Source organism: Adelges cooleyi, unplaced genomic scaffold (genome assembly GCF_023614345.1).
Source record: "Adelges cooleyi isolate 19-005CV unplaced genomic scaffold, UGA_ACOO_1.1 ACOO_flye_CR_arks_rails_tigmint_CR_PRNA_23, whole genome shotgun sequence".
In the NCBI taxonomy this organism is placed as follows: Eukaryota; Metazoa; Arthropoda; class Insecta; order Hemiptera; family Adelgidae; genus Adelges; species Adelges cooleyi.
Window position 1 is genome coordinate 189199 of NW_026095893.1, and position 72089 is coordinate 261287.

The following is a 72089-nucleotide window of genomic DNA, read 5'->3' on the forward strand; positions in this document are numbered from 1 at the left end:
TGTTGGGGGTAAACTCAAAAAAAAAAATTGTGAACAATTGAGATCACGTTGTATAAAAACACTTTTATTAGCCATATTTATTAATATGGTTTTGTCTTTTGTTGGATATACACTTTTCGATGCAACTGACGAGAATGAGGTAATTTGTTCATTATTATTTAATGTAATATATTCGTAGATTTTCGTAGTGGCTTTGTGTACATTTGGATTTTTTTAAGGGTTTTTTATGGCTGTTTGTGGTGATTTTAGATTTTTGTTTTGTGTGTTTATGATTTATGTTGGACGTTTTTGTTGAGGGTGATTTAACATTCGAAAAAAGTCATCAGGGAGAGCCATATAACGGAGAACGATTGGGTGGTTGCACAATAGGAGTATTGTCCTACGCAGACGACATTGTAATACTAGCGAAAAGTAAGGGAAATCTCATTGGGCAAGCGGGAAAACTATTAGATACGGCTTAAAGAGTTTAACGTGGTAACATAAACAATTTGTGATACTAACACGGTTAGCTTAACAGTTATTTGTCTACATTTAACTTTGAGTTCTTAGGCTACCGCAATGAATACATAGAACTTGTTTAATGTTACCAATTACCAAACAAAATCCGCCTTGACATAGTTAAGAGGACTCTACACCTGTGTAGTTTCTGTCGAAAACAACTATTCAATTTAACCGTACTCTGTAACGCGCGAAACGACAATAATTTTGAAAAAAGTATACATATTTTGTCAATAGTTGTTTTTCAAGCTTTTCTGTATAATGTGGTTCCGTAATCTTTGCAGCAATATAAGAAAACCATGATTTTGTACCTGCATGTTTACAACAACAGAAGTTTACACTACAAACCGGAGCAATGTAAATATGTAAGCATAATGATAAAGAAATAATTCCGCTTGAAGTTAAAAAATTTAAACAGGCAACTCTGCAGTAAACGTTTAGATTTTATTGTGAGTGTACCTCCGTCGAATATATCATATTTTAATTTGCATTACTATTTGCAGAAAAAAAAAAAAGTTGTCTGTGTGTTATTGTTTTGCGCATTTTTAAATGTTTCGGCAAGTGTGAGTATGTAATTAGTTGTTACAAGTACCTACTCAAGGTACTTGGTTTAGGTTTAAAAAAACTAAACAAAATTCAGTAGTCGACATTTTAAAGATGATATATACGACAGAAAGAAGTTTGAAGCGACAAGTCAGTAAATTTTTTGAATACAAAACACTGTTTTAAGTTTTAAGACTTACAGTTCTTATGCATAATTTGTTACAGACATATTCATTCACAGCCATATTTAAAGTGGTAAGACATACTTAAAATTATTGATATAATACATTTAATGGTTTTGTTATACATGCCATTTGACTATAAGGTGATTTATTTTTAGAGCGCCATTTAAAGAGACAACTCCAACAAGAATTATTCAAAGGCTCAGGTAATTATAAAATTCAACATATTTTCACAAACACGTAACAAAACTGAAAGTTAAATTTTAATTGGGCTTAAAAATATTCGGTTTGAAATCATAGTCATAAACTAAATATTTTTCACTTAGTGTCAGTGAGCAAATTTTGGAATGACTCCAAGCCAAAATATATTATCCATGCTACTTGTAATTTTCAACAAAATTGTGACTAAGCATCTTTAAAAATAAACGATTAAATTAATTAATTGGCCCATGTAATCTTAATTAATAAAGTTACTGTTATACATAGATATAATAAAATAATTATTTTCCATAACCGTACAATTATTTATTTTATTTCCAACAAAACCAATTAAGTATGCTAGTAGAAGAAATGTTTTGGAAGTGATACAATAATTTCAAAAACAATTTATCAATGCAACTTTATGAGTGATATAAATATTAAATTTAAATCACTCAATATTTATTTGTAAATGTAACTTCATTATTATTACATGTATTGTCTACCTTGACTTCCTCTTTTAAATTTATAATTGAACATGAAGTTAAGTCTAATATCATTTAAAAATACATTTTTGTAATCATAATTTCATAATTATTATGGCAAAATTAATATGCATATGATTTTTCTCATAAATTGAAAACTAATGTAAAAGCCGTGTGTAATGTATGATTAATATGAATTACGGGTAAAAGGGTTGACATCAAAATCTTGTTCTGAAATTAAAAGGAAAACATTTTATACTTGTGAATAACCAGCAACTATATGGAAATATTTTCAATTATTACCAGGTAGTGCAAACATAAAAGTCAATTTCTCTGAAATTATGATTACAAAAATGTATTTTTAAATGATATTAGACTTAACTTCATGTTCAATTATAAATTTAAAAGAGGAAGTCAAGGTAGAAAATACATGTTTAATAATAATAATGAAGTTACATTTACAAATAAATATTGAGTAATTTAAATTTAATATTTATATCACTCATAAATTTGCATTGATAAATTGTTTTTGCAATTATTGTACTATTTCCAAAACATTTCATCTACTAGCATACTTAATCGGTTTTGTTGTAAAATAATAGTTACCCATTGAGAATTCATTTCTTTGAAAAACAAAATATTTTTTTTTTGTCCCAAATGGTTCCTGAAATAAACAAATAATTTTTAAAAAAACAAATCAAATGAAATTTTAGTGTGACATTATATGTACAAAAATGTTCTGAATAGAAGTACATTTTGAGTTAAACGTGACACTTTTAACTAGTGATAAAACATTATCGTTATTTGATTAGGAAGAGAAGATGGAGAATGGAGGAACACACATTAGGACATCCAGAAGAACTGTACAGCACAATACTAGAGGGCATGATCGAAAGAAAAAGACCACCTGGGCGACCTCGCGTTACATTTATTGGATAAATCAAAAAAAATGCAGGAGTTGGAAGCTATAGGGCATTAAAAGAAATAGCGAGTGACCGTGAAGAATGGAGAAGAAGAGTTGCAAACCAATCTACGGGTTGAAAAAAAAAATTCTAAGTATGTCAGTATGCATCCAATTTAGACCCTGCTGTAACTAGTCAACATGTCCAAACCCACTTTAATACATTTTCAACACAGTTTAAAAACTAGAAAATCAAGATCAACGCGACTGATTTTTCGCATCAAGCTTCTTTCTATCTTTAAAAAAGTTTATTATTTAATTTTGTTTAGTTTTTTTTAAACCTAAACCAAGTACCTTGAGTAGGTACTTGTATAAATTACATACCATCAGCTGCCAAAATATTTAAAAAGGCACAGAACAGTAACACACAGACAACTTTCATTTTTGTCTGCAAATAATAATGCAAATTAAAACATGTTATATCAGAGGTTAAATCTAAAGATTTATTGCAGATAGTCATTGTTATTCATTATTTTATTTTGTACTTAAATTTACTTATACGGTTACTTGGAATTTAATTATTCTTTTTAGGTAATTGTATTTATTTATATTATTTGAGTTATTGTAATATCATATTTAAGTTAGTATGTATTCTTTTCAGAATAATAAAATCCGTTAAAAACCTCTTTACAAATTAAATTACATTGAACAAATAAAAAAAAATGTATTCAAATAAAATGTTTTACAATGTGTCAAATGGTTTTATGGTTGATCTTAATCTAAATTATTACTATAACTTACATTTTTATATAAGGGTGAGTAATTAATTGTATGTAAATAATTTCTACCTAATTAAGGGGGGGGCTCCCTTTTCAATGACATAAATACACATTTCAAAAGCTTTGTTTGAATATTTCGCATATACCATATAGACCTTACCTATCGGGCTTATGTTATTTTCTACATAATCGTATAATGAAATATCATTGTCTTCTAAAACTAAATAACTGAAGTTAGAATCATACAATTTTTATTATTATTTTTCATATTTTATCTGTTGATGCAGCTTAAACTAATTTAGATACTTATTAATATTGACTGTGACACAAGTATAGTCGGTTAAAACATTAGCAGTTTTTGTGTATGATGTTGGACATTTTGTACTCATGCACAATCCTACGATTCGATATGTGTAGACAAAATCAATATTGTGGTCCTCTGGGTCTAAAAAAAAAGGTTTTAAAGGTTAGCAAAATTTAGCTTGCTGCACTGACAATAAAATACACAGTTGGACAAACTTATATCCTCACCCAATAGAAGAAGTGTATTGAGTCACAAAATGTAAATTTTACAGGAGAGAGAAAAATATATATTTAACAAGTTGCAATCAGAGTCCTGGTCTGAATTTTATATTTGCTGTTAAGAAAAACACAGCTCTTATTTTGTATTGTAAATTGATTTGTACTCCCTTAAGAAGTTTGCTATTCATTTATATTAACTAACGTAATGCTTTAAGTTCTAGTCATTTGATGCATATGTTTACACGTTTTAGTTTTTTACTCACAATAGTGTGTCATAATACATATTATACACTAACAATTTATTTTCATTTTTTAAACAATACATTTCCATGTCCCTAGTAGTACAGTTTTAACAAATATTGTAATATTTTAGTTACATAAGAAATGATAATATTTTTACATTTTTAATTTAATATGAATTATTATTACAAATTACTATCTAACCAGATTGTGTTTAAATACTTTTATAATACTCCTTTTAATATTTGTTCCAAAATTATAAAATCTCCTTTTCATAATTTATGTTCTTTTTTTTACTATTCAACTTTTTTTAGGAAAAACCGATTATCCACCTCTGTCTGACGAGTATCTACAAAGAAAATATATAAATTATAGCAAAAAGTAATTTAAATATTTTATAATAGTATACATTTCTTACACATATTTAGACACCTTCAAAAAGAGTGGGTCTTCCAATTGACATTTCTTGGGACACATTTTATCTAGTTTGTAATTTTTAGTGTTCATAAAAATACTGTCGTGATCCGATATCTCTACTGTCCACCCTTCCTACTGTCTTAGATATTAAACTTCAATAACTTTGAGAGATTGGGTTATATTTTTTTTAAATTTATTAAATTTGTCCCAACTAATAACAGCTATAAAAGTATAAGAAAAACATAACTAAAAAAAGTACATTATATTCTAAGTTATTGATTGGGTTAGGTCGGGATTACGTTAGGTTAGGTATACTAGCATAACTGTTGATATTTCTTGACATTTATACAGTTTTAACTGAAAACTAAACAGTCATTTAAAATTTGTGAATACTAAGTGTGATGATATTTTAATTCTACAAAAATATTTTGTCTTAGAATTTTATCATTTTTATTTAATAATACAGTGTGATTCATTAAGGATAAGACACGTGTTTTTCACTTAAAATAATTGCAATTTTTGTAGTTTTTCTTTTTGGACACACTCAAGTCAATGTTACTTTACAATATTAAACGACATTAAATTTTTTACCAAAGCTCTGTCGACTTAAATGGTAAAGTATATTATATTTAAGACGTTATCCTAATTATACGTGTAAGCATGCTCTACAATGGTTAAACTGTGCTTTGCAACTCAATTGGGCTAATATGTGACCAGTTGTAACTTTTGACAACACTCTTGTTCAAACATTCGACTAAATTAGAATAAAAAAAAAAACTAAGGGCGAATTATAAAAATGTATTAACTGCAAAACCGGTCTAGTAAGAGTGATCTATAATTTTTGATGCACGGTATACTATATTTTCCAATATTTTGAACATTTTTATCACCTATCCTTATAAGCCAAAAAGGGGTGTTTTCGTTTTTTTTATAATTCATAAACCGTTCTCCGTTATGCGGGTTCGACGATTCCACGTGAATTGGTTCACACAAGCGTTAGTAATAATAACGGTTCACAGACAAGTCGAATGGACGTGGTAGGAGTTGTTCAAGTTGTGTTAACCCGGTCGCTTTGGAAAGCTGATAGAGATCCGAACGAAAACGGCGGCCGGTGGGGTAGACCTCTATAGGGTGAAGCACAACACAGTATCAAAGGGTCACTATAGGGTGGGCGCAAACATGTGTAGCACGTGTCGAGTGGACCGGCGTCGAGGGATGAACTTTTTCAACAAGAGTTTTTTATGTGCATGCAACCCAGACAGCCAGACGACCAGGCGTCCCACCCACCGGTCACGGCGCATGATGTATCCGTGCAGAATCATAATATTATATTGTGCAGGTAAGCGTTTGTGCAATGACGGTCGAACTGCACCTCGGGACATTCGGGGTAGCCTTTTTTATTTTATTTTAATAAAAATTACCTTATTGATCCCGTTTCACGTATACAGGGTGATCCAATTAACGTGAGACACTCATTTTCTCTGAAAACACGAATATTGTGAGCATTTTTTTTTTTTTCCCTTAACTTTTAGGTACAAATTTTACTACATTGTTCAATATTTTTGTTATCACCAATCTTTATACCTAAGCCAAAAAGGGGGATTTTTGTTTTTTTTTTTTTAATGACAACATATGTTTTTAATTAGCACATACAATTCGTATTTGATGATGATGATTTATTTATTTATTATTTCCAAACAGAGTATACATAATTTACAATATATGAGTAATAAAGGACAAAGTTTGTCTCCAAAAGCCTGATGCTTGTGGACGAGACAAGAGTTCATATCTTGTGTCTTAAATTTATAAAATTTTCTGTTTTCAATATTTAGATAATTTACAAATGAGAAATAGCAGTATAATATACCAATATAATAAGAACAAATAAAAAACAAAAATAAGTAAATTGTAATAATTATAAGTAAGTTAGCGTGTTAAGCATACATTTTTCAAAATGTTGACACTCTTTAATTTATAAATGACATATTTTTTATATAACTTAAAACTATGAAAACTATTTATATCAATACACAAAGAATTACAGAGTTTCAAACCCATTTAATACGGATTGTTTTACCAAATTCACTATTACATTTAAAAATTCTAAAAACATTTTTAACAATTTTGACGTGCACTATATGCATGATTAAAATTAAAATCTTTATGGTTGGAATAATATTATAAATTACATACAATTTATTTTGCATGGAGTTGTTTTAGATTAAGTAAATTGTAGGTATTGAATATAATATTTGTATTTGTATAGTAGGGTTTTTTGAAAGCTATCCTGAGTAAGGAATTTATCGCTGTTATAAGCTTTTTTAAATGCGCATCATAAGTTCGTCCCCAAGCAGTAATTCCATAAGGGAAAACTGACTGAGCGATTGCACAATAAATCATTTTCATGGTGTTGGTCAATAAAATATTGTTTAGAGTTTTGAAAATATAGAACATACTTATAATTTTGTTATTAATAGTAGATTCAATGTGAATATCCCATTTTAAATATCGACCAACAGTCACACCAAGGTATTTTACAGAATCAACAGATTTGATATGAATACAGTTACAATTTAAAGTTTTTATTTTCATTCATTTAAGATCATGTACTTTTATATCATCATTTATTGGAAATTTTTTAATATTTGAAATCGAGAAATTATGTTATGTTCGCATTGTCCAATTGGCGATAACATTTTAACAACTAGGAAGCCACTATAAAAGATTTTGAAAGATTTTATCAAATTTTTTCAAAGCCATAACAAACGAACAAATAAATGAAAAATCAAAATTCGAACGGTAGCATAATTTTTTATTTTTTGTCTACAAATTTGTGTTTTTAACAATATAATATGTTGTCCTTAAAAAAAACCAAAATTACCTATTTGGCTTAAAAGGATAGGTGATAAACATTTTCAAAATATTAAAAAATATAGTAAAACCTAGAAAAAACTGTTGAGCAAACTTATGGTCAATATATATAGTAAACAACAGACTGTTGTTAGCGCTGAAGATGACAACATCGTTGTCGTAACACGTGTACGCAAGAAGTGTATACTTTTTATGGTTTAGGGTTCAAGTAGATTTTATATCTTTACAATATAGTAAAATATGTACTTAAAAGTAAAGAAAAACAAAATTCTCAAAATATTCATATTTTTAGAGAAATAAGTGTCTTGCGTTAGTTGGATCACCCTGTATAGTATATTTTATTTATCCAATAAAATTACTCAAGTTTTAAAAAATAATAGTTATTTGTTTTATAATGTGTATTACACTATGTAAAATAATTATTTTTAATTAATTTTGTGTTCATTATTACTAATTTATAACAAACAACATTCTTTACCTCAACGAGTAAAATATTACTTTTTATTTTTACTTTACTTTTAATTACAAATACTAAATTTGACATAGAACGGATCTATTATTGCTTTGCTCTTTTAGAGTGAAGCTATAATAAATTACATTAGCATATTGATTAATATTGCTAAATTTAAGGAATTTGTTAAAAAATTTCCTGAATAAAAAGCCAGTATTTGAAAACAGACCCTTGTTCTAATAGGCGTTTTAATTTGTTTTGTTGGTCAATAAAGTGCTGTATGGTATAAATGTTGTCTAGTATTTATATATTACACATGCGTTTTGAGGTTTAAGCGGTTTTAGACAGTTTCCATAAAACTGACTTTTTGTCAGTATGCAGACGTCAGTGTCGTTAATAGAAATTTTTAAAAGCTGTAAAATTAGGCCTTTGTTCTAATCAAATCTAATTGATAATATTTATATTTATTTAAAAAAAACACTTGTTCTATGTATGAAATGTAACGTTTTTATAATATTCTATTAACATGCTTTAAAAAAAAAATAGAAGTGCTGTATCGAAAACAACAATATTGACTTTGAGAAAATTACAGTATTAAAAAGTGGTTATCGAATTTACATTTTACATTGCAAATTACTTGTTTAAATCACAGCTGTAATTGTACTTAATATAACACTAATTTAGGCCCTTTTTTTAGTAAAATAAAATTATGTTTTCTTATGACAGTATGTTCCGTGCCGGGCAGATATTCTAAAAAAACATCAAATGAAAACAAACAATTTTGTTTAAGAAAAAACGCATTTCGCACAGATAAAGAGCCCTAAGTGTCTCAATATTTTGAACACAACAAAAGGTGTACTGACAAGAGTTATCGATTTGCATATTATACTATGGCTGCAGGCCAGACACCACAAAACGCACCCCTCTTGCATTGTGCAGCATATAAACTCACCCCTTTAGGTCTGAGGGGTGGATTATTGATTTATGTGTATTGTGTCAGCCAGACGGCCGGGAAGTTCCACCCACCGGTCCCGGCAAACTGTGCAGAATCCACCGCCGTGTTGTACATTGCATAGGTAATAATTTTAGTGCAGTTGAAGTTTGCAACCCTCCGGAATAGTTTCGTTATCGTCGCAGCGCTATCGTCTGGAAAAAAATCCCCAAACAAAAAAAAACACCGGTTGGCAGTTTCCAGGTAAGTTTTAGACATAATACAACCTACTAAGTAGTATTAATGAGTTTTGACAAATTGTAGATCATAAATTGATCAATTAGCTTCGATGCGTACCTAAAACGTATTATTAGTTTTGCAATGATGTTCTTGTTATTTTTTTTTTTTTTTTGTCTATCCACGATGTCTTCCAAGCCGCTTGATCGATTTTTTAGTATAGACACCAGAAATCGTACCTGAAATGGACATTATTGGCCCAAAAATTTCACAAAAAGTCTACCTCTTCCACTGAAAATCGAGAAAAAGCCCAAACCATTTACTTGTTTTTCAACTTGATACAGCGGTGCTCTAAGAATTTTTTTTTAAACAGACAAATAAATTACAAACCAAAAACCATTTCCCATAGATAGAATAGAACTTTTTTTTTAGTTCAGGTTTTCAAGTGAATTTTTAGAGCTTAAGGACTTAAAATTACACCGAAGGTAAATCCAAGATGGAGCTAAAACGTATAAAATTTTCTCAATAATAACTTTAGTCAGACTTCTTTTTTTTTTAGGGAAATCTTTATCAGACATCAGTCTTTCCCTACGTCTTAAATCTAAGATTCTTTTTGACTATGTGTTATTCATTACTTTATATTTGTTGTAACAAAAAACAAAACATCTTTTAGACATTTAAATATTCTGTACTCCGAACCTGATCGTTGACCATGCAACATCGTGCTCCGTTATTTCATCTAGTTATTATCAAATATCTCGTTACATTTTTCACCGTTTTTCTCGTATTAAAAAGTAATCTTTTTGAAAAAGTGCCTGCTTTCCAACGAGTTGAACATCTCATTTCTACATCACCTCTGAGCCTCATCATTGTCTTTTTGGTAATTTATTTAATTAATATATTATTAATTGCTAATACTGCCATCGCGGCCGCGCTCGGACGGTCCGCTTAAACCAGTTATTGCTATCGCGTGATAAATTTACCTGTCGCCATGAACGAAAATAACAAAACAGTACCTCCGTTAACAATAAAAGCGTCACGTATACAGAGCGTGCCAAATCGACTTTCGCTTTCTTCAGATCTATCCGATCATACTGATGGACTTATTACTCCTAATAGCACTAAGCGACTCGGCTCTCCGGGCCTATCACCCAATAATAATAAACATCAAAAAAATCAAAATAAATCAACAAAAAACGACTCTGAATTTCAAACGGTTAAATACAAATCTAAACCGATATCAACTGAATCATTAGCAGAGAAAAATAAAAAACACATAACTGTTTTTGCTTCCTCTAATAGATTTGCTCCACTTGACATCGATAATGCTGAAGACGAAAATATCGAAATAGATCAGACGGGCAACGACCCAAATGAGGAAATTGAACAAACAAAAATCAAACCTCCTCCACCTATTTTCATCCGTGGAGTATTAGATTTTCACACACTTCGAACATGTTTAATCGATATAATCGGCGCCAATAACTTTGTTGTTAAAGCAACTACCAAGAACTTAAAAGTCCAAACTACCAACTCCGACTCATATAGATCAGTCATCAAATATCTAAAAGAAAATAAGGCTGAGTTTCATACCTACCAAGCTCAAGAAGACAAACCCTTCCGAATAGTCATTCGTAATCTCCACCCTTCCACTCCAACATCCGAAATAGGCTCAGCGCTTGAAGAAATTGGGGGATATACAGTCCGAAATGTCTCCAATGTTTTAAACAAAACTACAAAAAATAAACTCCCAATATTTTTCATTGATTTGGAACCCGCTGAAATCAACAAGGACGTCTTTCATATTAACTCCTTACTAAATACCAAAATAAGGATCGAAGAACCATATAAAAGACGCACTGTTATACAATGTACAAATTGTCAAGAATATGGTCATTCTAAATCATACTGCGCACACCCTCCAAGATGTGTTCGTTGTGCCGCTTACACCCAACTTCTTCCTGTACGAAAACCAAAGATCAGCCACCAGTTTGTGTTCTCTGTGGAGGAAATCATACCGCAAATTACCGTGGATGCCAAATCCACAAGGATCTTCAAAAACTACACTATGGTAAAAAAATTCCAAATAGAAAATATAATTCAATAAAAGATGTAAATTACAGTAATATTGTTAAAGGGGGGGACGACTCCGGTTATAGAACTCGTCAGGATCCTCCTGATATTAAAAATACCTCATCTTTTCCAAACCTAACCCACCAACATCTCCATTCCAACGCTCCAAATAATACACCCCCAAACACAACTATTAATCCACCTGAGTTTAATATAGCTACTCAACTTTCCTCCTTCATTTCTGAATTTAAATTAATAATTAACCCTCTCATATCACTACTCACAACAGTTATAAATAAACTTATGAAAGATGGTCAGTAATCAACCAAATATAAACGTACTAAAGATATTGCTTTGGAATGCTAACGGTTTAAAACAACATGATTCTGAACTGCTAAATTTACTATCAGAAAAACAAATCGATCTGGCACTTATTTCTGAAACCCACTGTAAACCAAACTCTAAACTATTTTTCCCTGGTTTTAAGGTTTATAGAGCTGATCACCCCGACAATACTGCTCATGCAGGATCTGCTATTATTATTTCCTCTAAAATCCAGCATCAGTTACTCCCTATTAACCAAACCCCTACTATACAGGCAACTAATATCCAAATAACATTAAATCACACACCGATCAAAATATCTTCAGTTTACCTTCCCCCTCATCCTGCTATCACTTCGACACAACTAAAAGATTTTTTAAAATCCCTAGGGCCAAACTTCTTGGCTGGGGGCGATTTTAATGCCAAACACTCCCAATGGGGTTGCATATCCGACAACTCAAGAGGAAAAATACTCCAAAAAATCATTAACAATAACAATTACACATCCATATCGCCAAATGGTCCTACCTACTGGCCCCAACACGAAAATAGACACCCTGATATATTAGATTTCTTTCTTTCAACACTACCTAGAACTATGAAATTCTCTATTAATAACCTAAATGACCTTAGCTCAGACCACACTCCTGTCCTTCTAAAATTAAATGAAAGTCCAGAACTTAATCTTATACATCCTTCTTTATCACAAGGCCCAGTAAATTGGAAAGAATTCTCTGAAATTATGCAAAACACTACTAATCTAAATATCTCCCTTAAATCAAAAATTGATATAGAAAACGCTGCCCAAGACCTCGTAACTTCTGTACAATCTGCCGTCCACAATGCGTCATATCCAACCAGTAAACATCAATCAAATAATCATACTTTGCCTTTATATATTAAAACGTTGATTTCCGATAAAAGACGTGCACGCTCCAGATGGCAGAAATATCGATATCCTTCCGACAAACAAATATTTAATCACTTAACGAACACTATTAAAAAATTAATAATAAAACACAAAACTGAGTACTTCGAAAGAAAATACCAGTCCTTAAACTCAAAAGATGGCTCACTTTGGAAAACTACCAAAAGCTTACTTAACATAAAACAACAACTTCCACCTATAACTGGCCCAAATGGATCCTTGGCCATCTCTGACAAAGAAAAAGCCAACCTTTTCGGAGAGCATTTTTCCAACATTTTCAAACCACATACTGACGTATTTCCCAACCACGAACACTTAGAAAAGGTTAATATTTTTGTCAATAGTCCTCTTCCAATGTCATTACCTGCAAAACATACCTCACCAAGTGAAATCAAATTTTTAATAAATAAATTAAAAGAAGGGAAATCACCAGGACATGACCTCATAACTAACAAAATCCTCAAAAATTTGCCAAAAAAAACAATTGTTCTAATAACTTATATTTTTAATTCCATGCTGCGAATTTCTTATTTTCCATTAATATGGAAAATATCCACAATAATTGTTATCCCCAAACCCAACAAATCAAAAAATGAGATTACTTCCTATAGACCTATCAGCTTACTCCCAACTCTCGCCAAATTGTTTGAGAAAATTATACTCATAAGGATAAGACCAATATTACATGCCCACAACATAATTCCTAATTCCCAATTTGGCTTTAGATCCAATCACTCGACTGTTCACCAAATTCACAGACTAACAGATCAAATTTGTTCTTCTTTTGAAAAAAAACAATATTGTCCAGGGGTATTTTTGGATGTGGCCCAGGCCTTTGACCGTGTATGGCATGAAGGCCTACTCTTCAAACTCAAATTGTTTCTACCTGCCCCATATTACTTAATAATTCGTTCTTACTTAGAAAATAGAAGTTATAGAGTCAGATATGGTAATTCCTTTTCACCATACCACCAAATTAAAGCAGGAGTGCCCCAGGGCAGTGACCTCTCCCCTGATCTATTTAATGTTTTTACGGCTGACATTCCAAAAACACCAAACACTATTATGGCTACTTATGCAGACGACACTGCAATACTCTCCCCAGGAAATGATCCAGAAGTTACTTCCAATTTCCTTCAAACTCACTTAAATCTAATTGATTCCTGGTCATCTAATTGGAGAATTAAAATTAATCCAGATAAATCTGTGTACGTTCCCTTCACACTAAAAAAATCTGTTCCACCCCCTCCCCAATTCCAAGGAATACTTATTCCAATATCCTCGGAAGTCAAATATCTTGGTGTCACACTCGACAAACGATTAACTTGGGGCTCCCACATTAAATCTAAAAGAAAAATTCTCAACAGCAGACTCCATTTACTACGTCCAATCCTCAAATCAAAATTACCTTTCCACAATAAAATTATTATATACAAATCCCTATTAAGGCCTATTTGGGCATATGCAATCCAAATTTGGGGATGTGCAAAACCATCCCAACTTCGTACCTTACAAGCTTTCCAATCTATCACTCTACGTATTATCTCTTCTGCCCCATGGTATGTATCAAACTGCACACTTCAAAATGACTTTAAAATAGAACCAATAAACCACTTAGCCATAAAACACTACAAAAAATTTCATTCCAAATTACACACTCATTCTAACCCTTTAATATCTCAACTTGCTTCTAATTCACTCCCCGGAAATCCACCTCGCCGACTCCGAAGACATTGGTGTCGAGATCTGTTAATACAATAATTCAAATTAATCTAATTAAAAATAATTAGAACAAAAATCACGTTGGGTTCTATTACTGGATAGCCTCCCTCCTCATATCAAATCACCGTTTCTATTTGTTTATTTTTTTTCCCCTCTCTCTGTATATATAACAATGTAACTATTTGCTTATTATGCCTTGCAGCATAGATTGTAAATACTCTTTAATAAATAAAAAAAAAAAAAAAAAAATATTCTGTGTTAAAAATATTATTTTTTTTATAATATTTATTTTTTTTATTTACTCTGTGTTACTAAATTTTTCTGCATTTCTATGTTTTGTTCGTTTAACAAATTATACTAAACAGTGTGATATTTTTAAGTTTGGTTCATTTAATCCATATTATGTCTACATGGTTTTGTATCACATATTTGAAATTTATAATATAAACACTAACACTGACCCATGCACTTCATTGTCCGTAATCACACAATTATTTTAGTTTTTATTTTATATTATTAGATACAACTAAATAAAAAATAGTAATATTCTTACAATTTTGATTGCGAACTCTTTGGAATAAGATTCTGCAAGCTTAGACTTTCTCTTTTAAAATACCTCATGATACATTTATAATTTTGTCTATTTGAAAACTAGTAACGTTGAGCAAAAATTAATATTATAATTTTAAGTATTTTGGCAAAATGCAAAAAAGGAGAAAAATACACTTTGACCGTAATCAAATTCTAGGCTGTCATATTGTGTGAGTGAATCAACAGTCAACAGGTATTTGAAAATATTTGTTCAGTTATATTAGATCATATAGACATGTGACCTCCCCGTCCCAATATTCTCTGTCCCCACTGTACTGGTTTATTATTTTTAGTTTTAATTGGGTAAAAAGATAAATATGTTTCGTATATTGGTTATATCGTGATAATAAAATATTTTCTTAAACATCGTTAGAAAAAAAGGCAATTTATTATATACTATCGTAGAAGGCTGTAATTTAACCCAGCTACTCATTTTGGATCTCAATACAATGCTCCATTTTAATATTGGAACCCGGACATCCAAGTAGTAAATGCCGATGGGGGGAGGGTGTCAAATAGGGGGGTCATTTCACTAAAATTAAATGTTTTTTTCAAATCTTCCAAAATTAATTTAGTCAACTATTCGCCAATTATTAAATACCTTTAATAGGACTAAAAAGTAAAAAAATAAAATTAATTAATTAAGAAAATCTTTTTTACAAACATGCTTTTCTAAAAAACAGTAGAAAATTGTACTAAAAATTAAAATCTAATTTTTCTACAAGAACAATTAACCAGTCGATTGCAGCGCATTTTATTTTAAATGTCATGGCTTTGTTGAATAGGGCCCACGCTTTTCTCTTTTGTCAAAAATGTAAGATGTTTAACATTATTGAAAATTGTAGTTAATTTTCGGTTGTTTTCAAAGTAATTGACATTTTAGATTAAATGTGCTACAATTGATTGGTAAATTGTTCTTGTAGTAAAATTATTATTTAATTTTTAGTACTTCTTATCTGTATACATTTTAACTTTATTAATACTGCACCGATTCCTTCGAGTAGCTACTTTATAAGTCATAAATTCCATCTAGTTGGTACTTTGGGAGTGTAAAAATTGAAATAGTTTAATTCTTCACAGTTAAAATTTAAAAAAATCACACGAGTTTCATAGTTTGAACTTTTACTGGCTATAATTTCGAGAAAAAAATTCTGATCGAATTGCAATTTATAAGGAATATTTGGAATATTTGGATTTTATAAGGAATATATGGAATGCCCTTACACATCAATATTCTCAAATTTAAATTATACCCATTTTTCATGCCTATAGAGGGGGAGGGGTGCAAGTTTTTTTAGGTTTTTAGTCGTAGTTTTAGGACTTTTGAATTTGTCAGTAGTTCGAACTCATATGTATCCAAAACATATTAAACGGAAAAAAAATTCTGCACTACAGTTTTCTTTAATTGCCGGTAAACCGTGTTTTTCTCAGATTCTGTATATTTTAACACAAACACTCTAAATCCTTAAAAATGTATAAATTCGTTACAACGATTTTATAGAAACCTATTCTGAATGATACTATTGAGTTTTGATACTCAAACACCAGTTTTCGGTTTTAATTAAAATTTTTAACTTCATTAACGGTGTATCAGATGTGAGATACAAAAAAATCAGTGTTATTTGGTTTTGATTAAGACTTTAATTGACAATTACGTTATCAATTTGTATTAATCAATAAAAACCAACTCGTCAACATTACAAAAATAAATGAACATGGATTTTATTAAGTCATAGTTGATAAAAAGTCGATTTGAACAGGACTCCCTATTTTTTGGCGGATCGAGTGAATTTAATTTAACTAACTAAAAATTGTCAGCCATTTCGTGAAAAAATGATAACATGAGTTGATGATACTATAATAGTTCTAATTATCAATTAATGTAAATTAGGTATGTAGATAAAATTATGACATTCAAAAAGTGACAGCTGATAAAATTTTAATCCGGAAATATTTGAAATTTTCTTTTGCAAAAGTGAAAACTATAATAATATTGTTTATTGACTATCGGTTTTTTTTTATGTTCGACTAAGTGAACGTTCATTTTGAGTGCTATTATTCTAGAAGTGTTGGAAGTGTTTGCCGAGGCAAATTCATTCAGCTTGGTAAGTGACTTGCTATTTAGTGTTTCCTAGCTTTATTATTGCCGATTCATTGAAATTGTTATTATTATTTATTTATATTTATAATCTGTTTCATGCTGTTTAAAAATTTTTAGTTTATCAACTTCCAGCTCCGATGTTGTACAAAATATTTCATTATTTTATTACTGTGTCCAAATAAAAAAAAAATTTTAACAATAATTAAAAAACATGAATGATAATACTTTATATTATGACTAGATCAATTGTCAGGAAATTTAATTTTGTGATACTGCTCTTATTATATTATTAAAAAAGCCAGAACAGTGGGTCGGGCATAGTGGGGTCAGGGAGGCCCAAACCAACTACTATTTGGAACAAGATTCTGCAAGCTCAGACTTTCTCTTTTAAAATACCTCGTATACATTTATAATTTTTTCCATTTGAAAACTAGTAATATTTAGCAAAAACTAATATTATAATTTTAAGTCTTTTGGCGTAATGCAAAAAAGGAGAAAAATACACTTTGACCGTAGCCAATTTCTAGGCGGTCATATTGTTTGTGTGAATCAACAGTCAACAGGTATTTGAAAATATTTGTTCAGTTATATTAACTCATATAGACCTGCGACTTCCCCGGCCCAATATTCTCTGTCCCCACTGTACTGGTTTATTATTTTCAGTTTTAATTAAGTAAAAAGATAAGTATGTTTCGTAAATTGGTTATATCGTGATAATAAAATATTTTCTTATACATTGGTTGAAAAATATTTAATATATTATCATGATTAGCTGTAAGTTTTAATAAAAAATGTACTAATATTATAGAAGTATCTTGGTAGCCGGGACTTGTTAATGCCGAATATTAGAGGGGATACGCAATGCAGTTTTATATAGTGTGTAGCTGTAAATTTAGTTGTTCGATTTGTGTGTTAGGTGTGTTTCAGGGATAATAATAATTTATATTGATTATAAATAGATAATTATGAATTTATCTTTTATCTTATGTAGACAAATTTTTAATGGGTCATCTATATTACTATCTGAGATAAACAATTATTCATCTACATACATTTTTCTAAATAATTTTTCTTTGAATACATATTACATTTTTAATATTTTTCACATAATTTGTTAAAATTTTAATAAGAAATAAGTATGGTTGAAAAATTAATTTATATATGTGTTTTCATCTTTCACAAACATAGGTTTATATATTAAAGTATATAGCTACACAGGGTAAATAGAATATACACTTATTATGATTTTCGGATTGGTTGGCAGTCACCGTTCGCCGATAATAATAATTAGAATAACAACAAATATTGGCCTCACACAACTGCGACCTGAGATGACAACTATATTAATTCTCGGAATAGATTAAAGAAATCAAGAATTTGGAACAAAGGTTACAACACTATAATGAAGTGCGTCGACAAATGTGTTAATGGCAGCGTTTAGATCAAGACCAGAGAAAGTTGATTCCCAATCAAAAAGGCAAAGATAATTAATAATTTCATTATAACGGCCTTTATGAAAATTATGAGCATTATCAAACGGTATATTAGGCGCAACTTTGTTGAATGTGATATTCAGAGCTGGATGATAAGGATCTAATGGAACAAGGGGCTCAATAGCAGATTCATATACCAAATCGCTTAAGTTAGAAAAAAACATACCTAGAATCAAGTTATGAGTTATGACTATTGGTGACATTATTCCATTAAAAGAAGCCATTAGGTGCAAAGCCTTCAGGGATAGAAATTAGAAGGAACTCGGAGTGTAGAGTTAAAACTGTATAGAAGACCTAAGTCATTATTAAACCAAAATACTTCAGGCAAATTGTAGTCACCACAAAAAATAAAAGAAGAGTTTGGATATTAAGAAACAATGGAATTAACGGAGGACATATGCGACTCATAAATTGAGGAGGCCGAAGAAGCAGGCAAGTAAATACCACATTATATTTATGTGTTGGTTAAAAGATAGATCATTCGATATAAATATACCTAGGTCTTTTATCTGTGTTACTATTGTTAATTCTGAGCTATTAATTTTATAATGAAAATTTATCTTGGATTTACGTCTTGAAAATGTTATTTGCGAACATTTTTCTGCATTAACACTTAATCCGTTTGATGTGCACCAAGAATAAAAGTTATCTAAATCTATTTGTAATTTAATGCAATCAGCAATCGAGTAAATAGGCATATAGAGTTTTAAATCATCTGCGAACATTAAAAAGTGACTATTTTTAAAGATATTATTAATGTCATCCATAAAGAGTAAAAATAAGATAGGTGATAAGTGCCCCCCATGGGGTACACCTGATGTAACTTTTATATCTGATGAGATTTATAGCCTAGCTTTACCTGTTGTGTTCTACCATACAGGTATGATTTAATCCAAGTTAGCATTTGTCCACCAATACCATTACATTCTAGTTTTTTTACTAAGATAGACATGTCCACACTATCAAATGCTTTCTTAATGTCAGTGTAAACTGCATCAACTTGAATGCTTTTACTAGCCATTGATAATACTAACCATTTATGTTGGGTTACTCCATTTGCATTCCAGAGGAATATGGTGATCAATTCCGATAAGTAATAATTAGAGAAATTCATTTTTTAAAAGCACTTTGTTTATGACTGAGGTGAGATGTGTATTCAACGGGTTGAATAATGATATTAAGTCGTTAATAAACAAAGCTAGTTGATTTGTAAGATTTGTTGTGTCTTGGTTGTTTTTGTCGTTTAATACTTAAGTGTAGATTTTTTGTGAGTGGGGTTGAGTATACTCATATTGTGAGATATGACCTAGGAATTAATTTACAATGTTTGGGTTTGTCGGAATAATTAATTTTTGCTCAGGAATTTTTTGTATACGTAATTAGTTTTTGGTTTTTTGTAAGATCCTTGTAAACTATGCATCCTTTGTAGGAGGTTGATCGGGTGCTTTTGAGCAAATTTTGGTCAGATGTGTTTTGCCACATTTATCACAGAGTGGTTGCAAATATGAGTGGTTGCAAAAATGTTTTCTATGATCAAAGTCTGGGCATCTGAGCCATTGTATAAGTGACGGTGAGGATGTGGTCCTCTTAAAACAATTGTAATTTAACTAAATAATATTATTATTTTTTTAGCTTGGTTTTAAGTCCAGAAAGAATAAGGGTAGTGGTAATTTAGCTCGACTACTTTTAGAGCGTTAAAACTAATAAGTGAAAACTCTAGTCTTATAACTTAAATCGGAGTTACAATGTATGGGTTTGTAAGAGTAGTTATTTTTTATTCGGGTATTTTTTTGGACATAGTTGATTTTTGTAATTTGTAAGGTCCTTGAAAACTTTGCATCTTCCGTATTCATTCTAATAAATAAAAATATTGTAATTAGCAATTAATAAATATATTTCAATTATCTGTTGACTGTGGTTTTAATGACATATAGCAATATAACTTTAATAGACATATAACTTTTATTAATATAAGTCATTATTGCCAAAAACATTATACGCAGTCTCACACTACATTACTTATGATAAACAAAAAATACTGTTTAATACCATATATACAATATATATATATAAATATCAATATATAATACAAAACGAACATTATTAAATGTTTTTTTTCAAATATCTTATGAAAATGCTACATTTTGAGAGTTTTAATTATTTGTAAATTATATTTTTTTTAAATATGCGTCTACGTATAACATATTAACAAACCAGCGTTAATAAGGTTATGTACTAAACATATTTGAACAGACACGATTCAAACAAAATCAACAAGTCGATAAAAATTTAGCTACCGTATTAGAATATCTATATATTTTGTACATTTATTAAGTACTATTGTACTATACTTTTTAACAACACTATAATAATAATGTAAATTATAATGTAACGAGGTATAAACTTCATGGCAATAATGTGCATTAGATCGTCTGACTAAAATACTTTATGGACAATAGTTATCTGTATACATTCTAATGGTATTTTAAATTACCTGTTACCAGACGGGAGGTGTAATGCGGAAGATTAATAGTGTGCATGCATATAAAAAAAATAACTCAATAAAATAAATTAACTAAAACAAGCTATCGACCAGTCAACAACTTCAGAAAATTATTCTTAATTCGAATTATGTAAATAAATGATACGCCTTACTATTGAAGTTCTACAATTGGTCAAAACTCTAATATTATCTCATAATATTAATATTACTTAATCGATTTTAAAAATATATATACCTATATTTTAATAAATAAATAATGTAATATGTTTTTTTAAACTTTTACATTTGAACGGCACGATATTGTTTGTTCTAATGCAGGACCAAACCCAAATTAACTGTAAATCGATTATACAAATGGATCATACGGCGCAGACTATGACCAACCAATATTCAAACAAACTTCAGACGTTCATATGCGAATTTTGCAAGAAATGTTTTTATACTAAAAAGCAAATTCTCCGTCATATGATTACCATCCACAATACTGCAACGGCTAATCGTTCAATTAAAAAACATAAGTCTGATGAAAAGCATCACAAATGTGTTGTGTGCCTGAAATCTTTTTCAGCAAAAGCCTATCTGGTAAGACACGAACGTATTCACTCTGGCGAAAATCCCTACAAATGTGCTATATGCCTGAAATCTTTTTCATCAAAATACTATCTGGTAACGCACATACGCATGCATACTGGGAAAATGCCCTACAAATGTGTTGTGTGCCTGAAATCTTTTTCGGTAAAATCCAGTCTGGTACAGCATGAACGCGTACACACTGGCGAGAAGCCGTACAAATGTGACGTGTGTCTAAAAAAATTTTCACAAAATGGAAACCTCGCAGTACACGAACGCACGCATTCTACAGAAAAGTCATATAAATGTGCTGTATGCCTGAAATATTTTTCATCAAAATGTAATCTGGTAGCACACGAACGCTTGCATACTGGCAAAAAGCCCTACAAATGTAATGTTTGCCTGAAATCTTTTTCGGTAAAATCCAGTCTGGTACAGCATGAACGCGTACACACTGGCGAGAAGCCGTACAAATGTGACGTGTGTCTAAAAAAATTTTCACAAAAAGGAAACCTCGCAGTACACGAACGCACGCATTCTACAGAAAAGTCATATAAATGTGCTGTATGCCTGAAATCTTTTTCATCAAAATACTATCTAGTAACGCACATACGCATGCATACTGGCGAAAATCCCTACAAATGTGCTGTATGCCTGAAATCTTTTTCATCAAAATCCTATCTGGTAATGCACATACGCATGCATACTGGGAAAATGCCCTACAAATGTGCTGTGTGCCTGAAAACGTTTTCAGTAAAATGTAATCTGGTAGTACACGAACGCCTACATACTGGCGAAAAGCCCTACAAATGTGCTGTGTGCCTGAAAACGTTTTCAGTAAAGTGTAATCTGGTAATACACGAACGCACGCATACTGGAGAAGGGCCCTACAAATGTTCAGTGTGCTTCAAATCTTTTACGGTAAAATACCATTTGGTAGAGCATGAACGAATTCATAATGGCGAAAAGTCCTACGCTTGTGACGTATGTTTCAAGCGTTTTACTAGAAAATACAACCTTAAAGTACACAAACGCACGCATGCCACAGAAAAGTCATACAAGTGTGTCAAGTGTCTGAAACCTATTGCGATGAAATCCTACCTCGCTAAAAAACATAAACATGTATATTCCGGTAATAATCCTTGCGAATGCGAGATTTGTTTCAAGTGTTTTGCTCAAAAATGAAACCGGGATCGACAAGAACGTGACCATGTTAGAGAACAGTCAGATCTTAATCATCAGTCTTTACTTACATTTTAAATCTAAGATTTTTTTTGTCTTTTTGTTATTCATTACTTTATACTTGTTGTAAAAAAAAAACATCTATTACATATATTATATTACTTTAAATTGTACTATTTTCTGCATTTCTAGATTTTTAAGATAGATTTATTTAATGAATATGTCTACGTGATTTTTTTTTGTTTAGTAATATTGTATTACATATTCGAAATTTATAATATAAACAATAGCACTGACCCGTGCACTTCAATGCCTGTAATAAAACATTTTTAGTGTTAATTTTATACTATAAGGTACGGCTAAAAAAAAAATAATAATATTTTTACAATTTTAAATTGCAAACTCTTTGGAATACGATTCTGCAAGCTTAGACTTTCTCTTTTAAAATACTTCATGATAAATAGTTTATAATTTTGACCATTTGAAAACTAGTATTATTGAGCAAAAATTAATATTATAATTTTAAGTCTTTTGGCAAAATGCAAAAAAGGAGAAATACACTTTGACCGTAGTCAAATTTTATGCGGTCATATTGTGTGAGTGAATTAACAGTCAACAGGTATTTGAAAATATTTGTTCAGTTGTATTAACTCAAATAGTCCTGTGACCATCCCGTCCCAATATTGTCTACCTAACCAACCTGACCTACAGCTAGTAGGTATTATTAAAAATTCTACTAATATTGTAGAAGTATAGAGGAGATAAGTAATGCAGCACCAGCCTGCGCTGTGTGGTCTGGATGGTCAGTTTTGTATAGTGTTTAGGCGTACATTTTGAAGTTTGATTTGTGTTTTTCAGTGATATGGCCAATGTATATTTTTTTTTCGTTAAGTAAATTATGTAATTAATATTTATGTTGAGTAACTCCCTTTGCACTCCATTGGAATATGGAGGTCAATTCAGATAAGATATAATTAGAGAAATTCATTTGTTAAAAGCACTTTGTTTATGACTGAGGTGAGAAGTGTATTCAACGGGTTGAATAATGATATAAAGTCGTTAATAAACAAAGATAGTTGATTTGTAAGATTTGTTGTGTCTTGGTTGTATTTGTTGTTTGATAATTTAGCGTAGATTTTTTGTGAGTGGGGTTAAGCATATTTATTTTTGTGAGATGTGACCTTGGGATTTATTAATAATGTTGGGGTTTGTCGAATTCATTATTTGCTGTTTGCCGTTTTTTTGTAAAATCCTTTTTAACTGTGCTTCCTCTATAGCCGGAGAAGTGCTGTCCTTGGCAAAGAGTATATTTGGAGGGTTCATAGAGTGCTTTTGATTAAATTTGATTTGCCACATTCAACACAGCGCGGTTGGTGGTTGCAAAAATGTTTTGTAAGACCAAAATCTTGGCAACTGAGGCATTGTGTAAAGACATACAAGGTGGGTTTGTTTTTTTGAATCTGATGAATCACTATTTTTTCCGAAATATTTTTCGGATAGTTGTTGCTTGTTGGTTTACTCGCACTACGGTCGTCGTGTAATTTCCCCCCACCACTTGTTTTGAACAACGTAGCTTAGATGTTTGTTAAAACAAAATATTAAAACGTACAAAAAACATCTAAATATTTTACTTTAAAACGTATACAACTTTTAAACTAAACGATAAGCCAATATGAAAAAGACCGAAATTTGTTTTATGATTCAAACCTAGAATTGAAAAAAGATAAGACGGTTGAGTCGGAATACAATGGAAACGGAAAGTTTACAGGTCTTCAAGAGTTACTATAACTGAAAGTGATAAAATCACTTTCAAATTATCGTTTAAATGTGAATCTGCGGACACTGCACCTCACGGCTCACATTAATACTTTTATACTGTGCTTTATTTGGGCTTTACTGGTTTGTACTTACAATCGGCCGATTCTATACAGGGTGATCCAACTAACGTAAGACTATGAATATTTATAATATGAATATTTTGAAAATTATTTTTTCCCTATTATTTATGGTATAAGTCTTACTATATTTTTTCACAGATTAAAAATATCCACAAAAAGGTTCTAGAGATAGAACATTCTGCTAGCAACATATTAAGACGTACGGTGTTTAGAACCTTTTGACGTATATTTATACAATTGATAAAACCTTTTGACTACAAATTTAAAAATAACCAGTACAGTGGGGTCGGGGCATTGTGGGGACGGAGCATAGTTGGGTCGGGGCATAGTGGTGACGGGGAGGTCACAGGTTTACAGGAATTTTTAAATCTGAAAGTGATAAAATCACTTTCGAAAAAACGCTTCGATGCAAATCGGTAGTTAGTATTTTCAAGCCAGTACAGTCCAAACCAAGCAAAGTATAAACCAGCAAAGTTAGAAAGTTTTAAATGAAGGTTCTGTATTTACAAATGAGCATCAAAGCGGCGTTTATTTGAAAGTGATTTTATCACTTTCAGATTTAAAAATTCCTGTAAGCCTGTGACCTCCCCGTCCCCACTATGCCCCGACCCCACTGTACTGGTTTTTTTTTTTTTGCAAAAACTTAGTGGACCAAATAACACATATACAATGTCTTGTTATATTTTGTTGGAATGGTCGACGATTCATGTTTCAATCGTTTACACTCCATAGTTTAAATTATAATCGCTTATTCTCAATAAAATTAATGTTTATACTATATACTTATATACTATATATAATATATATTATATACTTCCATTAAAGCAATCTCACACAAACTATTTATATTTCATAGATTATATTATTTCAAAGCTATATTATACTTCTATTTTACTAGATTGACAATGTACAAAATAAAATGCAACTAAAAAACCCTTTTCATAGATCCTTAAAATGTAAAGGGTGGGATAGTGAAACGGGTAGGTTCCCTAAACGGGTCCCATTTAAATACATTAGAAAATCGCCGTTTTACTCCCCCATCCTGTATATTATTCTTGTTATTTTCTAAAGAAAAATTGATTTTCTTACATTTAAATTGAAATAAATCGTATACTGGTACTGTGATGGAGAAAACAATACATTTTACCTACATATATTACTTATTAGTTAAATATTACTAACGTGTATAACCACTAGCGGTCGGCTGTTACCTGTTATTTATCAATAACCTTTTATGGAGATTTTAATAATAGTATAGGAGCAGTATCATGATGTTAAATGTTCACGGGATTTGATCTAGTCATAAAATAAAGTATTATCATTTATGACTTAATTATTATTACAATTTATCTTAATTTGTACATAGTAATAAAATAATGAAATATTTTATACAAAATTAGAGCTACAAGTTGATAAACTAAAAAATTAAAATTAGCACGAAGCAGATTATCTAATAATAGACAATTTAAACAATCAAGCGTGAATCTCTTTAAATGAATAACAGTATAAAAATATGCAAAACATTAGTTTTCCTTTAAAAAAATTGTGTAATAAAAAATACATTTTGAGGCGGTATACTGCATAAAAACCAACACTTAATCTGAATCCAAAAAACAACAGTCCTCTTCATAATTTGCAGGTAGTTGGACCTTATATACTCATAGTTGACCTTCGGTAAGGTTATAAAACGAAAGCTATAAAATAACGAGATAACGACAGTGGTTTTGTCGTATCAGAATCATTAAATGTCTTAATAAGTACACGGAAAGGTTTTTTTCCCAATAAATTGAGTGTCTACTATAATCAGTTACACGATTTAGTCGTTTGTGATATCATGTAAAAAACACAATATTATGATACCGACCATTGGGCCCTAACCTAATCTAACACGGATAGACGTTACCAACTGATCGTTTTTAGTGTCTGTTCGTTTCTCCCATCTGGTACACCAGGTTTTTATTTGATACTTGAGCACAAAACTTAATAGTATCATTCTGCATGGATAAATATAAAATTGTTTTAATGATTTGATCAATTTTTTTTAAAGATTTTAGGTGTTTTTGTTAAAAATACGAAATTTGCGAAAACACAGTTTCCCGGCAATTAAAAAAAACTGTAGTGCCGAATTTTTCACCCGCTTAATATGTTATGGATACATATGAGTTCCAACTACTGGCAAATTTTCAACCCAAAAGTTTTAAAGTTACGGCTAAAAACCTCGAAAAACAAAAAAACTTGTACCCCCCTTAGGGGGGCGGGAAATGGGTATATTTTGAATTTGACAAAACTGACGTGCGCGGGCATACCAAATAAATATTTCTTATACATTTCAACTCGATCCGACTCTTTTTCTCGATACTATAGCCAGTAAAAGTTCTAACTTAAAAACTCGTACGGTTTTTTTTTTGTTTTTTCAACTTTCGCCTGTGAAGGCTTAAACTTTTTCAACTTTTACCCCCCCCCAAAGTACAAACTAGACAAAATTTGTGATTTATAGAGTTGCTATTCGAAGGAATAGTATTAAAAAAGTTACAGTGTATACAGCGAAAAAAAAAGCCCACATCAGAGTAAAACCAATACCTTCTCGCTTTGCATCGAAGCTAAAAACGTTAATCTAGCAATTTCAACTCGACATCGGATCGCTCTTGAGTTATCTCCGTTACTGTAAAACCATGTTTCAAGATACTTTTATGAATACACTATTTGTATAATGGCATTGTTTAATATTCATTTGAATTCATTATTGCGAGTGCCTGTTTGGTCTTTGGTTATTAACATGAATTTAGTTTTCTTAACATTCATCTCAAGTCCATATTTGTCACATGCAATGTAGAGCCTTTCTATGCTTCTTTGCAGATGCGCCGTGATTCCCGCCAGAACGACGGTGTAATCGGCATATCTTAGGCTGTTAACGAATTTCCCATTTACTTTAACGCCAATATGTTCGTGGAGGATCGCTTCTTCAAAAATTGGTTCACTGTAAATTTTGAATAATAGGGGAGACAAAACACAACCTTGTCTAACTCCTTTTTTTTTTTTATTTCGTCTGAGAACTCATCGTCCACATTACTTTTGGCGGTTTGATTCCAATAGAGATTTGAAATTATTTTTATATCACGGCTGTCAATATTTTTATCCTTTAATATTTTTATTAATTTGTCATGCTGTACGTTATCGAATGCTTTGGTAAAATCTATAAAACAAGCAAAAATATTTCCTTTGGCATCTAAGCACCTTTGCATAAGGTTATTTATACCGAATAATGCTACTCTGGTCCCTATTCCTCGTTTAAATCCAAATTGCGTCGTACTTATGTCATTCTCTAATATTTAGCATATATTCTTCGATGTATCCTTGATGTATGATCTTTAAAAATAATTTCAAGGTATGGCTCATTAGAGCTATTGTTCGATAATTCGTCTTCGATAACATTCTTTAAGGTTATTTTTCTTGGGAAATGTAATAAACGTTGATGTCAACCATTCTTCCGGAATATTTCATGATGCATAAATTGTATTGAATAAATCAACTAATATTTCTATGCCATCATCCTCAAGCAGTTTTAAAAATTCGGAAGGTACTTCATCAGGGCCTGCTGCGTTCCTTGGTTTGGCACTCTTCAATATATTTGTTACTTCTTCAATGCATTAATTCCTAATAAACCATTTTTCAACAAATTGACAGTACCTTTAGATTCAAACCACGCGATATGTATACATATTACATACATTGTACGTAGCATAGTTTATTTTAATTACTAATTTTAAGATACAACAAACAAAAATATTATAGGCCACGGGATAACTTCTACAGCTAATTCATTACTGCAAAAAATATTATACGCAGTTTCATCCTACATTATTCATGGTAAACAAAATACTCTATTAAACCACTTATACAAATATCTCAAAACACAAAATGAAAATCACTAAATGAGTTTTTCTAGAACAAGACGCTTATGAAAATTCTACATTTTTTAAGTTTTTGCTTCGATGTAAATTATTTTTTTAATCTTGGATTTTTTTAATAATGCAACTACTCAAACATTAATAATGTTATGTATTGATCTTATTTTAACTGACACAATTAAAACAAGAAAGACACCACGATAAAAATTTAGCTACCGTATTAGAAAATTTCTATATTTTGTACATTTATTAAGTACTATTGTACTATACTTTTTAACAACACTATAATAATAATGTAAATTATAATGTAATGAGGTATAAACTTCATGGCAATAATGTTCATTAAATCGTCTAACTAAAATACTTTATGGACAATAGTTATCTGTATACATTCTAATAGTATTTTAAATTACCTGTTACCAGACGGGAGGTATAATGCGGTAGATTAATAGTGTGCATGCATATGAAAATAATAACTCAATAAAATTAATTAACTAAAACAAGCTATCGACCAGTCAACAACTTCAGAAAATTATTCTTAATTCGAATTATGTAAATAAATGATACACCTTACTATTGAAGTTCTACAATTGGTCAAAACTCTAATATTATCTCGTAATATTATTATTAATATTACTTTATCGATTTTAAAAATATATATAACTATATTTTAATAAATAAATAATGTAATATGTTTTTTTAAACTATTATATTTGAACGGTACGATATTGTTTGTTTTAGAGCAGGACCTAACCCAAATTAACTGTAAATCGATTATACAAATGGATCATACGGCGCAGACTATGACCAACCAATATTCAAACAAAACTTCAGACGTTCATATGCGAATTTTGCAAGAAATATTTTTATACTAAAAAGCAAATTCTCCGTCATATGATTACCATCCACAATACTGCAACGGCTAATCGTTCAATTAAAAAACATAAGTCTGATGAAAAGCATCACAAATGTGTTGTGTGCCTGAAATCTTTTTCAGCAAAAGCCTATCTGGTAAGACACGAACGTATTCACTCTGGCGAAAATCCCTACAAATGTGCTATATGCCTGAAATCTTTTTCATCAAAATCCTATCTGGTAACGCACATACGCATGCATACTGGGAAAATGCCCTACAAATGTGTTGTGTGCCTGAAATCTTTTTCGGTAAAATCCAAACTGGCCATACACGAACGCACGCATACTGGCGAGAAGCCATACAAATGTGCTGTGTGCCTGAAATCTTTTTCGGTAAAATCCAGTCTGGTACAGCATGAACGCGTACACACTGGCGAGAAGCCGTACAAATGTAACGTGTGTCTAAAAAAATTTTCGCAAAATGGAAACCTTGCAGTACACGAACGCACGCATTCTACAGAAAAGTCATATAAATGTGCTGTATGCCTGAAATCTTTTTCATCAAAATACTATCTGGTAACGCACATACGCATGCATACTGGGAAAATGCCCTACAAATGTGTTGTGTGCCTGAAATCTTTTTCAGCAAAAGCCTATCTGGTAAGACACGAACGTATTCACTCTGGCGAAAATCCCTACAAATGTGCTATATGCCTGAAATCTTTTTCATCAAAATCCTATCTGGTAACGCACATACGCATGCATACTGGGAAAATGCCCTACAAATGTGTTGTGTGCCTGAAATCTTTTTCGGTAAAATCCAAACTGGCCATACACGAACGCACGCATACTGGCGAGAAGCCATACAAATGTGCTGTGTGCCTGAAATCTTTTTCGGTAAAATCCAGTCTGGTACAGCATGAACGCGTACACACTGGCGAGAAGCCGTACAAATGTGACGTGTGTCTAAAAAAATTTTCGCAAAATGGAAACCTTGCAGTACACGAACGCACGCATTCTACAGAAAAGTCATATAAATGTGCTGTATGCCTGAAATCTTTTTCATCAAAATACTATCTGGTAACGCACATACGCATGCATACTGGGAAAATGCCCTACAAATGTGTTGTGTGCCTGAAATCTTTTTCAGCAAAAGCCTATCTGGTAAGACACGAACGTATTCACTCTGGCGAAAATCCCTACAAATGTGCTATATGCCTGAAATCTTTTTCATCAAAATCCTATCTGGTAACGCACATACGCATGCATACTGGGAAAATGCCCTACAAATGTGTTGTGTGCCTGAAATCTTTTTCGGTAAAATCCAAACTGGCCATACACGAACGCACGCATACTGGCGAGAAGCCATACAAATGTGCTGTGTGCCTGAAATCGTTTTCATTAAAATGTAATCTGGTAGCACACGAACGCTTGCATACTGGCAAAAAGCCCTACAAATGTAGTGTTTGCCTGAAATCTTTTTCGGTAAAATCCAGTCTGGTACTGCATGAACGCGTACACACTGGCGAGAAGCCATACAAATGTGACGTGTGTCTAAAAAAATTTTCACAAAAAGGAAACCTCGCAGTACACGAACGCACGCATTCTACAGAAAAGTCATATAAATGTGCTGTATGCCTGGAATCTTTTTCATCAAAATACTATCTAGTAACGCACATACACATGCATACTGGCGAAAATCCTTACAAATGTGCTGTATGCCTGAAATCTTTTTCATCAAAATCCTATCTGGTAATGCACATACGCATGCATACTGGAAAAATGCCCTACAAATGTGCTGTGTGCCTGAAATCGTTTTCAGTAAAATGTAATCTGGTAGTACACGAACGCCTACATACTGGCGAAAAGCCCTACAAATGTAGTGTTTGCCTGAAATCTTTTTCGATCAAATCCTATCTAGTAAGACACGAAAGCACGCATACTGGCGAAAGACCCTACAAATGTGTTGTGTGCCTGAAATCTTTTTCGATAAAATCCAAACTGGCCATACACGAACGCACGCATACTGGCGAGAAGCCATACAAGTGTGACGTGTGTCTAAAGTATTTTAGCCAAAAATCTCACCTTACTGTACACAAACGTGTCCATATTTCTGAAGAGTGTAACGAGTGCATAAAATCCCCAAAAGACCACCTGGCTGGACACAAATGTGTACACACTGAAAAAAGGACATACAAATGTGACGTGTGTCTCAAGGGTTTTACACAAAGTTTTTCCCTTACCCTTCACAGACGTATCCATATAGGAGAAGAATGTAAGAAGTGTTTAAAATATTTCACTCGAAAAGACTACCTGGCTGGACACAAATGTGTACGTACCGAAAAAAAGCCATACAAATGTGACGTGTGTCTAAAGGATTTTACACGAAAACTAGACCTTGCAGTACACAAAACGGTGCATACTGGAGATAAGCCCTACAAATGTGTTGTATGCTTGAAATCTTTTTGGGAAAAACGTGATCTAGTAAGACACGAACGCACGCACACCGGCGAGAAGCCATACAAATGTGACGTGTGCCTGAAATCTTTTTCATCAAAATCCTATCTGGTAACGCACATACGCATGCATACTGGGAAAATGCCCTACAAATGTTTAGTGTGCCTGAAATCTTTTTCGGTAAAATCCCATCTGGTAATACACGAACGCATACATACTGACGAAAAACCGTACAAATGTGTTGTGTGCCAGAAATCTTTTTCGATAAAATGTAATCTGGCAGCACACGAACGCCTGCATACTGGCGAAAAGCCCTATAAATGTGTGGTTTGCCTGAAAACTTTTACCCGAAAATACACTTTGGTATCACACGCTCGCATTCATAGTGGCGAAAAACCCTACAAATGTGACGTGTGTCCAAAGGATTTTACACAAAAATATTGCCTCACAGTACATAAACAAGTGCATACTGGAGAAAAACGCTACAATTGTGACGTATGTTTCAAGCGTTTTACTAATACATACAATCTTACGGTACACAAACGCACGCATGCCACAGAAAAGTCATACAAGTGTGTCATGTGTCTGAAACCTATTGCGGTGAAATCCTACCTCGCTAAAAAACATAAACATGTATATTCTGGTAATAATCCTTGCGAATGCGAGGTTTGTTTCAAGTGTTTTGCTCAAAAATGTAACACAGCTCAACAAAAACCTAACCATGTTGGAGATTAGTCTAATCTTTATCAGTCATCCGTCTTTACCTACAATCTAAATGTAAGATTATTTTGTCTATGTGTTATGCATTACTTTATACTTGTTGTAACAAAAAATGAACCATTTTATAGACATTTAGTTAAAATATATTTTAGACATTTAATACTTTGTGTTGTACATTTTTCTGAATTTCTACATTTTATCGAACAATGTTTTATTTTTAAGTTTGGTTCGTTTAATGCATATATCTACATGGTTTTGTTTTATTTACCCAATATTGTATCAAATGATTAAAATATATAGTATAACTGATACTATACTGATTTAGGCTCATTTATACTTAATCGTCCAATTTTTGTCATATTTCTATATTTTGTTTGTTACGTTGTTATAAATATGTTTTTCCTTATTGATACTGTTTATAATTTATAATTATTAATCTGTGGTCTACTTACTTGAATGTTACACGCTTGCCTTCGGGGCGTTAAATATATATTATAAACACTAGTACTGACTCGTGCACTTCATTAATATTAGTTTTTATTTTATATTATTAGATACGGCTAAATAAAAAATAGTGATATTCTAAATTGCAAACTTATTGGAACAAGATTTTGCAAGCTTGGACTTTGATGCTTTAGATACGAGTTATACCGTGATAATAAAATATTTTTGTACACATTGGTTGAAACATAGCCAATATATTATCATTTTTAGCCGTAGATATTAATGAAAGTTGCTTATATTTATGTGTAACGTAATATTATTAAAAATTATGCTCACAGAACTGGTTGCTTGAAAAACATTTAGCTTCTTTTTTTATTGAAGTGATATTTACAATCTATACAATATGTATATTATAATAAGTAAATGAGTTGATAAATGAGCGAATTGCCGTCAAATGCAAAAACTGTTGTTGCGTCCGCGAAAACGACCAGTTGTATTTGCTGTTTTGGGGGATGTCGGTTGTGAACACTTTGTATAGATCTGGAGATAAATCGCTTCCTTAGGGACCTCTTATTATATGGTCACTATATTTTATACTTGAATACTTCTAACTATACTTTCTAACAACACTATTATAAGCGTAGTATAAAAAATAAATAGCATTAAATAATAATGTAATGACATAAAAACGTAATGACAATAATTTGCTTTAGACCGACTGACTATAATAATTTATTTACAAAGTTATCTGTATATATTCTAATTAAAAATATATTTTCTATAACCTGTTGACCATTGTATTACTCACATTTTTTTTTTTTTTTAATTGCCTAAGGGCATTTTTATTTAAACGATAAAAAAATCTTTATAAATATAAATCAAAAGAGTATCAATACATACATACGATTACTCACATATAGCAATTCAATAATTACCACTGTTCAATACGTCAATGACCCTTTTTTTTTGGTTTTTCCTTAAATCAAAAAAAAATTGACTAAGTATTTTTTTTTTACACTATAGGACAATATTTGAAGTTGTATTTATTTCCAGTTATATCAACTAAAGTTTACAATTTAAGACGAGAGGTGTAGTGCGGTAGAGTAATAGTGGGAATATTTATTTATTTATTTATATACATTTATACGCCTCGAGGGCAAGACTATAGAACATTATAAAAAACAGTGATAATTGATACAACATACATATAGAACTATAGAAAAGCAAACAACAATAATGATAGTAACAATTATTGTCACAAAACTAAAAACAATATCTTCCGGAAAAAAAGAAGATGTAATGTATTTATAGTAATTTATAATAATTACGACAAGTAAGAGGGGTCAGAATTACCTAATGACATAGTGGTTCATTTAAATGATAATTAGGGGAAGACGAAGAAAGAAAAAAAGGAACTTTGTAGCGAGTAGAACGGGGAGGAACTTTGGAGAAAATTTTGGAAAGCAAATAAGGCAAGTCAATTTGTCCATGCAGTAGTTTGACTAAAAAACCAAGATTGTTCGCACGTCTACGATTACGGTGGTTATATATCCAAATCAAGGACACTCAATCTTTAAAGATATAACTTAAATACTTTAAAAATAAAATGTTTGTCGATCTCGCTCAAGCATTATACAGTTTTCCGCCGTATGAGGGTCTCAAAAAAACCAAACCATATTCTAAAATTGATCTAACCAGTGAACAATACAGAGCTCTCAAAGATGATAATAATTTGAACTCGGAGGGTACACGTTAAATAATTTGAATTCCTATTAAAATAATATCTCAATCAAATTAATTATCCGAAACTGGCTATCGGTCAGACAACATTTTCAGCAAATTGTTCTTGATTCATATTAAGTAAATAAATGATACACCTTACTATTAAAGTACTAAAAGTGGTCAGAGCTCTGGAAAATACTATCTTAAATTAGTTATTCTAAGTTTTGTATATAATAATATTACTAAATCGGTTTTAAAATATATGTATACCTACATTTTAATAAACAAAATCAGGGGACAAATATACGGTAGTATATATTTTTTAACTTTTTAATTTAAAATGAACAAGAAAACGAATATACAAATAGATCAAATGGCACAATATATAACCAACCAAAATCCAAACAAAACTTCAGACGTTCCTATGCGATTTGTGTAAGAAATGTTTTTTTACCAAAAATCCAATTCTCCGTCATATGATTACAGACAAATATGTATTCTTCTAAGAAGTATTTTTTCAAACAATTTTCCTAATGCTGGTTGCAAACTTATTGGACGGTATGATATTAGTAGGTGTTTTAGTTTATTCGGCTTAGGAATGATGGTTGCGAATTTCCAGATTATTGGAAAATATGATAATCTTAATATCGCATTATAGATGTAGGTCAGTAGAACTATGGTTTTTTGTGATAATTGTTATAACATTTGATTCTCATCTGGATGCTTTTTCAGGAGGGAGTTCTTTTTATTTATTATTCCATTACACCTGGTGAAGTACATTTGGTAGTAGAGCAATTGATAACGCATCAGTTAGAAAGGATTGATTTCGACAAACTTCTAATAAATTGAAATATATGTGTACATATATATATATATATAAATAGCTGGAACAGAAAACTACCCTGTATCTACCCTCAATTATCTCTAGAGACTATTTGTAAATTTATATAACCGCCCAAAGAGCAAAAAGGGCTGGTCGTACCTCTAAATGAATTAACTAAACTCTCAAATTGCAACGTACAAAATTATTTATTAAAAAGGCTTAACGCCATAATAGTTGATTTGTAAGATGTGTTGTGTCTTGGTTGTTTCATACTTTGGCGTAGATTATTTATGAGTGGGTTTGAGGATACTATTGATGTGTAGTGTGACCTTGGGATTTATTGACAATGTTTGGGTTTGTCGGAGTACTATTTTTTTTTTTTTAGGAATTTTCTTAGACATAGTTGATTTTTGTTTTTTTGTAAGATCCTTGTAAACTTTGCATCCGCTATAGCTGAAGGATTGGAGACCCAGTGTCGATTGAAATTATTGTTAATTATTGTAATAAGTAAACGAATTAATAATAATAACATGAAAGTACATAGTTTGAATGGAATTTTTTAAATGTTGTAAAATTGGGCCTTTGTTCTTATCAAAACTTTTAAAATTGATAAATTTTATATTTGTTTAATAAAAAAAAAAACAATTGTTCTGTGTACAAAATGTAACATTTTTATAATATTCTATTAACATGTTTTTTAAAAAAAAAAAAAAGAAGTGGAAAACCCAATTGGACCCTTAGTGTCTGAATTTTGAACACAGCCAATGGTGTACTGACATTATTATGTCTTTTTATTGGTTTGCATATTGCACTCTGGCTGGCTGCAGGCCAGACGACACGGCTCACCCCTCGGCCCTCATTAGTATTGCATCGTGCACTTTACAAAGCCACCCCGTCAGACCTGCCGGGCGGATTATTGATTAATGTGTATTGTGTCAGCCAGACGGCCGGTAAGTCCTACCCACCGGTCCCGGCGAACCGTGCAGAATCCACCGCCGTGTTGTACATTGTACAGGTTAGTGTAGTGCAGTTGAAGTTTGCACCACTACAGTGTAATCGTTCTCTCGTTTCGTTGTCGTAGCACAAGAGCGTTGTGGAAAAAAAATCCCCAAACAAAACAAACACCGGTCGGCAGTTTCCAGGTAATTTTTAGACATAATACGCAACCTACTAAGTAGCATTAGATTGCCAAATTGTAGATCATAATATAACTGATCAATCAGCTTCGATGCGTATCTGAAAACGTATTAGTATTACAATGATGTTCTTATTATTTATTTATTTTTTTTTTTTTATCTATCCACGATGTCTTCCAAGCCGCTCGATCGATTTTATAGTGTAACAAATCTATAGACCAGAAATCGTACATGAAATATATTATTATTGGCCCGAAAATTTCACCTAAAGTCGACCTCTTCCACTGAAAAAGCCCAAACAATTTACTTGTTTTTCAACATGATACGGCGGTGCCCTAAAACTTTTTTAAAAACAGACAAATTAATTCAAAATTTGTATGAAATACTCTTTAGATAATGTACTACCGATAAACCGACCAATAAAAAATACCAAAAAATATTTTCCCTAAAAAGGATGGAAACTGTTTCTTTAGTTCGGTTTTTCAAGTAAATTTTTAGAGCTTAAGGTCTTAGGGCCGTATCCATTGTCTGTTCTTAAATCTCTTCTTAAGTCTTACTTTCAAAAGCAATGCTTATGAATAAGTATTCATAAATAAGTTTAAGTTATACTTTTTAAAGTTATAAGTAAAAGTAATTCTCTTTTCATTTAAAGTCTGCGGAAATTGTATAAAACTAGTTAATTTAGACGCTAAAAGTCTGGATGTTTTTCACGCATCTACTGACAGTTGGCTGACTGATACCTACTAAACCTCCAGAAACAATCTATACAGGGTGATTCATTAAGGATAAGACACTAATTTTCTCGGAGTATATTAATATTTTGATCAATATTTTTTTCCAAAATTTTTTGGTACACATTGTACTATATTTTTCAATATTTTGAAAATTTTTACCACCAATCCTTGAAGGCCAAAAAGGGGGATTTTAGTTTTTTTTTAAATGGCAACATATGTTTTTAATTACATAAATTTGTAGACAAAATATAAAAAATAAATTTTAGCGTTTGAATTTTCATTTATTTAATTATTAGCTATGAATTTGTTAAGATACTACATTTTCTCTTAATAATTATCATGTTTCTTCGGTTTTCCAAAACCGGTAGCCCATAAAGTTCATACTTATGTTCACATTGTCTATTGGCGATAACACTTTAACAAAAAAAAGTCACTGGTATAAAATACTGAAATAATGATAGACAAACGATACTTATCTACAGATTACCTAGTCCAACACAGGTACACAGGTTGGTTTTACGAATCCACTTTATCAAATTATTTTTATGCGTGTAATCAAACTATTCGTCTTTGTAGTAACGATTGAAAATATTAAGGAATACAGTCAAAAAATCAAATCTTTATAAAGTCATAAGAAATGAACAAATAAATGAAAATTCAAACGTTAAAATTATTTTTTTTATTTTTTGTCTACAAACGTATGTAATTAAACACATATGTTGCCATTAAAAAAAAACTAAAATCCCCCTTTTATGGCCTTCAAGGATTGGTGATAAAAAATTTTCAAAATATTGAAAAATATAGTACAATGTAAACCAAAAAATCTTGGAAAAAAATAATAATATATTCCGAGAAAACGAGTGTCTTATCCTTAATGAATCACCCTGTATACTTGTTGAAACAAAAAAAAAAATCTTTTAGACATTTAATACTTTGTGTTGTACATATGTCATTTTTTGTTGAATAGAATTAGTAATAGTCCGACTGACTAAAAACTGACTTCACCATCGCCATCATTGTGAAAAAACACACATTTTAAAGAAAAATAACTAGATTAGTTCCATATCGCGTTATAACAACAAAAAAAATGTTAATATTGTTAGGCGAATTTCAGAATTATGATAAAATTAAATATTGGAGATAGACTAAATGAAGCAAATTTTAAAAGTTAGAACAAAAGGCAGCATGTAGCTGGTAAAATTAGGTAAAAAGAGTCGGATCGAGTAAAATTTATAAGGAAAATTTATTTGATAGGCCCTCACACGTCAATAGTCTCAAACTTAAATTATACCCATTTTCCATCTATCTAGGGGGGGGGAGGTGCAAGTTTTTTTGGGGTTTTTAGTCGTATTTTTTAGGATTTACAAGTTGAAAATTAACCAGTAGTTAGAACTCATATGTATCTATAACATATTAAACAAAGAAAAAATTCGGCACTACAGTTTTCTTTAATTGCCGGAAACTGTGTTTTACGCAGATATTGTATATTTTAACATAAACACCTTAAATCTTAAAAAATATTTATCAAATAAGTTTCAACACTTTTATGGACATCTATTCAGAATTATACTATTGAGTTTTGATACCCAAATACCAGCTTTAGGTTATAATTTAAATTTTTAACTTCATTAACGGTGTACCAGATGTGAGAAACTAAAAAATCAGTGTTATTTGGTTTTGTTTATGACGATTCCATTATCAATTTTTATTAATCAATAAAAACCAATTTGTCGTTATTTAATTATTACATAATTAAATGAATATGTATTTAATTAAGTCACAGTTGATAAAAAGTCGATTTGAACAGGACTCGTTTTTTTTGGCGGATTGGATGAATTTAATTTAATTATCTAAAAATTGCCAGCCATTTCGTGAGAAATTATAACATATAAGTTGATGATACTATAATAGTTATAATTATCATCTAATGTAAATTAGGTATGTAGATAAAATTATGACATTCAAAAAGTGATAGCTGATAAAAGTTTAATCCGGAAATATTTGAATTTTTTTTTTGCAAAAGTGAAATCTACATTGATATTGTTTATTGATTATCGGGTTTTTCTTGTTATGTTCGACTAAGTGAACGTTTATTTCAAGTGCTATTGTTTTAGAAGCGTTGGAAGTGTTTGCCGAGGCAAATTCGTTCAGCTTGGTAAGTGACTTGCTATTTAGTATTTACTAGCTTCAGTATTGCTGATTCAATGAAATTGTTAATATTATTTATTTACATTTATCCTTATGGCGCCTTATGACAGAACAAAGTGGGTGCTAGAAATATCTCTCATGTTTTATGTTTTGTAAGCAAGTTATGGGTTATAGAAGTAAAAAACCTTTTTTTTTTCAAAGACTACTAAATGTTTGTTAAGATTATGTTTGTATATTACATACAGGGTCCGGTTTCACTGTCGGACCATGTACTTGAAGTTAAACTTTACATACATATTAAACGTTAACTTATATGTGTTAGTCATGTGTCTGTGTTATGGAGTGTAATTGTTGACAGCTCACTATCAATTAGCCATAACCTTAGAAAAAAGAAATTGTAAGTACAAATTATAAAACTAAAAGCAAAACAAATTTATGAAATTATGAGATTATTTAATATAATGTTAACTAAATATTTCAATCAAAATAGCAAAACACTAATGCCTAAGCATATTGTTATACTGTTATTCATTTAAACACACGCTTTATTGTATGAATTATCCAATATTAGATAATCTGCTTCATGCTATTTAAAAAAATTTAGTTTTTCTATCGACTTCCAGCTCTGGTATTGTACAAAATATTTCATTATTTTATTACTATGTCCAAATAAAGATATATTTTAACAATAATCAAAAAACATGAATGATAATACTTTGTATTATGTCTAGATCAACTGTCGGGAAATTTAACTTTGTGATACTGCTCTTATACTATTATTAAAAAAGCCAATACATTGGGGTCAGCCCATAGTGGGGACGGAGAGATCCAAACCAAGCACAGTATAAATCAGCATATTAAGAAAGAATTAAAGTGAGAGAATTGCAGTGTTTAAAAATCGTTCATCAAAGCGTTTATTTGAGAGTGATTTTATATTAGGGTGACTTTTTTAATAATAATTCCTGTAGTCCTTTGATCTCTCCGTCCCCTCTATGCTTTGATAACAATATGCCTCGCCCCTACAGTATTAGTCTTCTCGGATAAAACCACTTTCAAAATAATGCTTTGATGCTAACCTGTAAACGCTGCACCTCACTTTAATTCTTTCTTTTATTAAAAAATAATAATCAACACGTCGATAAAAAATATTTAGCTCTCGTATTAGAATACCTCTTTATTTTATACTTAAGTACATTTATATTATAATTTTTATCAACACTATAATAAGCGGAGTATAAAAAAAATATCATTTATTAATAATGTATTGAGGTAAAAACGTAATGACAATACTGTGCTTTAGATCGTCTGACTATAATGATGTATTGACATAGTTATACATTCTATACCGTTATACACTATACGTTATGTATATATTCAATGTTTACAATGTAAATAATTATCAAAAGTCTGTTATAATAATTATATTAAACGTCTACAGCAGAATTTGTCAAGTAATCCAAAAGGGTTTTGGAAGTTTGTTAAGGACCGTAAACAAATAAAAGCATTACCCAAAACATTTAATGATAAATTTTCTAAAAATCCTGTCATAATTACTGAATTATTTAAATCATTTTTTGAATCAGTGTATACGCCCGTAGTAACCGTTAATCAATCTTTCTCCAATTTATCAACAAGTAATAATATTATTGATTTCTCTACGTGTACTTTATCTATTGCTGAGGTATTTGATGGATTGTCCATGCTAAAAATTGATTGTACAACTGGACCTGATTTAATACCATCTATTATTTTAGCTTCGATGCAAAGCGAGAAGGTATTGGTTTTACTCTGATGTGGGCTTTTTTTTTCGCTGTATACACTGTAACTTTTTTAATACTGGACCAATTCCTTCGAGTAGCAACTCTATAAATCACAAATTTTATCTAGTTGGTAATTTGGGGGGGTAAAAGTTGAAAAAGTTTAATTCTTCACAGACGAAAGTTGAAAAAACAAAAAAAAAAACCGTACGAGTTTTTAAGTTAGAACTTTTACTGGCTATAATTTCAAGAAAAAAAGTCGGACCGAGTTGAAATGTATAAGAAATAATTATTTGGTATGCCCGCATACGTCAGTTGTGTCAAACTTAAACTATACCTATTTCCCACCCCCCTACGGGGGTTACAAAATATTTTGTTTTTCGGGGTTTTCAGCCGTAATTTTAAAACTTTTGGGTTGAAAATTTGCCAGTAGTTGGAACTCATATGTACCCATAACATATTAAACGGGAAAAAAATTCGGCACAACAGTTTTTTTTTAATTGCCGGGAAACTGTGTTTTCGCAGATTTCGTATATTTTAACAAAAACACCTAAAATCTTTAAAAAAAATTGATCAATTCATTAAAACAATTTTATGTATATCTATGCAGAATGGTACTATTAGGTTTTGTGCTCAAGTACCACTTTTGACTTAAAGTTTACACAAATTCAATTTTTTTTTTTTTTACTAAAAACCCGGTGTACCAGATGGGAGAAACGAACAGACACTAAAAACTATCAGTTAGTAACGTCTATCCGTGTTAGATTAGGTTAAGGCCCAATATTCGGTATCATAATATTGTGTTAATTACATGATATCACAGGCGACAAAAATCGTGTAACTGATTATAGTAGACACTCGATTTATTGGGGAAAAAACCTATGTACTATTACTATTAAGATAAATTTTAGTAATAATTAAGTCATAAATGATAATATTTTATTTTATGACTAGATCAAATCTCGTGAACATTTAACATCATGATACTGCTCCTATGCTATTATTAAAAAAACACAATTTTTAAAATCTCCATAAAAGGTTATTGTTAAATAACAGGCAACAGCCGACCGCTAGTGGCTATACACGTTAGTAATATTTAACTAATAAGTAATATATGTAGGTAAAATTTATTGTTTTCTCCATCACAGTACCAGTATACGATTTATTTTAATTTAAATGTAAGAAAATCGATTTTTCTTTAGAAAATAACAAGAAATTAATATACAGGATGAGGCAGTAAAACGGAGATTTTCTAATGTATTTAAATGGTAAAACCCGTTACACTATCCCACCCTTTACATTTTAAGGATCTATGAAAAGGTTTTTTTAGTTGCATTTTATTTTGTACATTGTCAATCTAGTAAAATAGAAGTATAATATAGCTTTGAAATAATATAATCTATGAAGTATAAATAGTTTGTGTGAGATTGCTTTAATGGAAGTATATAATACAAAAATTATTATTTTTTTGAGAATAAGCGATTATAATTTAAACTATGGAGTACAAACGATTGGAACATGAATCGTCGACCATTCCAACAAAATATAACAAGACATTGTATATGTGTTACTTGGTCCACTACGTTTTTGCAAAAAAAAAAACCAGTACAGTGGGGTCGATGCATAGTGGGGACAGAACAAAGTTGGGTCGGGGCATATTGGGGACGGGGAGGTCACAGGTTTACAGGAATTTTTAAATCTGAAAGTGATAAAATCACTTTCGAAAAAACGCTTTGATGCAAATCGGTAGTTAGTATTTTCAAGTCAGTACAGTCCAAACCAAGCACAGTATAAACCAGCAAAGTTAGAAAGTTTTAAATGAAGGTTCTGTATTTACAAATGAGCATCAAAGCGTTTATTTGAAAGCGATTTTCATCAATTTTATCACTTTTATTTATAATAATTCTTGTAGACCTGTGACCTCTCCGTTTCCTCATTGCTTTGATTACATTATGCCAATACTCTACTGTACTAGTCCTCTCGGATAAAATCACTTTCAAATTAACGCTTTGATGCTCATTTGTAAATACAGAACCTTCATTTAAAACTTTCTAACTTTGCTGGTTTATACTTTGCTTGGTTTGGACTGTACTGGCTTGAAAATACTAACTACCGATTTGCATCGAAGCGTTTTTTCGAAAGTGATTTTATCACTTTCAGATTTAAAAGTTCCTGTAAACCTGTGACCTTCCCGTCCCCAATATGCCCCGACCCAACTATGTTCCGTCCCCACTATGCACCGACCCTACTGTACTGGTTTTTTTATTACTGTAAGTACCTTTTGTTTGCCGGTGACTTAAAGCTTTATCTGGAAATAAATAGTGTCAATGATTGTATGAAACTGCAAGCTGATTTGGATAGATTCCAAGAGTGGTGCAGTAATAACTCCCTTTTTATTAATGCCCTTAAATGCTCCCAAATCACATTTTGTAGGAGCAAAGAAACACCTGTTTTCCATTATAATATTGACGGTATTGCGCTGAATATAGTTACTCATATAAAGGATTTAGGTATAATTTTGTCAAGTGACCTGTCATTTAAGGAACATATTTCGCACATAAAAAATAAGGCTTTAAGGATGTTTGGATTTTTAAAAAGAAACTGTTTTGAGTTTAATGACCTTAAGTGCTCAAAAACTTTATACTGTTCCCTTGTTAGGTCAATTGTCGAATATGGCTCGATTATATGGTGTCCTTATCTAATTGGACAAGTCAAAGATCTCGATAAAATACAAAACCCATTTCTGTATATGCTAAGGATTAAGTAAGGGATGCTGGATTCTAGAAAAGATGACATAGCGGTTGAGGTTAATTTGGATTCGCTTGCCAAAAAAAGATTTAATAATGACATCAAATTTATTTATAAGTTATTAAATAATGATATTGACTGTCCCGAGCTTTTAGCCCATATTCCTTTTAATGTTCCAACACATCATACCAGATCCCCTCCTTTCCTGTATATTTCTACTCAAAAACAAGACTATAGTACGCATGCTCCTCTGAATAGGATTCTTTCTAACTGCGATACTTTAGGTAATGTTGATTTTTATTTCGACTCCCTCCCCAAAATTCTTGCTCAAAAATATTATATGTTTTATTAATATTATTATTTTTGTTTATAATATTTTATTGTTAAAATTTAATTTGTATTAATTTAGTTATGTTGTAATTCTATTGGTTAAAGTGTTAATTTACTGTTTAATTTCTGTACTGCATGCCTATATGGGCGCAATTAGTAATTTATTTGCTTTATTTGCTTCTAATAAATTATTATTATTATTACATTCTAATACACAAATATATTATAATTAACAATAAATGAAAATATTTTCAATTACCTGTTGACCGTTGTTTTAATCACATATAGCAAGTCAATAATTACCACTAATCAATATCCCATTTTTAGAAAATTCCGGAAAATATTAACAATGTTATTTTTCCAGTTATATCAACTAAAGTTTAAAATTGAAGACGGGGTTGTAGTGCGGAAAAGTAAAAGCGAGTAAAAATATAAACATGTTTCGTATAATAGTTATATCATGATAATAAAATATTTTCTTACATTTGGTTGAATAATAGCTAATATACTGTAATGATTAACAGTAGGTATAAAACAAAAGTGTACTTATACTATAGTGGTAGCTGGGTACCTGGTAATGCCGAATATTAGAGGAGATAGTAATACATCACCAGCATACGCTGTGTGGTCAGGATAGTCAGTTTTGTATAGTTTGTACAATTGTACCCGAACATTTTATTTTGTGGGTGTTAGATGTGTTTTAGTGATAAAGGATATATTTTTTTTTTTTTCGTAAAGTAAATTTTGTAGTTCATTTTTATGCTGAGTTACTCCATTTGCATTCTAAAGGAGTATGGTAGTTAGATAAGATAAGTTATTATTAGAGTTAATTATTTTTAAACAGTATTTTGCTTATGACTGACTTGAGTCGTTAATAAACGATGATAATTGATTTGTAAGATTTGTTGTGTCTTGGTTGTTTTTGTTGTTTTTTGCTTTAGCATAGATTTTTTATGTGTGAGGTTGAGGGTACCCTTATTATGAGGTGTGACCTAGAGATTTGTTTACAATGTTTGTGTTTGTCGGAGTAATTATTTTTTGTTCAGGAATTATTTTAGACGTAGCTGAATTTGGTATTTTTATAAGATCCTTGTTAACTGTGCATCCTCTATAGCCGGAGAAGCGCTGTATTTGGCATAGAGCACATCTGGAAGGTTTATCTGATGCTTTTGATAACTCTATTTTTATATCGTCAATCGGAGTAGTATGCTGTAAGTTTCGAAAACAACTCTAAACAGTGTGTCTTGTTTAATTTGAGGATTGGGCGTAGTGAGTGGAGTCTACTGCTGAGAAGTTTTCTTTTTGATTTAATGTGAGAGCCCCAAGTTAATCGTTTGTTGAGCGTGACACCAATATTTGACTTCCGAGGATATTGGGATGATTATTCCTTGGAATTGGAGAGCGATGGAACAGGTTTTTTTTAGTGTAAAGGAAACGTACACAGATTTCTCTCGATTATGTTGAATTATCCAATTAGATGACTAGAAATCAATTAGATTTAAGTTTGTTTAAAGGAAATTGGAAGTAACTTCAAGATCATTTCCTGGGGAGAGTATTGCAGTGTCATCTGCATAAGTGGCCATAATAGTATTTGGTGTTATTGGAATGTCAGCCGTAAAAACATTAAATATTCACTGTCTGGGGGCACTCTTGCTTTAATTTGGTGGTATGATGAAAATGAATTACCATATCTGATTTTATAACTCCTATTTTCTAAATAAGAACGAATTATTAAGTTATATGGGGCAGGTAGAAACAATTTGAGTTTGAAGAGTAAGCCTTCATGCCATACACGGTCAAAGGCCTGTGCTACATCCAAATCCATTATGTACATCCATAATGGATCTGAAGCCAAGTTGGGAACTAGGAATTATGTTGTGGGTGTGTAAGATTGGTCTTATTTTTATGAGTATATTTTTCTTAAACAATTTGGCAAGAGGTGAAATCAAGCTGATAAGTCTATAGGAAGTAGTTTCATTTTTAGGGATTGATAATTACAATTGTTGTGGATAGTTTTTATATTATTCATATTAATGAAGAATAAGAAATTCGCAGCATAGAGTTAAAAATATAAGTTATTAGAACAATAGTTTTTTTTTTGGCAAATTTTTTAGGGTTTTGTTATCTTTAAGGTCCTGGTGATTTCCCTTCTTTTAATTTATTTATTAAAAATTTGATTTCACTTGGTTAGATATGTTTTGCAGGTAATGACATTCGATGAAGACTATTGATAAAAACATTAACCTTTTCTAAGTGTTCAGGGATGGGATATATGTCAGTAAGTGGTTACTGGATATTACAGACACCTCTGCAGAGGTAATTAAAAACAAAATGATAAAAATTAATTGAACTTCAGTTAGGTTACTGGTATTTTTGTTAACTTAACTTAACTCAGTTTAAAATATACTACAGTACTAGTACTCTCGGTTAAAATCACTTTCAAATAAACGCTTTAATGCTAATTTGTAAACACTGCACCTCTCTTTAATTCTTTCATACCTCTCTAACTATTTTTGAAAAAAATTACTTTAAAACCTTTAGTATCCAAGCACGTGATGTGTATACATATATTGTACATAGCGTATATCTAAGTTTTTATAGTCTACAGTATATTGATATATATAGTAATTGTTGGCCATTGGCCATAATTCAAAAATTACCTTTGATCCATTTGTCGATATACTTAACTTTTTGGTTTTTCGTTATCTAAAAAAAATTTGACTAAAGTTGTCTAAGTATTATTTTACACTATCAGACAATACTAAAAATTTTATTTTTTTCCAGTTATATCAACTCATGTTTAAAATTAAAGACAGGAGGTGTAGTGCCGTAGAGTAATAGGGCGCTTATAAAATAATAACTCAATAAAATGAATTATACAAAACCAGCTATCACCTGTCAACATTTTCAGCAAATTATTCTTAACTCAAATTTATTAAATTAACATTATACTTTACTATTAAAGTTATAAAAGTTGTCACAGCTCTGGAAAATATACCTTGAATTTGCTATTCTACATTCTGTGTGTATTAATATTGCTTAATCAATTTTAAATATATATATATTTTAAATGAATAAATACTGTTTTATGTTTTATAAACTATTTTATTTGAACGACACGATATTATTTGTTCTAAAGCAGGACCTAACCGATATTACAAATAAAATGAATGTACAAATTAATCAAATGGCACAATATAAAACCAACCAATATTCAAACAAACCTCAGACGTTCCTTTGCGATTTGTGTAAAAAATGTTTTTTTACCAAAAAGCAAATTCTCTGTCACATGATTACCATCCACAGTACTGCAACGGCTAATCGTCCACTCAAAAAACCGAAGTCTGATAAAAAGCCTTACAAGTGTGGAGTTTGTTTAAAAAATTTTACGGCGAAATGCAGTCTGGTAACGCACACACGGCTGCACACGGGCGAAAAGCCCTATAAATGTGTTGTATGCCTGAAATCTTTTTCGATCAAATCCTATCTGGTAATACACGAACGCACGCACACTGGGAAGAAGCCATACACATGTGCCGTTTGTTTAAAATCATTTACGTCGAAATCATATCTGGCAACGCACATACAGCTGCATACTGGCAAAAAACCCTACAAATGTGTTGTATGCCTGAAATCTTTTTCGGTAAAATCCTATCTGGTGACACACGAACGCACGCACGCTGTGGAGAAGCCATACAAATGTGACGTTTGTTTTAAATCATTTACGGCGAAATACAGTCTGGTAAAACACCAAAGCGTGCACACTAAAGAAAAGCTTTACAAATGTAAAGTTTGTTTAAAGTGTTTTACGGAGAAAAACAGTCTGGTAAGACACCAAAGCGTGCACCCAATAGAAAGGCTTTATAAATGTGGGGTTTGTTTAAAATCTTTTGCGGCGAAATCCAGTCTGGTAAGGCACGTAAGCCTGCATACGGGCGAAAAACCCTACAAATGTGTCGTTGCCCGAAATCTTTTTCGGTAAAATCCACATTGGTAATACACGAACGCACGCACACTGGCGAGAAGCCATACAAATGTGACGTGTGTCTAAAGTATTTTAGCCAAAATACTAACCTTACTATACACAAACGTATCCACATCAGAGAAGAGTGTATTGAATGCTTAAAATCTTTGACCCCAAAAGACAGTCTGGCTGGACACAAATGTGTCCATATTGATAAAAAACCATACAAATGTGATGTGTGTCTGAAGTTTTTCGCACAAAGTTCTGACCTTATCTTACACAGACGTGTCCATATCGGAAAAAAATGTAACGCGTGTTTAAAATATATGACTATAAAAGACTACCTGGCTGGACACAAATGTGTCCGTACTGAAAGAAAGCCATACAAATGTGTTATGTGCTTAAAACGTTTTACAAATAAAGGAAACCTCGCAATACACGAAGGAGTGCACACTAAAGAAAAACCTTACAAATGTACCGTTTGTTCAAAGTCTTTTATGACGAAATCCATCCTGTTAAGACACCAAAGCGTGCACACTAATAATAATCCTTACAAATGTGCCGTTTGTTACAAAGCCTTCAAGGAAAAATCTAATATGCTAAAGCACTCACGGCGGCATACTGGAGAGAAGCCATACAAATGTGCTGTGTGCCTGAAATCTTTTTCGGTTAAATCCTGCCTGGTACAGCATGAACGCATACACACTGGCGAGAAGCCATACAAATGTGACGTGTGTCTAAAGTGTTTTTTTACTAAAACCAATTTCTCCGTCATATGATTACCATCCACAATACTGCAACGGCTAATCGTTCACTCAAAAAACACAAGTCTGATGAAAAACCTTACAAGTGTGGAGTTTTTTTAAAACCTTTTAAGGCAAAATCCGATCTGGTAGGACACCAAAGCGTGCACACTAAATAAATGCCTTACACCTGTGCCGTTGTGTTTAAAATCATGAAAAAATGAACAGACACAATTAAAACAAGAACGACATGTCGATACAAATTTAGCTCCCGTATTAGAATATCTATATATATTGTACTTTTATTAAATACTATTATACTATAGCATATAATATAAAACATGGCAATAATATGCATTAGATCGTCTTAGTACAATACTTTATCGACAATAGTTATCCGTATACATTCTAATAAATAACTGTATTGTAATAAACAATAATTAATGAAAGTATTTTCAATTACCTGATACCAGACGGGAAGTGTAATGCGGTGGAGTAATAGCGTGCATATAAAAATAATAACTCAATAAAATGAATTAACTAAAACTGGCTATCGACCAGTCAACAACTTCAGAAAATTATTCTCAATTCGAATTATGTAAATAAATAACACGCCTTACTATTGAACTTCTAAAATAGGTCAAAACCATAATATTATCTCTTAATATTAATAGTATCTTAATAGTAACATTAAAAATATAAATACCCATATTTTAATAAATAATTACTGTAATATATTTTTATAAACTTTTTAATTTAAACGGCATGATATTGTTTGTTCTAGTGCAGGACCTAACCGAAATTATCAATCAAACGAATATACAAATAGATCAAATGGCACAAACTATGACCAACCAATATTCAAACAAACTTCAGATGTTCCTATGCGATTTGTGTAAGAAATGTTTTATAACCAGAAATCAAATTCACCGTCATATGATTACCACCCACAACACTGAAACGGCGGATCAATTACTCAAAAAAATCAAGTCTGATGAAACACCTAACAAATGTGCCGTTTGTTTAAAATCTTTTACGAGGAAATCCAGTCTGGTAAGACACACACTACAGCACACGGGCGAAAAGCAATATAAATGTGTTGTATGCCTGAAATCTTTTTCGGTAAAATCCTATCTAGTAAGACACAAACGCACGCATACTGGCGAAAGACCCTACAAATGTGTTGTGTGCCAGAAATCTTTTTCGATGAAATCTAATCTGGCAGCACACGAACGCCTACATACTGGCGAAAGACCCTACAAATGTGTGGTTTGCCTGAAATCTTTTTCGATCAAATCCTATCTAGTAAGACACGAAAGCACGCATACTGGCGAAAGACCCTACAAATGTGCTATATGCCTGAAATCTTTTTCATCAAAATCCTATCTGGTAACGCACATACGCATGCATACTGGGAAAATGCCCTACAAATGTGTTGTGTGCCTGAAATCTTTTTCGATGAAATCCAAACTGGCAACACACGAACGCACGCACACTGGCGAGAAGCCATACAAGTGTGACGTGTGTCTAAAGTATTTTAGCCAAAAATCTCACCTCACTGTACACAAACGTGTCCATATTTCTGAAGAGTGTAACGAGTGCATGAAATCCCCAAAAGACCACCTGGCTGGACACAAATGTGTACACTCCGAAAAAAGGACATACAAATGTGACGTGTGTCTAAAGGATTTCACTCAAAGTTTTCACCTTACCCTTCACAGGCGCGTCCATATAGGAGAAGAATGTAACAAGTGTTTAAAATATTTCACTCGAAAAGACTACCTGGCTGGACACAAATGTGTACATACCGAAAAAAAGCCATACAAATGTGATTTTACACGAAAAGTAGACCTTGCAGTACACGAAACCGTGCACACTGAAGATAAGCCCTACAAATGTGAGGTGTGCCTGAAATCTTTTTCAGCAAAAGCCTACCTGGTAAGACACGAACGCGTGCACACTGGCGAGAAGCCATACAAATGTGCCGTTTGTTTAAAATCTTTTACGGCGGAATCCAGTCTGGTAAGGCACGCAAGCCTGCATACTGGCGAAAACCCCTACAAATGTGTCGTATGCCCAAAATCTTTTTCGGTAAAATCCACATTGGTAATACACGAACGCACGCACACTGTCGAAAAGCCATATAAATGTGCTGTGTGCCTGAAATTTTTTTCGTTAAAATCCCTTCTGGTAGTACACGAACGAGTGCATACTAGCGAAAAGCCCTACAAATGTTTTTCGTGCGCGAAATATTTTGCGAGAAAAGCCTATCTGACAAAGCACGAACGCACGCACATTGGCGAGAAGCCTTACAAATGTGAAGTTTGTTTAAAATCCTTTACGGAAAAGTCTTATCTGGTAAGACACGAACGCACGCACACTGGCGAGAAGCCATACAAATGTGACGTGTGTCCAAAGGCTTTTACACAAAAAGCAAACCTCACAGCACACAAACGAATGCATACTGGAGAAAATCTCCACACTTGTGACGTGTGCCTGAAATCTTTTTCGATGAAATCTTCTCTGGTTAGGCACGTACACACGCATACTGGAGAAGGGCCCCACAAATGTTTAGTGTGCCTCAAATAATTTTCGGTAAAACTCCATCTGGTAGAGCATGAACGAATTCATACTGGCGAAAAGCCTTATACTTGTGACGTATGTTTCAAGTGTTTTACTAAAAAATACAACCTAACGGTACACAAACGCACGCATGCCACAGAAAAGTCATACAATTGTGTCAAGCGCCTGAAACCTATTGCGGTGAAATCCTACCTCGCAAAAAAACATAAACATGTTTATTCTGGTGAAGAGCCTTGCGAATGCGAGGTTTGTTTCAAGTGTTTCGCTCAAAAATGAAAACGGGATCGACAAAAACGTAACCATGTTGGAGAACAATCAGATCATTATCAGTCATCAGTCTTTATCTACAATTTAAATTTAAGATTTTTTTCTCTTTGTGTTATTCACTACTTTATAATTGTTGTAAAAAAAATATTTTTTAGACAAATGATATTACTTTATATTGTAACTTTTTCTGCATTTCTACATTTTGTTTGTTTAATAAATTATATTAAACAATATTATTGGTTTTATTTTGTTTACACAATTTGTGTACCACATATTCGGAATTTTTAATATAAACAATAACACTGACTCGTGCACTTCATTTCAGCACCAGCATACGCTGTGTGGTCAGGATGGACAGTTTTGTATAAATTGTACCCGAAAATTTTATTTTGTGAGTGTTAGATGTGTTTTAGTGATAATGGATATATTTTTTTTTTTCGTAAAGTAAATTTTGTATTAATATTTATGTTGAGTTACTCCGTTTGCATTCCAGAGAAATATGGTGATCAATTCAGATATAATAAATTAGAGAAATTCATTTTTTAAAAGTATTTTCTTAATGACTGAGGTAAGAAATGTATTCAACGTGTTGATTAATGATTTTAAGTCGTTAATAAACGATGACAGTTGATTTGTAAGGTTTATTTGACCTTGGCATCTGAGCCATTGTATAGGAGACGGTGAGGATGTGGTACTCCTAAAACAAATGTAGTTTAATTAAATAAAATTAGTGTTTTGATCGCTTGGTTTAAAGTCGATAAAGAGTAAAGGTAGTGGTAATTTAGTTTGACTACTTGTAGAGCGTTGAAACCAAGACGTGATAACTCTAGTTTTATAACTTTAATCGGAGTTACAAAGTATGGGTTTGTAAGAGTAGTTATTTTTTGTTCAGAAATTGTTTTAGACGTAGCTGAATTTGGTTTTTTCCTTTTAGATTTAATGTGAGAATCTCAAGTTAATCGTTTGTTGAGTGTGACACCAATATTTGACTTCCGAAGATATTTGGATAAGTATTCGTTGGAATTAAAGAAAAGTTAATGATATAGTGATACAACTATACAGTCAATGAAATAAAACTCGAGATACTAAGTAATGTTAAGGACTTGGGTGTCACTTTGTCTACCGACTTATCTTTTAACACACATATTTACTCAATGTGTGCTAAAGCCTATCAAAATCTTGGGTTTATTAAATGCAATTGTGGTGAATTTAGGGATTTAGGAAGCTTTACTCAGGCTTTATAAGCTCGGGTCTAGGATTTGGTTTATTGTATTGCAACTGTACTCATTGCCCCCTTCGGGGCGTTACTCTTATAATTAAATAATTAAATAAAATGAATTATACAAAACCAGCTATCACCTATTAACAATTTCTGAAAATTATTCTTAATTAAAATTAAGTAGGTAAATACATATTATACCTTACTATTAAAGTTATAGGTCAGAGGTCAGAGCTCTGGAAAATTATATCTTGAATTAGCTATTCTACATTTTGTGTAAATTAATATTGCTTAATCAATTTTAAATATAAATATACCTAATAAATAAATACTGTAATACAGGGTCATCCACTCGTTATCTCATAAGGTTCAATAAAAAATTTAATTTGTTATTATACAATGTGATCTCAATTTTTCCTATTTTTTTTAGTTTTTACCCACCCCCCTCACAACTTAGTTTCATTAATATATTATTCGAATTTTTAAAAGTTAAAAATATATATACTTTATCTTTTAAGTTTCAAAAGTTGCTATCAGAAAATCTAAGCTGGGAGGGGGCTAAAAAGAAAAATTAAAAATTTTTTTTAACTTATTGAGTGGTTCACAATAAGTGGATCACTGTATGTTTTTTTAAACTTTTTTATTTGAACGGCACGATATTGTTTGTTCTAGAGCAGGACAAAACCGAAAGTACAAATAAAATGAATGGACAAATTGATCAAATGGCACAAACTAAAATCAAACAATATTCAAACAAACTTCAGACGTTCCTATGCGATTTTTGTAAGAAATGTTTTTTTAACAAAAAGCAAATTCTCCGTCATATGATTACCGTCCACAATAATGCAACGGCTAATCGTTCACACCGAAAACACAAGTCTAATGAAACATCTAATAAATGTGCCGTTTGTTTAAAATCTTTTACGAAGAAATCCGATCTGGTAAAACACATACGCATTCATACTGGCGAAAAGCCCTACACTTGTGACGTGTGCCTGAAATCTTTTTCAGCAAAATCCAATCTGGTAATACACAAACGCATGCATACTGGCGAAAAACCGTACAAATGTGTTGTGTGCCAGAAATCTTTTTCGATGAAATCTAATCTGGCAGCACACGAACGCCTGCATACTGGCGAAAAGCCCTACAAATGTGTAGTTTGCCTGGAAACGTTTCCCCGGAAATTCACTCTGCTATCACACGCTCGCATTCATACTGTCGAAAATCCCTATAAATGTGTGGTTTGCCCGAAAACTTTTTCCCGAAAACTCGCTTTGGTATCACACGCTCGCATTCATAGTGGCGAAAAACGCTACAAATGTGACATGTGTCCAAAGGATTTTACACGAAAAGCTTACCTCGCATTACATAAACAAGTGCATACTGGCGTAAAGCCCTATCAATGTGTTGTATGCCCGAAATCTTTTTCGGTAAAATCCTATCTGGTAGCACACGAAAGCTCGCACACTGGCGAGAAGCCGTACAAATGTGACGTGTGTCCAAAGGATTTTACACGAAAAACAAGACTTACCAAACACAAACGTGTCCATTCAGGTGAGTGTAACGAGTGCAAAAAATCCCCAAAAGATCGCTTGGCAGGACACAAATGTGTCTATACTGAAAAAAAGCCATACAAATGTGACGTGTGTATCAAAGATTTCACACAAAGTTTTCACCTTACCCTTCACAGGCGTGTCCATATAGGAGAAGAATGTAACAAGTGTTTAAAATATTTCACTCTAAAAGACTACCTGGCTGGACACAAATGTGTCCGTACTGCAAAAAAGCCCTACAAATGTAACGTGTGTCTGAAGTATTTTACACGAAAAGCAGACCTTGCAGTACACGAACGCTTGCATACTGGCGAAAAGCCCTACAAATGTGTTCTGTGTCTAAAGTCTTTTACACGAAAAGGAGACCTCGCAGTACACAATCGAGTGCATACTAAAGATAAGCCATACAAATGTGCCGTTTGTTTAAAAAATTTTTTCCTGAAAAGCAGTCTGGTAAGGCATTTAAGGCTGCATACTGGCGTAAAGCCCTACAAATGTGTTGTGTGCCTGAAATCTTTTTCGACAAAATCCACTATGGTAACTCACGAACGCACGCACACTGGTGAGAAGCCATACAAGTGTGACGTGTGTCTAAAGTATTTTAGCCAAAAATCTCACCTTACTATACACAAACGTGTCCATAATGATGAAAGGCCATACAAATGTGACGTGTGTCTGAAGTATTTCACACGAAAAGAACACCTGGTAGGACACGAACGAGTGCATACTGGAAAAAAGTCCTACACTTGCGAATTCTGCCTGAAATCTTTTTCGATAAAATCACGTCTGACAAGGCACATACCCATTCATACTGGCAAAAAACCCTACAAATGTGACGTGTGTCTAAAGTCTTTTACTCAAAAACCAAACCTCGCAGTACACAAACGAGTGCATACTAAAGATAGGCCATACAAATGTGCCGTTTGTTTAAAATCGTTTACGGCGAAAGGCAGTTTGGTAAGGCACGTAAGGATGCATACTGGCGAGAAGCCATACAAATGTGTTGTGTGCCTGAAATCTTTTTCAGCAAAATCCCAACTGGTAAGACACGAACGAATGCATACTGGCGAGAAGCCATATAAATGTGAAGTGTGTCTACAGTGTTTTACACAAAAAGCAAACCTCGCAGTACACGAACGCACGCATGCCTCAGAAAAGTCATACAAGTGCGTTGTGTGCCAAAAACCTATTGCTGTAAAATCATACCTCGCAAAAAAACATGTCCATGTCCATTCTGGCGATGAGCCCTGCGAGTGCGAAGTTTGTTTCAAGTGTTTTGCCCGAAAACGTGTCCATGTTGGAGAATAGTCAGATCTTTATCAGTTATTAGTTTTTGCCTACAATTTATATCTAAGCCTTTTTTGTCTGTTTGTTATTCTTTACTTTATACTTGTTGTAACAAAAAAAAGATCTCCTAGACGTTTAATACTTTATGTTGTATCTTTTTCTGCGTTTTCACATTTTGTTTGTTTAATACATTTTTTTAAACAAAGTTAATGTAATGCATATGTCTACGTGGTTTCGTTTAAAAAAAATAGTAATATTCCTACAATTCTAAAATGCAAACTCTTTAAAATAAAATTCTGCAAGCTTAGACTTTGTCTTTTGAAATACCTCGTGATACATTCATAACTTTGTCCATTTGAAAACAAGTAACATTGAGCAAAAAAATAAAATATTTTCTTATACATTAGTTGAAAAATATTTTGTTCGCTCGAATAACGTGATGCATTAAATAGTCAATTAAGCTTAAATTAACTAAGTAATTTTGTTTTAATTCGAGCTAGTACAATTTAACTTAATAACATTATAAACACATGTATAAGAATGTAACAATAATTCCATAACGTAGATAAACAAACGATCGGCGGAGAGCCGAGAATAGCGCGACTCGGAGAGACCTTGTGCGGCAACTGGCGTGTATTGCCGTAACGACAATCAAATGACACCTTATCAGTTATGCGTAATATGAATTTAGTCATGTTAGGGAAAATAACATTACGCGCTGCAACATATCGGCCCCTTTGAAGGGTAACCTTCAATAATAAACTTTACATACGAATATTTAACAATTTTTTTTTTTATATTAAAAGGATACACGGGTTCACAATTCTTCAATTGGTAAACGACACAATTTCCTCAAACTCCTTTTCACAGTACCACTGCTTGTACGTACTTCTGTCACTCTAACAACTCCATCTATGCCCGGAAAAGTTGTTTGAACTCTGCCAAGCCGCCATTGTAGAGGTGGTAAATTATCTTCACGTATCAAAACTAGTTCGTCTTCCTTGATTTCATTTCCTTGTTTTGTCCATTTCGATCGATTTTGTAATGTTGACAAGTACTCTAAATGCTAACGTCTCCAGAAGTGTTGAAATAACTGCTGGACTCGCTGCCAATATTTCAGACGATTCTCTGGAGTCTGAAGAAGATTTTGTTGGGGGGAGGGGTGCAGTTAGCGGTGCAACTATCAGGAAATGACCTGGTGTTAGTGGCTCAACGTCTGTAGGATCATCTGAGCGTTCAGTCAATGGTCTTGAATTCAAAGCCGCTTCGACTAAAGCAAGATAAGTTGAAAATTGTTCGTATGTTAGCCGGGCTTCTTGAACTGTTCGTTTTAGGTGGAATTTCGTAGATTTAACAGCGGTCTCCCACAGACCACCAAATTCTGGTGCTCTAGGAGGTATAAAATGCCATCTGATACCGTTTTCAGCCGCTGTGTCCATTACTCCTTGTTGATGATCTGGACATTGAAGCAAGCTTGACAATTGTTGGAGTTCATTGTTTGCACCAACGAAGTTCGTTCCGTTGTCCGAATACATATCACATGGCTTACCTCGTCGAGAGATAAAGCGCTTAAAAGCTCCTAAGAAGGCTTGGGTAGATAAATCTCTGACTAATTCAATGTGTACTGCTTTAGTGACAAAGCAGACAAAAATAGCTATATACGCCTTTAGTGTTGTAACTCCTCGGCGTTGACTAGGTTTTATTAGAAAAGGTCCACAATAATCTACTCCTGTTCTTACAAAAGCTCTTGCAGCTTGCACGCGATGCCTTGGTAGATCACCCATAATAGTAGTTTTCGATTTTGGATTCGCCTTGAAACATACCAAACATTTATGAACAACATCTCGAACGAGTCTTCTTGCACCCAGAGGCCAGTACCGCTGTCTAACGTTAGCTAATAATAATTGAGGACCCGCATGTAGACACATTATATGTTCTTTAATGATAATTGCTCTCGTTAGCATATGATCTTGAGGAAGTATAACCGGATGTTTATGATTGATGCTCAACTCAGAATTTTTTAGCCTACCGCCAACACGAAGTAAACCGTCGTCATCCAAATATGGTCTACACTGTCTGATCCTACTTTTCTGACTCACTTCGTTACCAATTTTCAACCTTTATCTGACTACAATAATTTAACATTTAATAATAATTAAAAAATAATTTTTTTTAATTAACAAATTTTTTTTGTGTTTTGTGTGCTCCTTTAAAATATGATTATTTGAAGTTCGTTGTAAGCTGGCTTTATACACTAATCATCTTTGAACAGTTCCTCCTATCCATTACATGGACAATCCATTACAATTATTCAACAAAACAATAAACGTGTACACTAATTTCTAAATGCTGTGTTAATGGCATTGCATACAAATTGTAGTATCCTATAAATGTATCATGTGTTCAATACATAATACATTGTAGTAAGCCACGATAAACCGATAGAGCAAATATAACTCCAATACGATAAGGCAACAACTCAAACCAATACATTTATTTCAGTATAAGGTATATAGTATATTTTCAATAAAGGTAATCTAATATAGTAAACTTTCTGAAAATAGATTATAAATAGGGCGTTAAGCACATTAACGAACGAATAAAACATAAAAAAATAATGGTAACCTAATAGAATTAACTAATTTAAATTTAGTTTATTAAAATAAAGAAAAAAACTACAAATTGAATTAATATTAATCCACTAAATAGACAAATCAGTTAGGTCATCCAAATACGCTGGAAGTTGTGTTGTCAGATGTGTGGATAAGTTTGGTGACAATACACATATTAGAAGGATTTTCTAATCCCTTGAATAAATGCAATCACATAGTATAGTGTCAGGAAAATATTTTTTTTTTTTCAACGAATAATATTATATGAATACGATTTATTGTTCGATATAATGTTTTGGGTTTTTCGCAATGTTCAGCAAATAAAAATATTTTGTTATTTTAATTCACCTAAGTAAATAACAGTATTTATTAGAGTTACACTATACTTACAAATGTACAATTGGGTCAAAAAATACTCTTTAAGCAACGAAAAAAGCAACTCTTTATAAAAATATATCCCGAATCGAATCAAATTCCACTGTTCATCCGATTTTGGTATCGAAGACTTACTTCTGTTTCAACAGTGCTTAAAAAAACCCAATATGCATTTCAAGATTGCTGTTATTCTCTATGCGTTGTACTTCGTGACCATAACACATGTTAGTTTAAAACATAATAATACAAATCATAAATGCAATAAAAAAAAATGTCGATAGTTAATAGTATGTATTATTATTATTGTATTTATGGCACTTTATAGAGCGTCGGAGTCAATCAGGATCAAGTCAATATGATTGTCGAATTTGTCAAAAAAGACGAAAACGTTATTGATCAAATTACTCCAGAAAAATTCGAAGGAAAATTTCGATAAATGGGCGTGAATGATGTAACAGGTTTTACATATGAAGCAGGTAATAAAGTATCTTTTGAACAGGGTTTAAACTTAACGGTTGTAATCAAATTTTACATCATCCCACTTAAAAAAAAATTATCACAAGAAATAATATTCGTCCAGCATTCCTAATCATTCAATTTAACGCATCTTGTGGCTAGCTCGATTAAAATATGCTTAGAATTAATTTTTTTTATGTAGGTACAAAAGACGGTCGAAAAGTACAAAGTGTAATAGAATTTCTGGCCAAAAGCATTGAGATAAAAGCCAACTGGAAGGTAATAACAAAAAAAATATGACAAACTTCGTAATTAATGTGATTTTCCTATTTCCGTACACGTTTTTCTACATAGGCCAAAAGTGTTTCATCTCACGAAATAACAATTTATTTGAGCCTATTCAGATATCATGACAAAATAGGAGACGATGACGATGGTCTAGTTAACCCCAGAGAATTAAAAAGTATCATTAAAGATTTAAGTTTAAATGAAGACGAGAAAGAAAGTTTGGCAAAACCGTTTGAAGGTGTTGTTGAGCAGTTAGTTATATTCCTATAGTTGATAATTTAAAGTAATTTTTATAGGTGATCTAACAATTAATTTCGCGGAGTTCATACTTGGCTATCTGGAAATTAAACCAGAAGTAAGAAATTATGGTTTCGTTAAATGCTTGATAGCGCATTTAAGCATTAAAACAAGTCAAAATTCATTCGTTGACTTAATAATTACATGACTTATAAATTTTTACTTAGGGCTTTACTTTATCTAATAGACCATTGGTCTATTAGATTGTGATGTTAATTTGCTTAATGCATATAAAAAGGACATGGTAGGTAGCACCTACTTTGAGACTACTTCTGTAACACGTTATATCAAAATGTTTTCTATAGTTGAGGTCCAGCATGAGGAATGGTTTTTTGAACGCTTTCGTAAGAATATATTTTTGATATTATCTCATTTGTTATTAATACCGTTCTTTGTAGAGTTGGCAAAATAACTTTTCAATAAAATAACAAATATATTTAATATTTTTACCATAGAAAATTATGCTTTGGAGTTGCAAGAGCTGGTGGTTTTTGCAGCAGAATACAAAAAAAAGGAAAACAAAGAAGTAATATTAATAGTTTAATTACTTATTAATTTAAGATTGCGTTTTATATGCTTTTATCAGGACGCTCCCATCCATTTATTGAAGGAGTAAAGTATAGGAAATGTTTATACTCATTAATACAGCAACGAAGATTGTTTATTGGTTGTAGTTTTTTTGTTGCCAGGGCTTCACAGTAATTTCTTTAGAAAAACATAACATTTTTTTTCTTAAACATTGTTTTACGCAAATCAGAAATAAAATACTAAAAAAACTTAATAATTGTATAGGAGAAAAAATTATTTGATATACCAAAAAATTGTTATAGGTTAAGTCTGGTCAACTCGTCATTCCTACATCTAAAGTTAGAGATTATGTTTCGGATTTCGCTTTTCACGACAAAAACTATGACGGTTTACTCAATAGGATAGAACTTGACGGAATTGTGAGCAAGTATTTCAAGGAAGATACTGTAGAATCTTTCCTTTTAGACAGCGATAGCAATGGTAAAATTGCAAATTATATTTTCTGTTTATCCTGTTTCGTGATTTTAACGCAACGGGGAATAAGTGATTTTACAATTATGAAAAGCATTGTCAGAAGAAGATTGCTCATGTTCCCACTATAAATATGATATTATAGTGGTCAAAATGTTGAAGTAGATCTAGAGACAAAATAAAATAAACTTCATAACTAATTTATTTATTACTTTTCAGATGACAGCAGTATTGACATTGCGGAGTTCCTCATTGCAAAACTTTGGGAGACTTTGAAGAATTGATTATTATATCAAATGATTTACATACGAATATTATTTGGCAGTGCTTTAATCATGGGTACTAAGTATTAAATTTGATTATTTATGATTCTTTTCAAAGCTGTATAATTTTACACATATATTTTAATTATTTAATGATTTTAGTCAATATACAACGATTTTAATCCTTATTAATAAAATAAGATACGATTTTTTTAAGTTTGATTGTGTTGTGTGTAATCTTTGTCTCTCGCGAACACGGTAGTTCCAGTATATTTTTAACTCAATCTTTATACGTTATTTTCGTCGACCCCTTTTAAGCTCGTTTAACTTTTTTCAAACTTATTGGGTAAATCAGAGAAACCCCCCCGGGTTCCTTTCGATGCCTTAACCCAAACCCGGGTCCATATCTCCATATCTCCCTCCGTATTAACGTATGTCTACGTTAAGCTTTTCAAGTTGCGAACAATGTCTTATACAGAAGCATCTTTAATAAAACGTTTGAGCATTACAAACAAGGCTTTTGCTTTTTCTGATATGACTTAAACGTTAATTTAAATAGTGCTAATAACGGAGCTCATTTCTCCTCATTTCCTGCCTTCTCGCAATTTGCTGACTCAAAAGTTACGTCTAATAAAAATAAAACCTCTGTAAATTCTATAAGAAAAAGGAAAAATTTGTCCCCCTCTCCATCATTTTCTCCTCCTTCTTCGATCAGTACCAGACCTATCTCTCCGAACAGCAGTTTCCTTAATTATATGGAACACAGTAATTTCTCCTAATACGATTACCCTAGTTGGGTTTTGGCTTTTGTGCAACTTCTCACACGTTCTGTTACAAGTGATCATTCACATCTCTCATCTCCTTCAACGCTCCAATCTGTCATCGTACCTTCGCTCATCAATCTCCCTTTCCCAACTATAGACGACGACGTCACATTCTAATTTCGACTCCGTCATCCCTTCTTTTCACATTCTTTAATTGAATGGAAGAAGTTTTCTAACTAGTTTACAAGACCTCTCCTTCCTTCTTTCTAGTAAAAAAACGTTCCTTCACTCTTCTTTCTAAGACCTGGCTTCTCCTTAACAAACCCTTTCCTTTTCCTCACTTTGATATTTTACGTTATGACCGCATTGATGGGTACGAGGGGCGTGGCCGTTGCCGCCCATCAATCCATCCAAACCAACCATATTTTACTAGACACTCAATTTCAATCCTCCCTTCTTGATCACACTATCGACCTTATCGGTATTGAGGTGGTCATTAACTCATCTACCCCACTTTCTCTATTGTCTGTCTACATCCCACTATCCTCTAATCTCCCACCTCAGCTCATTGACAAGATCTTTAGTCTTTTTGTTTAATTCCTGTTTAATTCCTGCGAGTAGCATTTCTTTAAATCAAAAATTTTATTTAGTTGTTACTTTTAAGGGGGGGGGGGGGTAAAAGTAAAAAAAGTTAATACATCCTAATTTGTTTTATTAAAAACCATCAAAATAGGTCAAACCCAGTCCAAGTTAAACGCAACTCCGGCCATTGCTCTATCGGCAAAAATAATTGACAAAGTATATTAAAAAAAATTAGTTTCTAAGGTATTTTCAATTTTTTGTTTGTAATTATAAAAAGCCTAAAACCAAGTAAACCAATCGGTAAAACCACCCAGATACACGGTATAGTATTGTCGTTGGCTAAGCGTTGACTTGGTGGCTGAGTACCGTTGACCATGTTAGTTGTGTGGATTATTTTGGCGAATATACACATTTTAGAAGGATTTTCGGATCCCTCGAATAAATCTAATCACTTAGTATAGTGTATGGAATTTATTTTTTTTTATAAATTAATAATATTATATGAAGATCTATTAACATTTATTGTTTTGGTTTTTATGCGATGTACAGCAAATAAAAAAGTATATTGTTATTTTATTTCACATAAGATTTATATTTCTTATGAATTCAACCGAAAATTGAGACACCGACTACCTAAAAAACCAATTGAATTTAGATCTCTTTTTCAAAGTGTAGATTTTGATCTTTTATATAGTTACAATGTATTTTTTACAACACATATCACAATAACTGTATAGCAAAGAACTGTGCAGAATTTTTAAAGATTTTATTTTACTACATATTTCAAAAAATATTATTACAAACAACGAACCTGACTAAAACATATTCTTAGGTATCAGTACTTATAACTTATATGTGTACAAATAGTACTTTTAATTATCATAAATTATCTGTTTTGTACAACGATATGTTCGTAAGTTGTTTAACATTTAATACTAATATTGCAGTATACATAAATGACAACATGTCTGTTCGTATTATAAAGTTTTTAGGGTTAACATTATAAGAAGTGTAATGTTCTACAAACACAATTTTCAACACTGACTATTTTATACAGAACGAGTATTTTTTATGAAATAAGCGGTTTTCACTGCTTACTACCATAACACCGGCGTAAAACCAACCGGACCAATTGGTAAGACCACACAGTCCTATTCATTTTTGCTGGATGAGTCGTAGTTTGGCGTGGGACACAGTACTATTGACCATGTCATTTGTGTGGACTATACACATTTAAGAAGGATTTTCGCATCCCTGGAATAAATTTAATAGCATATATCGCATGATTCTCATAGTATAGTGTATGGAAATCGTCTTTTTTAAATTTAAACATATAATATTATTGTATGAAGATTTAATTAAATTCATCGTTCGCTATATAGCTTTTATTGTTTGCGATGTACAGCAAACAAAAGTATATTGTTATTTTATTTCACAAAAGTAAATGATGTGCAGTATTTTTTCTGGGGTACCGGTTGGCGAACACACTGCCACCTCACCTCATCATCACGCCGCACACCACAAGTACGGGCAGCTGGCAAAACCTGTGCGCCATCACTAAATCGTGCGTGCTAAACCGCTCTATTGTAGCTGGTCGGATTAAAAATACATCTTTGACCTAGAAACCAGCAAATTCCACAGGCCGCGCAAAATAACCGAAAAACAACAAGCAAATAATGACGAAAATGTTTTACACGGATCGACCAAAATTGAATATTGGTTAAATTAATTTTAACAAAAAATAAGAAGAATCCGTTTTCCGCCGAATTAACCTGGCGTACCGAAAGTCCCAAACGACCCAAATCAGCGATCTACTGATATGTTCGGATGAAGAAGCACACTGGAACCGACAGTACTCCAATTTACCCACCGGTACAGGAAATGGCGAAAAGCCTAGCTCCTTCCAACCCCTTCTACGAAATCCTGAACTGGCTGAAAGCGATCCTGTCCACTGTAACGACGAAGGGAAAAGAAAGGAAACGGTTAGGATGGGTGCCCAAAAATCAACACCATTTTAATAACTTAGAGCCAACGCCCAGGAGACATAATGTCGGATATTATAAGTGGAAGACCAGACAGTCAAACCGGCAAGTTTGCTCAGGGTAGTATACACACTGCTAGCAGCCCCTCCAGCCTCTTGCTCACGAACCAATTGTCTTTCCCTAGATTCAACCAAAATATGTCATACCATCAGACTGACCGAAATGGTCTGATTTGAAGCTGATTTAAGAAATTCTCTCAAGTTAAACGTAACACCGGGCATTGCGTTATAATTTAGCACTCCAGCGACAGGAACCTCTCCATAACACCGTCAAAATGGCCGGAGTATACGCTACTGGGACAAGCAACCCCACAGTTTTTACCGCCAAGATAGTCGACTAGGAGACCAAATCTCATGTCACTATCTTAGATACACTATACGGCTCCGTAATACCTTATGGGAAACCCCGCAGGTACAACAAACCATTTGCTGGAGGACACCAGGTATAACCAAATACCCATCCTGGCTACTTAGGATAGGTTAGTTTCCCTATTTTATTAGATAGCTTGGGGGGGGGGGAGTAGGACACCCTTCCGTTGACTATGTCAATTATGTGGATAAGTTTAATGACTGTACACAATTTAGAAGGATTTTCGCGTCCTTTGAGCAAATTTAATCGCATAGTGCAGAGTATGGAAGCTTTTTTTTTATTTAAACGAATATTGTTATAATATTATGAATACTAAAAACATTCATTGTTTGCTGTACAATTGGGACAAAGAACAAGTTTTTAAGTATATAGTATGCAAAACAAATAAACCGCAAAACAAATAACTACCGAATACCAATATTTCCCATCTACATATCTATGTTAATTTTATTAATCACGCCATATAAAAAACACACCGAATCGAATCTGTTTCCACTGTTCAGCCAACTTTGGTATCAAAGACGTACTCCTGGTTCAACAAAGTGTTTGAAAAATAATACCATTATGCATTTCAAACGCGCTGTTATTCTTTGTGCATTATACTTTGTGACGATGACACAGGTAAATAAGAAACATATAATAAAAATATAATTGCAATAAACAAAATTTTAAAAAAGTTGGTAGTTTTTAGAATGTATTTTAATGATTTATTTATGTTACTTTATAGAGCATCGGACTCACTAGAAGTATAATCGAGAAGATTGTTGTTGAATTCGAAAGATTTGAAAACTCTGTAGACCAAATTTCCCCAAACGAAATCGAAAAAATTATAAATGATATGGGCGTGCAGGATTTGTCAGGTTTTACATACGAAGCAGGTAATAAAGTATATTTTATACAGGGTTTAAACTTTACGATTGTAATCAAATTTTACCCCATTCAGAAAAATTATATCCGACATACCAATATTTACCAATTTTTCAATTTAACGCACACGTCTTGGCTATCTCGACTGAAAATTGCTAAGAATTTTATTATATTTTAATGTTCAATGTAGATACGAAAGATGGTCGAAAAGTACAACAACTTTTGGTACTTCTGGCCAAAACCGATATGCCATCTGACCACTGGCTGGTAATAACAAAAAAAAAACATGAAACAATTTAAAAATTATCCGATTTTCTTATTTTTACGCACTATTTTTCTTTACATAGAAACGGAGATTTGCAACCCATGAAGTAACAATTTACTTGAACCTGTTCAGATACCACGACGAAAACGGGGGTGTTGAGGACGGTCTACTTGACTTTAAAGAATTAAAAAATGTCATTCAAGCTTTAAGTTTGAATGAAGACGAGAAAGAAAGTTTGGCAAAAACGTTTAAAGGTGTTATTGAGTAAACGAAGCAAATAATTGTATTCTTAAGGTTGATAATTTAAATTAATTTTTATAGGTGACCTAACAATTAATTTCGCAGAGTTCTTATTGGCCTTTGTGGATATAAAACCAGAGGTAAGAAATTATGGTTTCGTTAAATGCTTGATAAGTTATACATGTTATAATGCTTTTGCATTGGCGTGGCATTTAAAATGTCTTAGAGAAATATATTTTGTATAATTTATCGCATTAAAGCATTAAAAAAAGTCAAAATGTATTCGTACACTTTATAATTATATGGTTTTAAAACTTTTACTTAGGGCAACGGTCTAACAGAGAAACATATTAAGGAGCTGGTCCTAATTAAAGATATCAACGTAGTTGTCCCTTACATAAATAATACTTATGTAACAGAGTTTATCAAAAAGTTATCTATAGTTGATGTCCAGGATATGAATTGGACTTTTGAACGCTTTCGTAAGAATATACTTTTGATATATTCTCGTTTGTTCTAAATACCGTTTTATATAGAGTTGGCAAAATAACTTTTCATCTGTACGAAGCAATAAGTACACAGTAATCTTAATTGCAATGTAATATTTGTTATGTTTCTCAACTATGTTTTAATAAGTATAATTTAATAAAATAAAACAAATTATTTAATATTTTGACCATAGAAAATTATGCTTTGGAGTGTCAAGAGCTGGTGGTTTTTGCAGCAGAATACAACAAAACGGCCGAAGTAGAAGTAATATTAATTGTTTTATTACGATTGCCTTTCATATGCTTTTATCAGGACGCTCCTACCCATTTATTGAATGGAATAATGTATAGGAAATTTTCCGTAAAGGTTTAATCTAGAGCTTAATCTTGTGTGCATACTCATTAACACAGCAACGAAGATTGTTTATTGGTTATAGTTTTTTTGTTGCCAGTCTTTCTTTAGTAAAACATACAATTTATTTTTTACATAGTTTTGCGCGAATCATAAATTAAATACTAAAAAATAAAAAATGTATAGAAAAAAAATTATTGGATCTTCAAAAAAATTGTACTAGGTAGTATGCTCTTCTACTTTCCTATGGAAATTTGGTCAACTCAATGCTATCGCAGCTCATAGAGTATATTTTATCAGGTCAATCCATGTTATCACACTACAAATGACGAGTGAATAGCGTTTGTGTGTGCACTATATAATCTAAAAACATAAATGTCTACGTGAATTACTTTGTTGATTTCTCAGCATGAACTTGTCATTCCTACCTCTGAAGTTAGAGTTAAGTTATCGGATTTCGCTTTTCACGACAAAAACTTTGACGGCTTACTCAACGGAATAGAACTTGACGAATTTGTGCGCAACCATTTTAAAGGAGATACTGTTGGAGCTCTCCTTAAATGCGGCGATATCAATGGTAATGTTGTAAATTAAAGCGTTAACGAATCGGCTTAATTATATTAAATAACTATCATAGTGAGGACGAGCATAGTGTACGATCTAGGGGGTTTTACGTGTGTAGACATTTTTCCGAGTGAACTTATTAAAATAAATCTCGAGAAACCACCGTGATAATATGTACATAAAACGGACGGTAGTAGAAGAAAAAATTGTATCCTATTATGAAAAATGTCCATTATTCAATTGGTATGCGATTTACGATGAAATAAATTATTTTGGTTTTTTGTATCATCGTTAGGGTTAATATTTAAGGATACGGTAAATACATTTTTTCTAACTATACTGTTTTGTGATATTAACGCGACGGGGAACGAGTGATTTTACAGTTCCCAAAAGTATTGTCAAAAAAATATTGCTAATGTTTCCAAAATAAATATGATAGTATAGTGGTCAAAGTGTTGAAGTAGAAGTGGACACCAAATAAAAATATAAACTACTTAACTAAAAATAGTTTTCTTTTCAGACGATAACAGTTTTGACATTGTGGAGTTATTTGTCGTCATATTTAAGAAGCGTGAGCGTTAAACTCATAATAAATAAACACAAAAGTTTTATGAGTTTTTTCTGAATTGAATATTATATAAAATGATTTACATACGAATATTATTTGGAAGTGCCTTAATTATGGGTAACAAGTATTAAATTTTATATTTTATTATTCTTTTCAAGGCTGTATAATTTCACACATATGTTTTAATTATTCAATGTTTTTAGTAAATATACAACGCATTTTAAACAGTCTTGCAATATTTTAAAACTATCCACGCGATGAATCGCTGTTATAAGCTTTTAACATTATTACCGACACTGATCGAATAGCTCAATTAAAAAATCTACAATTTTGCTTTGCCCTCCCTTTCCACATCCCACCCACCTCATATAATTTTCCAAATATCATATTAAGTGTATTTTACAATTTACTTTTCGTTAATTTTGAAGCAATAAAAAAGGTATGTTTATTTAAATTGTATTTTTTTAACAAAATTTTGTAGACATGCAAATGACAATTGGCGTATTATGACAATAGACAGGAAAAATGAATTTTTTTTTTTTATTTCTATTTTATTGATGCTAGAATTCATGTTTTAGTTTTAAAACGCCACAAACGAGGCAGTCTTGATTTTTTGAGATACATCTAACTACGCAGTACCTAATGAATTTTGCATTACAATCAATTGGGCAAAAATGTAATACAAAACAAGTAGTTTCTAACGTATTTTGAATGTTTTGTTTGTGATTTTAAACGGCTTAAAACCAAATGGACCAATCACGTGGTTAGGTGACCAGACGAACAATCCTAGCATTTTCACTGTATGAGCGGTGGCTTAGTGATGATGATTAGGACACGGTACCGTTGACCATGTCAGTTACGTGGATAAGTTAAATGACTATACATATTTTTGAAGGATGTTCGCATCCCACGTAATCGCATAGTATTGTGTATGGAATTTATTTTTATTTATTTAAACGAATAATTTTATTATATAAAGATTTAATAGCATTTTATCGTTCGCTATAATGTTTTGGGTTTTTTGCGATGTACAGCAAATAAAACTATATTGTTATTTTATTTTACATAAGTAAATATGCAATATTTTTCTAGGTTACACTGTGCTTACAACTGTACAATCGGGTTAAAAACAACTCTTCAACTATAACATGTTATAATATATTGTATATTTTCATTGTGTTTATAAATTGTTTTGAATATTTTTTTTTTGTTTGGTAGGACCCTATTAATTATTACAAAAATTAAACCAAATACTTTTTTTAAACATTAATGGACACTTATAATTATTATTGCTCTAGATTGTAGATTAATTTTTCTTATGAACTCGCCCGAAGTTTAGGAACCCGACTACCTAAAAAACAATTAAATTTAGATCTTCGTTTTACAGTGTCTATAGATTTTGATCTTTAATATAATATTTACAATGTGTTTCTTACAACACATGTATCACTACACCACAATAGCTATATAGCAAAGACTGTGCTTCATTTTTAAAGATTTCATTTTACTTCATATTTTTAAAAATATTATTAAAAATAACGAACCCGACTAACACACATTCTTTGACATGAGTAGTTATAACTTATATGTATACAAAAAGTATTTCTAATTTTCATTAAAACGTCTGTATTGTACAACGATACGTTCATACTTTGTTTAACATTTAATATAAAGAAATGACAATAATACATATGTCTGTTGTTATCATGAAGTTTCAGGTTTAACATTATTAGAAGTGTAATATTCTACAAAAATAATTGTTAATGTGCACGCAACCTAACCTAACCCAGCCGGACAACTATAGAAGGCTAATCCATTTCTTAAAAAATAATGACGCCCAGTTCCACGCCTATCAGTTACAATCTGATCAATCTTTAAGAGTCGTTATCAGAAATTTACACCTATCCACCCCTGTGTTAGACATTACCTCAGCTTTAATAGGAAATAGGACACACTGTGAAAAATTTTATTAACGTTAATCACCAACAAACAAAAACACCTTTGCCCCTCTTCCTTGTTTTGAGTTTTGAGACTTTAAGTTGGGCAAAAATAAAAAAAATTATCGTGGTAATTATTGACCATAGTTATTATTCTTTGTTGCCACATACCTGACGATGATAAATATATCAATATATACATGATAATCATTAAGTACTCAGCAGATAAACATAGGTAAGGCTCATTCAGATCGTTGAATTTGTTCCAAGCACTTGCATTTGCACTTATGTTTTACATTTTAGTTATTTAGCTTTTTTAGTGAAAAAAACATTTTTTTCTAGCTAACGGATCAGCATATAGCACTGAGTAAGCGTTTTAATATTGTGTATTAAAATATATAAATAGGCATATATTTCCTATATTATCTTGTAATTACAGAAATTCTATTTTATTTACACATCATTATTCGTTTTTTTTTTTTTTTTTTTACATAATTAAGTGTAATAATAGTATATCAGAAAGTTGGTCAAATCTGCCCCTTTTTAATAACGATTTAGATTGTAGCCATTTTTAATTATTTTCTTATAAGCTTTTTTTATTAAATTTTTTTAAACATGATATTACTAGACTAAAAAAAACTGACTTTTCTGGTTTTTTTCATGTACCCAATATTATTGAGCAGCTAAACGTTTAATTGCTCCCACTGTGCGGTGGTTGTTTGGTTGTGGTTGTGTCGACCATAGAAACATTGAAAGTTTGTCCGGAAACGTCGTCAACGGGTCGACAAGAACATGTTTCAACGACGTTGTCCTTAATTTGTGTGACAGGGAATCCATCTGGGCCTTTGAACGTCGTCGTCACGGTAGGCACATCCGTACGTTCAAATCGTTGACAAGTACATATTTCAGCGACGTGTTTCTTTACTTGTGAGACGATCCGTCCATTTTCGTCTTTGAATGTCGAACTAGACAATACTGGCCTAGTCAGTGGACCAGCACTCGTGGACAGTGCAAAAAATACGACTAGTAAACACAATATGGAAATCTAAAAAAAAAAAAACACCAATCGATAAGATAATATTATATTTTAAACGTGCAAAAACAAACAATTAAAGGTACCTTAGAGGTTACACGCATTTTTCCAACAATTTACTGACGCGACACTTGCAATATTCACTCGATACGGACAATTGTTGTATAGTTGAACGGCTAATAATATAATAATAAAAAAATTAAAAAAATGATGTGAAACGTTATAAAAAATTTGTATATTATCGCTAAAATAGCCGAACACCCATTGCTCATATTACAGGTAACACCTTCAACTGGGAACTTGATCGTTAGATAACCTTACACTTAATTGCTAGTGAACATAACCTAACCTCGTGCACATTATACAATACTTCATTATATAAAAAAAAAAACAAAATTTACTTTTTGTATAATTGATTTTGTCTGTACAAAATATTAACACAGCATCTCGATAATATTATTCTTAAGGATTAACCTTATATCGCGCAAATTATTTTCTAAGTGTTCGTAAAAAAAAATTGTCTTCTACTCACTACTTTTAGACTTCTATTTATTTATAACAATATTGGTAATCGGGCTTTTTAAAAATGTTCAATAAGTGCAGTCTAAAAAGTGGAAAAAGTTATAATATTAGTCCTTATCAAATAATACTCAAACGGCAAAAAATACTGCAAACTCTTACTGACAACAT

The 72089-nt window shown here is 31.8% G+C and overlaps 6 protein-coding genes across 16 annotated transcripts in view; 4 read left to right on the plus strand and 2 right to left on the minus strand.

Annotated features, from left to right (window-relative positions):
- Window positions 1-9166: 9166 nt before the first annotated feature.
- LOC126835211 (zinc finger protein OZF-like) lies at window positions 9167-29422 on the plus strand. 2 transcript variants are annotated; one of them, XR_007685177.1, is made up of 2 exons: window positions 9167-9282; window positions 29290-29422. XR_007685177.1 is itself a non-coding variant. In XM_050567607.1 (2 exons), exon 2 carries the CDS (start codon window positions 21345-21347, stop codon window positions 22743-22745), a length of 1401 nt encoding a protein of 466 aa, XP_050423564.1. In that variant the 5' UTR covers window positions 9176-9282; window positions 21309-21344; the 3' UTR covers window positions 22746-22850. The 2 variants fall into 2 exon arrangements, 1 of the variants encoding a protein (XP_050423564.1); XM_050567607.1 differs by lacking the exon at window positions 29290-29422 and adding an exon at window positions 21309-22850 and having other exon boundaries at window positions 9176-9282.
- Window positions 29423-30821: 1399 nt separating this feature from the next.
- On the plus strand, window positions 30822-52119 carry LOC126835210 (zinc finger protein 271-like). Its single transcript, XM_050567605.1, has 2 exons — window positions 30822-31377; window positions 50573-52119. The coding sequence occupies exons 1-2, from the start codon at window positions 31087-31089 to the stop codon at window positions 51716-51718; spliced, it is 1437 nt and encodes a 478-aa protein (XP_050423562.1). The 5' UTR covers window positions 30822-31086; the 3' UTR covers window positions 51719-52119.
- On the plus strand, window positions 36445-56102 carry LOC126835209 (zinc finger protein 845-like). Of its 2 annotated transcripts, none has more exons than XM_050567603.1 (2): window positions 36445-36711; window positions 53871-56102. In XM_050567603.1, the coding sequence occupies exon 2, from the start codon at window positions 53900-53902 to the stop codon at window positions 56057-56059; it is 2160 nt and encodes a 719-aa protein (XP_050423560.1). In that variant the 5' UTR covers window positions 36445-36711; window positions 53871-53899; the 3' UTR covers window positions 56060-56102. The 2 variants fall into 2 exon arrangements, with proteins under 2 accessions (XP_050423560.1, XP_050423561.1); XM_050567604.1 differs by having other exon boundaries at window positions 53876-56102.
- Window positions 56103-57045: 943 nt separating this feature from the next.
- On the minus strand, window positions 57046-57573 carry LOC126835799 (uncharacterized). Its single transcript, XM_050568620.1, has one exon. The coding sequence runs from the start codon at window positions 57571-57573 to the stop codon at window positions 57046-57048; it is 528 nt and encodes a 175-aa protein (XP_050424577.1).
- A 7743-nt stretch (window positions 57574-65316) lies between these two features.
- The window catches only part of LOC126835897 (uncharacterized), a 12606-nt gene continuing 5833 nt past the window's right edge, over window positions 65317-72089 (plus strand). The window contains exons 1-9 of one of the 6 annotated variants that reach the window (XM_050568766.1): window positions 65318-65706; window positions 65813-65963; window positions 66143-66219; window positions 66300-66471; window positions 66539-66597; window positions 66783-66939; window positions 67140-67210; window positions 67706-67874; window positions 69522-69596. In XM_050568766.1, coding sequence (XP_050424723.1) covers window positions 65524-65706; window positions 65813-65963; window positions 66143-66219; window positions 66300-66471; window positions 66539-66597; window positions 66783-66939; window positions 67140-67210; window positions 67706-67874; window positions 69522-69556 — 1074 coding nt within the window. In that variant the 5' untranslated portion in view covers window positions 65318-65523 and the 3' untranslated portion in view covers window positions 69557-69596. Of the gene's footprint in view, window positions 65707-65812; window positions 65964-66142; window positions 66220-66299; window positions 66472-66538; window positions 66598-66782; window positions 66940-67139; window positions 67211-67705; window positions 67875-68381; window positions 68523-69521; window positions 69597-72089 lie in introns of those variants that run through there. The other 5 variants (XM_050568765.1, XM_050568763.1, XM_050568767.1 and 2 more) reach the window with 5 other exon arrangements.
- Window positions 70858-72089, minus strand: part of LOC126835898 (uncharacterized) — a 9893-nt gene continuing 8661 nt past the window's right edge. The window contains exons 2-3 of one of the 4 annotated variants that reach the window (XR_007685257.1): window positions 71486-71575; window positions 70858-71411 (exon numbers count right to left, since the gene is read on the minus strand). Coding sequence is in view for 2 of the 4 variants with exons in the window: in XM_050568770.1 (XP_050424727.1) it covers window positions 71058-71411; window positions 71486-71503 (372 nt within the window). In the remaining 2 variants the exon portion in view is untranslated. Of the gene's footprint in view, window positions 71412-71485; window positions 71576-72089 lie in introns of those variants that run through there. The other 3 variants (XM_050568770.1, XR_007685256.1, XM_050568769.1) reach the window with 3 other exon arrangements.

Excerpts from the sequence above, each read along its gene's own strand:
- LOC126835211 (XM_050567607.1), top strand. The coding sequence starts at position 21,345 with ATGGATCATACGGCGCAGACTATGACCAACCAATATTCAAACAAACTT.
- LOC126835210 (XM_050567605.1), top strand. The coding sequence starts at position 31,087 with ATGCATACTGGCGAAAATCCTTACAAATGTGCTGTATGCCTGAAATCT. Across the intron at positions 31,378-50,572 it reads CCTACAAATGTGTTGTGTGC|CTGAAATCTTTTTCGATGAA; the intron begins CTGAAATCTTTT and ends TGTGTTGTGTGC.
- LOC126835209 (XM_050567603.1), top strand. The coding sequence starts at position 53,900 with ATGAATGGACAAATTGATCAAATGGCACAAACTAAAATCAAACAATAT.
- LOC126835799 (XM_050568620.1), bottom strand. The coding sequence starts at position 57,573 with ATGTATTCGGACAACGGAACGAACTTCGTTGGTGCAAACAATGAACTC.